Consider the following 72,089-nt stretch of genomic DNA (forward strand, 5'->3'; position numbering starts at 1 on the left):
GAAAAACATTCATGCTCATGCAATTTCTGGGAATTAGTTGGAATACCATGTCGGGATGCCATTTCAGCAGAAGGTTGACGACCCTGTCAGCTATGTGCATAGGTATTACCATAAAGATATATACTTATTAACGATGCTTTGAAGAAGGAATCACACCCATCAATGGGCAAAATAAATGGCCAAAGACTAATGATCCTGTGATTCTACCACCTGAGTATAAGCGTGGTCCTGGTAGGCCTAAAAAACTTCGAAGAAGGGAACAAAATGAGGCCAATCAACCAAGATGGAGAAGAACAAACACAACACATAGGTGCAAGAGGTGTTTACAGTATGGGCACAATGCTAGAACATGCAAACTTCCAGACCCAAAAAAAAAAACTTCAAATACAGAAGCAAATGTCAACACAAGTCTTGCTATTGTGCCGCTCAACGCATACAATGTTCAACTGCCAACACAATCTAGCCAAACTACTGCAACTAAAAAAGGGTAATAATCAAGGCTTATTGAATTTCTGTGCAAAATATGTGTATTATCTATGTGCAAAATTGTGAAAAAATGTGCAGATTTTGTTGATTATCTATGTGTAAAAATGCGAAGAATTTGTGTGTAAAACTATGCAGATTTATGTGTAAAACATGTGAAAAATTGTGTTACATTCTCTGATATAACTCATGTAAAATATTTCCTTATTCATTATTGTGTTCATATTATTTCAGGGGATGTAACACCCCGTTTTCCCAACATAAAAAAAATTATTTAAATAATCAGAGTAATCCACATAAACGGAAGGTCACACTTCTTTTCTTAAAATCATAAACGGAATAATTAATTAATTATCCTTCAAAATTCAATAACAAAATATTTAATATTTCGCAGCGGAATTTATTCAACATCTAAAATAGTCTTTGGCACTAAGACCTCATCTTAAACATCTCATAAAAGTCCAATTTAAAAACAAAGTCATAATCTTATAAAGTAATATGTAAGGAATAGAAAAGCAATAACAAAGTTTCCAATCCTGTTATGTATCAGAGCACCTAAAGACACACGTGAGAGATAGACCCTCACCACAACAACCTAACAACAACTTATTCTCTATCACCTGCAAGTTACCCATACGAAGGGCAACATTTCCAAGTAGAAGGGGCGAGATTTCACAAACAATAATATTAAGCATAGAATTCATCAAATGCATTTAACAACTTAAACTTCATCTATTAGTAATAATAATTCTTCATGTGATACTTCTTAATATCTCAACCAACTTCTAATCATCATTAAATTAATATTCATCATATTATATACATCATCATATAACACATAATAATCAAATCATAACCAACGTAGATCATCACATCATAAATATCATCTTTTAACACACAACATAATCATCATCTCATAATAACATAAACAACACAACATAATCAACATCATATAGCATCAAAACAACATCATAATTAATATCATAAATGGAACGCCCTAGTCGTTATTTTATTTATTTTGAATTATTTAGAGTCTTTTATATGATTTTAAATAATATTTGTTGATTATGTAGTGTGTATTATTTTATTATATAGTTTATTTTAGGTTAAATTACCGTTTTGGTCCCCTAACTATTTAATTGGTATCGGATTGATCCTCTAATTAAAAATTGATTTATTTCGGTCCTCTAAGTTTCTCACCGTTACTACATTTAGTCCTTTCTGATAGTTTTATTCAAATAAACGTTAGAGTTTGTGTTATGTGGGACCTCTAACTTTATTTATTAGTATCATTTTGGTAATATGTTTTGTTAAGGTATTATGATTAAACAGTGACTGATATTATTGGTAACTGTTATGGTTCATATGTATGTGTGAAACAGGAGGTCAGATACCCACATAACACAAACCCTAACGTTTATTTGAATAAAATTAACAGAAAAGACTAAATGTAGTAACAGTGAGAAACTTAGAGGACCGAAATATACCAATTTTTAGTTAGATGACCAATCCGATACCAATTAAATAGTTAGAGGATAAAAAAGGTAATTAAGCCGTTTATTTTAATAATAATTAGAAAAAGTGGGAATTAATATTATTTTGGAGGTTGGGGAGTTAATTAGGATTTAATAGAATTAAGGGGGAGTAAATGAAATAAGGGGAGTTATATTTTGAGGAGTTAGGAAAAGAAATAGTCAGAACTGCTTTTACGTGAAACCAAGCTTTGGGAGAGAAAACCAAGAACAAGGGAGAAGAGCCAAGAGAATCCAATTGATGTGCATTTTTCCTTCTGAATTAAGGTAAGCGTGAGGTTTGCTTCAATAGTGTGGTTAATGAATTCTAATTTTGGGTTTAACAAGTTTTGGTAGGAATTGGGGATTTAGGTTTATGATGAATTATTGGGTTTTGGGTGTAGAGATTGCTGTTCTGATGTTAGAATTAGGTTCTAGATGCATACAACACTTAGTTTTGCATCTGTAAACTAATTTGGGGAGTGAAATTGAGGAAAATGAGATTTTTGGGTAAAAACCTGCATTTTGGTCGTGCTGACATTCATCGCTCGCCTAGGCGAGTGGACTTTCCCGCCTCGCGAGTGAGCAATGTTCATAGCTCGCCCCGCGAGCAAGACAACTCGCTATGGCGAGTACCTGTGAGAAAATCATGATTTTTGAATTGTTGTTATAAGGTGTAAGATGGATAGTTTTGAGTGCTTAGATGATTTTAGAGAGGTCTGAGACAATTTTTAGATTAAAAAGATGAATATGGAAGTTAAAAATGAAGATTTAGTGAGAAAAATGTCAAAACTCCTGAGAGCACCATATTTTCATTCGCCTTGAGTTCGCCACGGCGAGCAACCCGTTTTCTTGTGCTCGCCATTGCGAGTAGATGTACTCGCGAGGCGAGTTGCCCAGTTCTGAAGCTGCTTGTTCTTTAATTGAATAATGTTGAATGAACTTGATGTATGAACATGATTATGATTATTTATGAATTTCTGGGATTGTTCGATTAATTATTCTGACTTGTTGAGGACTGTGATGTATGCTTTTATTTAATTAAATCATACATGTTGTTAAATTGTGGGTTGTGAGTCATATATACATATATGCATTTGTTGAAGTTGTATGTAGATATACACAAGTGGAGTCAGTTGCATAAACATATAAAGCGGGAGGGCTCTTGCCCCAAAACGCCTTGTCGTTCAAAGCGGGAGGACTCATATCCTGGAACACTTATTGTTCAAAGTGGTGAGGGCTACTGCCCTATAAATTGGTACCACATGCATGTGCATTGTCGAGGAGTCTTAAAGGAGTCGTCGAGTAGTTGCATGAGTCGATGTTGTTGGTTATAATTACCATTTATTGTTGATGTTGTTAATGATGATATATTTATATATTGATGAATCATTATTATGTTAGGGTGTTAGATTCAATTGATGAATTTTGCATCTATAATTATTGTTGTGATTCTCACCCCTTCTGCTTGAAAATGTTGTCTTTCCTATGGGTAACTTGCAGGTGATCCTGAGTATTAGGTGGTGACTCAAGTGTCTAGGGCTCTGATACATACGGGATGAGATTTATTTGCTTATTTTCATTCCTATGTATCAATTTTTGGAACATGTTGATGTAGCCCTTTATTTGGTTGTTGAATTTATTTTGATGAGGCTTTTATGCCAAGATTATTTTATGGAGAATTAAACAGTTGTTGTTGTTGCTTTTGATGCAAATATTCCGCTGCAAATTAATGATGTTTTTGAAGGATGTTTATTAAATAGTTTTATATTCTATTTAAGAAAATTTGAAAAGCAGTGTGACATGCCCGTTTGGTATTAGCCTCTGATGTATTATTTGTTATTTAATTGCTTTAGGGTAACGGGGTGTTACAATTGGTATCAAAGTAGGTTGGTTCGTCCGGCCAAGTAGTAGAGTCGTGTTGAGCCACATAGGATAGAGTGTCAACTCTAATGTTGCCTTTGTTTTTGTTCTGAATTGTTGTTTCTTATGTAGAACTTTGAGATTGTAACGCTCTAATCGTTATTTAATTATTTTTGATTATGTGGAGTCATTTATATGGTTTTTGGTGATTTATGTGGTGTATATATATATTTATTATATGATTTATTTTATTATTTATTTTATTAAATAATTAGAATAAGTGGAGAATATAATTAATTAGAGTTTTGGGGGTTATGTCATAAATAATATAGTTAGTGGGGAGTTAATTGCTAATTAAGGGAGTTACAATTTGGGAGTTAAGAAAGGAAAAACCAGAGAAACGTTTTTACGTGAAAACAGACAAGTTTTGGGAGAAAAGCCAAGAGCAAGGGAGAGGAGCTTAGGAACCAATTTCTGTTGCGTTATTTCTGCAATTCTAAGGTAAGGGTGAGGTTTACCGCAATCTTATAGGTTCTGAATTCTGATTTTGTTTTTAACAGGTTTATGTGGGAATTGGGAGAAGTTAGGTTTTGTTAATTAATGGGTTGTGAGTGTAGGAATCGTTGAATTGGAGTTAGAAATGGGTTCTGAGTGCATAAAACCTTTCATTGCATATATGTAAACTGATTTGGGGAGTGATTTGAAGGAAAATGGGATTTTTGGGAAAAACCTGCATTCTGCCCGTACAGAAGTTCATCGCTATCCTCGCGAGTAGCCTATGCTCGCCATAGCGAGTGAGCAACTTCGTGGCTCGCCTCGCGAGTGAGACAACTCGCCATGGCGAGTACCCTTGTGAAAATTTGGATTTTTAGAATGTTGTTATAAGTCGTAAGTTGGGTAGTATTATGTACCTTAATAATTTTAATGATGACTGGAGCAAGTTTTAGGTTAAAAAGATGATTAGGGAGCTTAGAATTGATGATTTAGTGAGAAAAATGTCATTTTTCCCGAGAGCACCAGATTTCTGTTCGCCTCGAGTTCGCCTCGAACTCGCCATGGCGAGTACCTTGTTCCCTGAGCTCGCCATAGCGAGCAGATGTGCTCGCGAGGCGAGATGCCCAGTTTTTGTTGGTTTGATTTGTGTTGTTGATGAATGTTTTATCTTTTTGATTAAGCATGGCTTGTATGTTGGTGTATTTCTCTGGATGTCTACTTTGGTTGTGATGAATGAATGCTGGCTGGATGTATATTTTTATTTAATTAAGTTTTATTTGAATGTTGTAAATTGGAGTGGTGAGTCATATATACGTATATGCTTAGGTTGGTTGGTATGTAGATATACTCAAGTGGGTAAGTTGCATAAGCATAACAGTGGGAGAGCTTCAGCTCTGGAACAACTTGTCGTTCAAAGTGGTGGAGCACTAGTTGCTCAAAGTGGTGTTAGTGGTGAGAACTTATGTCCTGATGAGAATGCTTTAACCATTCGACAGCGGTGTGGGTCACGGCCCTGATTTTGGTACCACATGCATGGGTGTTTACAGGAGTCTTAGTGGAGTGGTGATGGGTTGCATAAGTTGTTGAGTGGGTTACTAATTACCTTGTTGATTGATGAGTCATTTATATGTTATTTTAATATGCTTTTTAGTTTAGATTTTATATAATTTTATATTAGTATTATTTCCTTTTTAGGATAGTTTACTTTAAAATGCAATTTATTATATTTCAGGGAAGAATATTGGATGGAGAGAGTCTTGGAGCAAAAGAAAGGGATTTGGAGCAGATTGGACACAAAAACATGAAGATTGGGAAACAAAATATATCTCCCACAAGTCAGAAGCTTGGCACGGCCCGTGCTAGCCTTGGCACGGCCGTGCCACCCTCCAGATGCCTTTTGCTGCTTTTGCTTTGACTCCAAGCTATTCTATTTTGGCGCACAATCTACCGAGGAATATTCTAGGAATATACTTGCTTAGATTCTAAGTCAATTGTGTACTATAAATAGAGTAGCTAGCCATCACTAATATTCATCTTTACTAGGAATACAATAAGTGACATTTGCTTTTCTAAATAAAGTTCTTTTCCTTTATTTCATTGTCTTTTACTTTCATGCTTTCTCTCTTCTCCCCCATGTCTACGATGAACATGAGTGAGTAGAGTTCTTCTTGTCTTGGGATTGTTGGATAAGTCTAAATGACATAATCCTAATCAAACCAAGCCCTAAGCCTTAATCTTATGTAACCCTAATTTCTTATCTGAATTCACCGTCTTAACATGGATTAACCATTATCAAACTGTGGAAACGAAAGTGGAGGGTTTGATAATTGTTCGTCCATTATTCCAAATATCAATTCATAAAACGAAAGTGGAGCTTTGATATTCGAACAAGTGAATTCAGACAAGGATTGCAAAGTCAGCGAAATAGGCTTTGCAATCTTTGAGACATATAGTTTCGATCTTCAAGGGAACTAATAACAATCAAGTCAGCGAAATAGTCTTGGTTGTTAGAGGAACCAAAATCCAATAGTAATCAAGTTAGCGAAATAGGCTTGGTTGCTAGAGGAACTTAAGAGAAACTGTCTTGAGAAATTAGGTCTAACATAACATTATAAGCTTATGGTTTTGGTTTGGGAAGGACTTGTTATTTAGATGAAACCAACGATCCCAAGGCTCTTTTATTATATTGCTTTCAACCGTTTAAAAACCCCCAATCTACAATCTCTTCTCTCTTCTAATCATCTCTAAAGGTTAATTAAATTGAACTACTCCCTGTCGGAACGATACTCTTTATTACTACTTCGGTAAGACCGTGCACTTGCGGTTTTATCTCATCAAGTTTTTGGCGCCGCTGCCGGGGAGTAAACTAATTTAGTTAATTCTTTCTTTGTGATTAGAACTCTCTTCTCTCTTCTCTTCCTCTTCTCTTCTACTTTTCTTTCTTTTTACCACTAACTTCTTGGGTTCTCGGTTTCTTATGCGAAGAAGTAAAAGTCTCGGAGAATTTATTCCTGAGATCGAAAGGTTTTTGCATAAGAAAAAGAGAGAGAGGCACAAAATAATACCGCTATGGCTGAACGTACTCTCAAAGAGTATGCTACTCCTTCAACGGAAGAGCCACAAGCTATTATCGTGTACCCAACGGTTGCAGGTAATAACTTCGAAATCAAGCCTGCACTACTCAATTTAGTGCAGCAAAACCAGTTTTCTGGATCACCCACTGAGGATCCAAATCTCCATATTTCTTCCTTCCTTAGACTCAGTGGCACCATTAAAGAGAACCAAGAAGCCGTAAGACTTCATCTCTTTCCCTTTTCCTTAAGGGATAGAGCTAGCGCTTGGTTCCATTCCCTAGAAGTCGGTTCCATTACTTCATGGGACGATATGAGGCGAGCATTCCTCGCCCGATTCTTTCCCCCATCTAAAACAGCTAAGCTTAGAGACCAAATTACACGTTTCAATCAAAAAGATGGGGAGTCTCTCTATGAGGCGTGGGAGCGTTTCAAGGAAATGCTTAGACTTTGTCCCCACCATGGCCTAGAGAAGTGGCTTATAGTCCACATATTTTATAATGGCTTGACTTATACCACTAAAATGTCTGTTGATGCAGCTGCAGGTGGAGCACTAATGAACAAAAACTACACGGAGGCTTACGCTTTGATTGAGGACATGGCTCAAAATCACTATCAATGGCCCAACGAAAGAGCCGTCACCACTCCTACTCCCTCTAAGAAAGAGGCAGGTATATACGAAGTCTCTGAATATAACCACCTTGCTGCTAAGGTTGAGGCATTAACACAAAAAATTGAAAAACTTAATGTTAATGCTGCCCCACATTCTCCTGCATCCCCTACTTGTGAAGTCTGTGGTATAACTGGTCATACAGGTGTTGATTGTCAGTTAGGTAGTGCTGCCAATATTGAGCAACTAAATTACGCTCAATACAACCAAGGAATGAGGCCAAATCAAAATTGTTACAAAAATCCTCAAGGTTCCTATGGGCAAACAGCACCACCTGGCTATACAAACAACCAGAGAGTGGCTCAGAAATCTAGTTTGGAAATAATGTTAGAAAACTGCATGATGAATCAAAATAAACAACTTCAAGAGTTAAAAAACCAAACAGGATCTCTGAACGACTCTCTCTCCAAGCTCAATACCAAGGTTGATTCCATCGCCACACACACCAAAATACTTGAGACTCAAATCTCCCAAGTGGCCCAACAAGTGGCCACCTCTTCTCAAACACCGGGAGTCTTTCCCGGTCAACCTGAAACAAACCCCAAAGCCCATGTCAACGCTATTTTTCTAAGGGGTAGCAAGATAGAAGAGACTGTTACTAAGGCTAAAAATGTCAAGAGGGAGAGTGTCAGGTGTCTAGGTAAGAATGGTGTGATAAACCGTGAGAAACTGCTTGATAAGAACAAAGCCCTAACACCCTTAAGGCTTACTAAGCTCAACTTGGAGGCTCAATTCACCAAACTCTTTAACATAATTAGCAAGTTTTTAAAAGAAATTTTTGTCTCATATGCCTCTATACGCCAAGTTTTTAAAAGAAATTTTTTCAAAGAAAAAGGCTATAGATCATAATGACACAATAGCTTTGACAAAGGACAATAATGCAATCATCAAGAAGCCACCTACAAAGCTTAGAGATCCAGGAAGTTTTGCCATCCCTTGTATGATAGGGAATGAAACCTTAAACCATGCCTTATGTGACTTGGGAGCTAGTGTTAGTCTGTTGCCCTTACCCCTCTTTACAAGGCTGGGGTTGGGCAAGCTAAAGCCTACCGAAACAACATTGAAGTTAGCCGATCGTTCTGATATCCAACCTGTCGGATATGTCGAGGACATCCCCGTCAAAATAGAAGGGATAGAAATCCCAACTGATTTCATGGTACTTGACATAGATGAGGACAATGTGTGCCCTATAATCTTAGGACGACCCTTTCTCGCCACTGCGGGTGCTCTAGTAGATGTTCAAAATGGTAGGATTGTTTTTCAAGTGAGTGATGAGTTGATAGGATTTGAGTTGGAGAATTATATGAAAGGTCCCGCCCTCTATTCTTGTAATATGATTAAAGGTCATAAAGTGAAAGAACGCTTCTTAGCGCCATCTACACAACATGACCTCTTTGATCCATTCTAAGGACACTTTCCTAACGTCAAGCTAATGACAATAAACGAGCGCTTCGTGGGAGGCAACCCACGCATTTAACTGCTTTTGTTTTTGTTTTTAAGTTATTTTGTAGGTAATTGTCCGAAGGTGATTCAAGCAAAACGAGAAAAATTTTGAGGCCACTGTCCAGAACCTTGGCACGGCCCGTGCTCACACTGGCACGGCCGTGCCATATCACGCCTATCCAAAACCACCCAAAAATCCAGAAAGTTGGCACGGCCTGTGCTAAGGTTGGCACGGCCGTGGCCGACCACAGGTAAGGATAAACCCACCTTTTCATCTTCTTCTTCCCTCATTCTCCACCACAAACTCTCTCTCCATTTACACTACTCTCAAAAACCTCCATAACCATAGAATTTCAAAGCTTCCATATCTCCCCCAAAACCTCACCATTTCACATAATTTCTTCACCCAATCAATCACAAACCCATTCCAAACATAACCCATCAATCAAAAACAACTTTCCTCCACCCCTCCCGAATATCATCAAATTCGTAGCCCCCATTCACCTACCTAAAAACCCACAAATTCTTCATCAATTCACCCAATCCAACTCCTATCACTTACTCAAACCCCAACCCCATTACCCAACCAACCTTTTCTACTCAAAACAATTCCCAAAACCCCACCCCCACCCAAAACACAAACGGTCATCCAAGGTTTCGGATAAATGGCATCTAGGAAAGGTGGAGCAAGCTCTTCTGGATGACCACAACAAAAGAAGAAAACTCAAGCCAAGAATCATGGAATAATCTTCAAGGACACCAAGCAAAGGGACAGGTATAAAATTCTTCTCTCTAAACCTTTGCATCCTTGTCGATATCCAGATCCTTATACTTTGAGTGTGCTAGGACTAAGGGATAATGTGTTTAGCTTACTAGGAAATTTAGGATGGGTTGATATGCTTAGACCTATGAAGGGCTTCGAAAATTTCACTTATGAATTCTTAAGTTCTATTGAATTTACGAAGGATAAGGTGAACTTTGAAAACCCCGATCATAGAGTTTCCTTCCGACTTTTGAATATGGATTATGAGATGTCTCTTGAAAATTTCTGTTTAGAGATGGACTTTGCAAATGCGGGGTTCATCCATGACTCTTGGAATCCAAATTTAAAGTCGGAACACTATGACCCCGCTCTCTTTTGGAAACGCATTACCGGGTTAAGGCAATACAATCCTCGCAACAACAAGGCTAGTAACATTCACAACCCTGTGCTTAGATACCTCCAGAGAGTCATGGCTTGTACAATTTGGGGTAGAAAAGAAGTAGGAACAACTAGGACGGATGAACTTTTTATGCTTTGGGCAATGCTTAATAACAATCCCGTTAATACTTGTTTCTACCTACTTGACTACCTTTCCTCCATAGGAGCTAGACCTGACAATAGAGCTGAGATAGTAGTCGGTGGTATCATTACCTTCATCGCTAGAAAGTTTGGAGTAAGTGAAGAAGATGGGATAAATCCAATTGAGGGCAACAATAGACTTAACATTGAAACCCTTGTTGCTATGAACTTCATTAAGATTCACCCACCCATGACTTATGCACTTCAACTTCGTATACCACTTTTGTTTTTACTTCCTAACCCATCTCGGACTAACCCCGAGGTGGAGGAAAATTTGTAGTATGTTGGTGATGGATTACAGGTACATGAAGAGCATAATCAAGGTGACGAAGAGGGTGCCCACATGCACCATGAAGAAGAGCCCCATGACCATAACGACAACAATGAAAGGTGGGCATGGATGCAAACCGAGGTACAAAGGATAAGAACCGAGCAACAAAGGCAAGGTGTTGACTTATCTGGGCTAAGAAATGATGTCCTACGGGGCAACCGCATATCCGAAGAAAATAACCAAATGCTTCGGAACATGATGCAACATTTACACCTTCAGGGCTCTCCCTATGGACCTCAATAAAAATGTGAGCTTTCCTCTTCCTCTTTTTCACCTTATCTCTTTCATCTCTATCTCACTCTTCTACCTCTCCTTCTCTGTTACTTTTCTTTTATCTTGAATCATTGAGGACAATGCTTCTCCTAAGTGTGGGGGGAGCCTAATAAAGTGTCTTTAGTCGTAGTGTTTCCAAACGCCCTTGAACTTTATTCTTTTGTTCTGTTTTATTGTAAAAGGCATGGTTAAGTAGCTAATTTTTATTAAAAATATCATGACACAAAAATTTTCATTGTCTCCTCTTATTTTGTTGATTCTTGTACATGAAAGCAAACTCTTGTGTTTTAAGTCTTCTTGATATACCCACATCTTGTTTTAAAGTGAATAAAATTCTCCAATGAGAAAAACACAAAGTTGCTTCCCTTGAGTAAATGTATGAATAGGTATTTTAAGGAAACACATTTTAATCTTAGTGGTGCATTAACCTTTAAAGATTCTCAAAGCGCCAGTAGTATAAGTGAGTATAAGGGAGATCATAAAAAGCCAAAAAGCCAAATAATTCCAAGATCTCATCACTGAATCTAGATTGGGGAAGGAGGTAGGCCCTCCAACTTCCTACGTGAAGGTGATTGTTATCTTGAGAAAAACTTTAAAAAGCGTCGTTGAAACTAGATTGGGGAAGGAGGTAGGCCCTCCGACTTCCTACGTGAAGACGATGTTTTAAGGAATATCATTGAATCTAGATTGGGGAAGGGGGTAGGCCCTCCGACCTCCTACGTGAAAATGTTGTTCCTTAAATAAAGAACTTAAAATGTGCATATGGCAAAAGAACAAAGATTCTCAAAAACTCCCATCTCTCTTATATGAATTGTAGAAGGAATTTTTCTTGGTTAGTTTAGTGCTAGGATTAGACCATGTTTCCTCATTATACCTATCTTATACAGGAGCAAGAAAAGGGTTGGACTTGACACACACACTCACTTGAAACTTGATTGTTGGGTAGAATAAAGATTTCAAGAAATACTTGAGTTTGTGATTAGTGTACATTTTGGGATTTAAGCCCTTGAGGAGACATGTGCTTTAATTAATTGTCATTTGATTTAACTGTTGATGCTACTATGTTTATGCCTTTTGCTTGAGGACAAGCAAAGATTCAGGTATGGGGGAGTTTGATAAGTCATTTATATGTTATTTTAATATGCTTTTTAGTTTAGTTTTAATTAGATTTTATATAATTTTATATTAGTATTATTTCCTTTTTAGGATAGTTTACTTTAAAATGCAATTTATTATATTTCAGGGAAGAATATTGGATGGAGAGAGTCTTGGAGCAAAAGAAAGGGATTTGGAGCAGATTGGACACAAAAACATGAAGATTGGGAAACAAAATATATCTCCCACAAGTCAGAAGCCTGGCACGACCCGTGCTAGCCTTGGCACGGCCGTGCCACCCTCCAGATGCCTTTTGCTGCTTTTGCTTTGACTCCAAGCTATTCTATTTTGGCGCACAATCTACCGAGGAATATTCGAGGAATATACTTGCTTAGATTTTAAGTCAATTGTGTACTATAAATAGAGTAGCTAGCCATCACTAATATTCATCTTTACTTGGAATACAATAAGTGACATTTGCTTTTCTAAATAAAGTTCTTTTCCTTTATTTCATTGTCTTTTACTTTCATGCTTTCTCTCTTCTCCCCCATGTCTACGATGAACATGAGTGAGTAGACTTCTTCTTGTCTTGGGATTGTTGGATAAGTCTAAATGACATAATCCTAATCAAACCAAGCCCTAAGCCTTAATCTTATGTAACCCTAATTTCTTATCTGAATTCACCGTCTTAACATGGATTAACCATTATCAAACTGTGGAAACGAAAGTGGAGGGTTTGATAATTGTTCGTCCATTATTCCAAATATCAATTCATAAAACGAAAGTGGAGCTTTGATATTCGAACAAGTGAATTCAGACAAGGATTGCAAAGTCAGCGAAATAGGCTTTGCAATCTTTGAGACATATAGTTTCGATCTTCAAGGGAACTAATAACAATCAAGTCAGCGAAATAGGCTTGGTTGTTAGAGGAACCAAAATCCAATAGTAATCAAGTCAGCGAAATAGGCTTGGTTGCTAGAGGAACTTAAGAGAAACTGTCTTGAGAAATTAGGTCTAACATAACATTATAAGCTTATGGTTTTGGTTTGAGAAGGACTTGTTATTTAGATGAAACCAACGATCCCAAGGCTCTTTTATTATATTGCTTTTAACCGTTTAAAACCCCCAATTTACAACCTCTTCTCTCTTCTAATCATTTCTAAAGGTTAACTAAATTAAACTACTCCCTGTCGGAACGATACTCTCTTATACTACTTCGGTAAGACCGTGCACTTGCGGTTTTATCTCATCAAGTTTTTGGCGCCGCTGCCGGGGAGTAAACTAATTTAATTAACTCTTTCTTAGTGATTAGAACTCTCTTCTCTTTTCTCTTCCTCTTCTCTTCTATTTTTCTTTCTTTTTGTTTTTACCACTAACTTCTTGGGTTCTCGGTTTCTTATGCGAAGAAGTAAAAGTCTCGGAGAATTTATTCCTGAGATCGAAAGGTTTTTGCATAAGAAAAAGAGAGAGGCACAAAATAATACCGCTATGGCTGAACGTACTCTCAAAGAGTATGCTACTCCTTCAACGGAAGAGCCACAAGCTATTATCGTGTACCCAACGGTTGCGGGTAATAACTTCGAAATCAAGCCTGCACTACTCAATTTAGTGCAGCAAAACCAGTTTTCTGGATCACCCACTGAGGATCTAAATCTCCATATTTCTTCCTTCCTTAGACTCAGTGGCACCATTAAAGAGAACCAAGAAGCCGTAAGACTTCATCTCTTTCCCTTTTCCTTAAGGGATAGAGCTAGCGCTTGGTTCCATTCCCTAGAAGTCGGTTCCATTACTTCATGGGACGATATGAGGCGAGCATTCCTCGCCCGATTCTTTCCCCCATCTAAAACAGCTAAGCTTAGAGACCAAATTACACGTTTCAATCAAAAAGATGGGGAGTCTCTCTATGAGGCGTGGGAGCGTTTCAAGGAAATGCTTAGACTTTGTCCCCACCATGGCCTAGAGAAGTGGCTTATAGTCCACACATTTTATAATGGCTTGACTTATACCACTAAAATGTCTGTTGATGCAGCTGCAGGTGGAGCTCTAATGAACAAAAACTACACGGAGGCTTACGCTTTGATTGAGGACATGACTCAAAATCACTATCAATGGACCAACGAAAGAGCCGTCACCACTCCTACTCCCTCTAAGAAAGAGGCAGGTATATACGAAGTCTCTGAATATAACCACCTTGCTGCTAAGGTTGAGGCATTAACACAAAAAATTGAAAAACTTAATGTTAATGCTGCCCCACCTTCTCCTGCATCCCCTACTTGTGAAGTCTGTGGTATAACTGGTCATACTGGTGTTGATTGTCAGTTAGGTAGTGCTGCCAATATTGAGCAACTAAATTACGCTCAATACAACCAAGGAATGAGGCCAAATCAAAATTGTTACAAAAATCCTCAAGGTTCCTATGGGCAAACAGCACCGCCTGGCTATACAAACAACCAGAGAGTGGCTCAGAAATCTAGTTTGGAAATAATGTTAGAAAACTGCATGATGAATCAAAATAAACAACTTCAAGAGTTAAAAAACCAAACAGGATCTCTGAACGACTCTCTCTCCAAGCTCAATACCAAGGTTGATTCCATCGCCACACACACCAAAATACTTGAGACTCAAATCTCCCAAGTGGCCCAACAAGTGGCCACCTCTTCTCAAACACCGGGAGTCTTTCCCGGTCAACCTGAAACAAACCCCAAAGCCCATGTCAACGCTATTTTTCTAAGGGGTAGCAAGATAGAAGAGACTCTTACTAAGGCTAAAAATGTCAAGAGGGAGAGTGTTAGGTGTCTAGGTAAGAATGGTGTGATAAACCGTGAGAAACCACTTGATAAGAACAAAGCCCTAACACCCTTAAGGCTTACTAAGCTCAACTTAGAGGCTCAATTCACTAAACTCTTTAACATAATTAGCAAAATTTGCATTAAAATCCCCTATGCTGAAGCTTTGTCTCATATGCCTCTATACGCCAAGTTTTTAAAAGAAATTTTTTCAAAGAAAAAGGCTATAGATCATAATGACACAATAGCTTTGACAAAGGACAATAATGCAATCATCAAGAAGCCACCTACAAAGCTTAGAGATCCAGGAAGTTTTACCATCCCTTGTATGATAGGGAATGAAACCTTAAACCATGCCTTATGTGACTTGGGAGCTAGTGTTAGTCTGTTGCCCTTACCCCTCTTTACAAGGCTGGGGTTGGGCAAGCTAAAGCCTACCGAAACAACATTGAAGTTAGCCGATCGTTCTGATATCCAACCTGTCGGATATGTCGAGGACATCCCCGTCAAAATAGAAGGGATAGAAATCCCAACTGATTTCATGGTACTTGACATAGATGAGGACAATGCGTGCCCTATAATCTTAGGACGACCCTTTCTCGCCACTGCGGGTGCTCTAGTAGATGTTCAAAATGGTAGGATTGTTTTTCAAGTGAGTGATGAGTTGATAGGATTTGAGTTGGAGAATTATATGAAAGGTCCCGCCCTCTATTCTTGTAATATGATTAAAGGTCATAAAGTGAAAGAACGCTTCTTAGCGCCATCTACACAACATGACCTCTTTGATCCATTCTAAGGACACTTTCCTAACGTCAAGCTAATGACAATAAACGAGCGCTTCGTGGGAGGCAACCCACGCATTTAACTGCTTTTGATTTTGTTTTTAAGTTATTTTGTAGGTAATTGTCCGAAGGTGATTCAAGCAAAACGAGAAAAATTTTGAGGCCACTGTCCAGAACCTTGGCACGGCCCGTGCTCACACTGGCACGGCCGAATATCAATCACAAACCCATTCCAAACATAACCCATCAATCAAAAACAACTTTCCTCCACCCCTCCCGAATATCATCAAATTCGTAGCCCCCATTCACCTACCTAAAAACCCACAAATTCTTCATCAATTCACCCAATCCAACTCCTATCACTTACTCAAACCCCAACCCCATTACCCAACCAACCTTTTCTACTCAAAACAATTCCCAAAACCCCACCCCCACCCAAAACACAAACGGTCATCCAAGGTTTCGGATAAATGGCATCTAGGAAAGGTGGAGCAAGCTCTTCTGGATGACCACAACAAAAGAAGAAAACTCAAGCCAAGAATCATGGAATAATCTTCAAGGACACCAAGCAAAGGGACAGGTATAAAATTCTTCTCTCTAAACCTTTGCATCCTTGTCGATATCCAGATCCTTATACTTTGAGTGTGCTAGGACTAAGGGATAATGTGTTTAGCTTACTAGGAAATTTAGGATGGGTTGATATGCTTAGACCTATGAAGGGCTTCGAAAATTTCACTTATGAATTCTTAAGTTCTATTGAATTTACGAAGGATAAGGTGAACTTTGAAAACCCCGATCATAGAGTTTCCTTCCGACTTTTGAATATGGATTATGAGATGTCTCTTGAAAATTTCTGTTTAGAGATGGACTTTGCAAATGCGGGGTTCATCCATGACTCTTGGAATCCAAATTTAAAGTCGGAACACTATGACCCCGCTCTCTTTTGGAAACGCATTACCGGGTTAAGGCAATACAATCCTCGCAACAACAAGGCTAGTAACATTCACAACCCTGTGCTTAGATACCTCCAGAGAGTCATGGCTTGTACAATTTGGGGTAGAAAAGAAGTAGGAACAACTAGGACGGATGAACTTTTTATGCTTTGGGCAATGCTTAATAACAATCCCGTTAATACTTGTTTCTACCTACTTGACTACCTTTCCTCCATAGGAGCTAGACCTGACAATAGAGCTGAGATAGTAGTCGGTGGTATCATTACCTTCATCGCTAGAAAGTTTGGAGTAAGTGAAGAAGATGGGATAAATCCAATTGAGGGCAACAATAGACTTAACATTGAAACCCTTGTTGCTATGAACTTCATTAAGATTCACCCACCCATGACTTATGCACTTCAACTTCGTATACCACTTTTGTTTTTACTTCCTAACCCATCTCGGACTAACCCCGAGGTGGAGGAAAATTTGTAGTATGTTGGTGATGGATTACAGGTACATGAAGAGCATAATCAAGGTGACGAAGAGGGTGCCCACATGCACCATGAAGAAGAGCCCCATGACCATAACGACAACAATGAAAGATGGGCATGGATGCAAACCGAGGTACAAAGGATAAGAACCGAGCAACAAAGGCAAGGTGTTGACTTATCTGGGCTAAGAAATGATGTCCTACGGGGCAACCGCATATCCGAAGAAAATAACCAAATGCTTCGGAACATGATGCAACATTTACACCTTCAGGGCCCTCCCTATGGACCTCAATAAAAATGTGAGCTTTCCTCTTCCTCTTTTTCACCTTATCTCTTTCATCTCTATCTCACTCTTCTACCTCTCCTTCTCTGTTACTTTTCTTTTATCTTGAATCATTGAGGACAATGCTTCTCCTAAGTGTGGGGGGAGCCTAATAAAGTGTCTTTAGTCGTAGTGTTTCTAAACGCCCTTGAACTTTATTCTTTTGTTCTGTTTTATTGTAAAAGGCATGGTTAAGTAGCTAATTTTTATTAAAAATATCATGACACAAAATTTTTCATTGTCTCCTCTTATTTTGTTGATTCTTGTACATGAAAGCAAACTCTTGTGTTTTAAGTCTTCTTGATATACCCACATCTTGTTTTAAAGTGAATAAAATTCTCCAATGAGAAAAACACAAAGTTGCTTCCCTTGAGTAAATGTATGAATAGGTATTTTAAGGAAACACGTTTTAATCTTAGTGGTGCATTAACCTTTAAAGATTCTCAAAGCGCCAGTAGTATAAGTGAGTATAAGGGAGATCATAAAAAGCCAAAAAGCCAAATAATTCCAAGATCTCATCACTGAATCTAGATTGGGGAAGGAGGTAGGCCCTCCAACTTCCTACGTGAAGGTGATTGTTATCTTGAGAAAAACTTTAAAAAGCGTCGTTGAAACTAGATTGGGGAAGGAGGTAGGCCCTCCGACTTCCTACGTGAAGACGATGTTTTAAGGAATATCATTGAATCTAGATTGGGGAAGGGGGTAGGCCCTCCGACCTCCTACGTGAAAATGTTGTTCCTTAAATAAAGAACTTAAAATGTGCATATGGCAAAAGAACAAAGATTCTCAAAAACTCCCATCTCTCTTATATGAATTGTAGAAGGAATTTTTCTTGGTTAGTTTAGTGCTAGGATTAGACCATGTTTCCTCATTATACCTATCTTATACAGGAGCAAGAAAAGGGTTGGACTTCACACACACACTCACTTGAAACTTGATTGTTGGGTAGAATAAAGATTTCAAGAAATACTTGAGTTTGTGATTAGTGTACATTTTGGGATTTAAGCCCTTGAGGAGACATGTGCTTTAATTAATTGTCATTTGATTTAACTGTTGATGCTACTATGTTTATGCCTTTTGCTTGAGGACAAGCAAAGATTCAAGTATGGGGGAGTTTGATGAGTCATTTATATGTTATTTTAATATGCTTTTTAGTTTAGTTTTAATTAGATTTTATATAATTTTATATTAGTATTATTTCCTTTTTAGGATAGTTTACTTTAAAATGCAATTTATTATATTTCAGGGAAGAATATTGGATGGAGAGAGTCTTGGAGCAAAAGAAAGGGATTTGGAGCAGATTGGACACAAAAACATGAAGATTGGGAAACAAAATATATCTCCCACAAGTCAGAAGCCTGGCACGACCCGTGCTAGCCTTGGCACGGCCGTGCCACCCTCCAGATGCCTTTTGCTGCTTTTGCTTTGACTCCAAGCTATTCAATTTTGGCGCACAATCTACCGAGGAATATTCGAGGAATATACTTGCTTAGATTTTAAGTCAATTGTGTACTATAAATAGAGTAGCTAGCCATCACTAATATTCATCTTTACTTGGAATACAATAAGTGACATTTGCTTTTCTGAATAAAGTTCTTTTCCTTTATTTCATTGTCTTTTACTTTCATGCTTTCTCTCTTCTCTCCCATGTCTACGATGAACATGAGTGAGTAGACTTCTTCTTGTCTTGGGATTGTTGGATAAGTCTAAATGACATAATCCTAATCAAACCAAGCCCTAAGCCTTAATCTTATGAAACCCTAATTTCTTATCTGAATTCACCGTCTTAACATGGATTAACCATTATCAAACTGTGGAAACGAAAGTGGAGGGTTTGATAATTGTTCGTCCATTATTCCAAATATCAATTCATAAAACGAAAGTGGAGCTTTGATATTCGAACAAGTGAATTCAGACAAGGATTGCAAAGTCAGCGAAATAGGCTTTGCAATCTTTGAGACATATAGTTTCGATCTTCAAGGGAACTAATAACAATCAAGTCAGCGAAATAGGCTTGGTTATTAGAGGAACCAAAATCCAATAGTAATCAAGTCAGCGAAATAGGCTTGGGTGCTAAAGGAACTTAAGAGAAACTGTCTTGAGAAATTAGGTCTAACATAACATTATAAGCTTATGGTTTTGGTTTGAGAAGGACTTGTTATTTAGATGAAACCAACGATCCCAAGGCTCTTTTATTATATTGCTTTTAACCGTTTAAAACCCCCAATTTACAACCTCTTCTCTCTTCTAATCATTTCTAAAGGTTAACTAAATTAAACTACTCCCTGTCGGAACGATACTCTCTTATACTACTTCGGTAAGACCGTGCACTTGCGGTTTTATCTCATCAACCATGATGAGGCATACCATGACCATAATGAAGATGAAACAAATGAGGATGCAAGATGGGCATGGATGACTACCGAGGTTGAAAGAATAAACACCGAGCAACAAAGGCAAGGTGTTGAACTCATGAGCATAAGGCATGATGTCCAAAGGAGCAACCGCATATCCGAAGAAAATAACCAAATGCTTCGGAACATGATGCACCACTTTCACCTCCAAGGTCCTCCATATGGACCTCAATGATAAAGATGTGAGCTTTCCTCTTCCACTCTTCCCTTCTTATCTTTCTCCTTCTTCTTCTGCTTCTTCTTCTTCTACCTCTCCTTCTCTGTTATTTTTCTTTTATCTTGAATCATTGAGGACAATGCTTCTCCTAAGTGTGGGGGGAGCCTAATAAAGTGTCTTTAGTCGTAGTGTTTCCAAACTCCCTTGAACTTTATTCTTTTGTTCTGTTTTATTGGAAAAGGCATGGTGAAGTAGCTAAGTTTTATTGAAAAAAAATCATGACACAAAAATTTTCATTGTCTCCTCTTATTTTGTTGATTCTTGTACATGAAAGCAAATTCTTGTGTTTTAAGTCTTCGTGATATAACCACATCTTGTTTCAAAGTGAATAAAATTCTCCAAATGAGAAAAACACAAAGTTGCTTCCCTTGAGTAAATGTATGAATAGGTATTTTAAGGAAACACATTCTAATCTTAGTGGTACATTAACCTTTAAAAATTCTCAAAGCGCTAGTAGTATAAGTGAGTATAAGGGAGATCATAAAAAGCCAAAAAGCCAAATAATTCCAAGGTCTCATCACTGAATCTAGATTGGGGAAGGAGGTAGGCCCTCCGACTTCCTACATGAAGGTGATTGTTATCTTGAGAAAAACTTTAAAAAGCATTGTTGAAACTAGATTGGGGAAGGAGGTAGGCCCTCCGACTTCCTACGTGAAGACGATGTTTTAAGGAATATCATTGAATCTAGATTGGGGAAGGGGGTAGGCCCTCCGACCTCCTACGTAAAAATGTTGTTCCTTAAATAAAGAACTTAAAATGTGCATATGGCAAAAGAACAAAGATTCTCAAAAACTCCCATCTCTCTTATATGAATTGTAGAAGGAATTTTTCTTGGTTAATTTAGTGCTAGGATTAGACCATGTTTCCTCATTTTACCTATCTTATACAAGAGCAAGAAAAGGGTTGGACTTCACACACACACTCACTTGAAACTTGATTGTTGGGTAGAATAAAGATTTCAAGAAATACTTGAGTTTGTGATTAGTGTACATTTTGGGATTAAAGCCCTTGAGGAGACATGTGCTTTAATTAACTGTCATTTGATTTAACTATTGATGCTACTATGTTTATGCCTTTTGCTTGAGGACAAGCAAAGATTCAAGTATGGGGGAGTTTGATGAGTCATTTATATGTTATTTTAATATGCTTTTTAGTTTATATTTTATATAATTTTATATTAGTATTATTTCCTTTTTAGGATAGTTTACTTTAAAATGCAATTTATTATATTTCAGGGAAGAATATTGGATGGAGAGAGTCTTGGAGCAAAAGAAAGGGATTTGGAGCAGATTGGACACAAAAACATGAAGATTGGGAAACAAAATATATCTCCCACAAGTCAGAAGCTTGGCACGGCCCGTGCTAGCCTTGGCACGGCCGTGCCACCCTCCAGATGCCTTTTGCTGCTTTTGCTTTGACTCTAAGCTATTCTATTTTGGCGCACAATCTACCGAGGAATATTCTAGGAATATACTTGCTTAGATTCTAAGTCAATTGTGTACTATAAATAGAGTAGCTAGCCATCACTAATATTCATCTTTACTGGGAATACAATAAGTGACATTTGCTTTTCTAAATAAAGTTCTTTTCCTTTATTTCATTGTCTTTTACTTTCATGCTTTCTCTCTTCTCCCCCATGTCTACGATGAACATGAGTGAGTAGACTTCTTCTTGTCTTGGGATTGTTGGATAAGTCTAAATGACATAATCCTAATCAAACCAAGCCCTAAGCCTTAATCTTATGTAACCCTAATTTCTTATCTGAATTCACCGTCTTAACATGGATTAACCATTATCAAACTGTGGAAACGAAAGTGGAGGGTTTGATAATTGTTCGTCCATTATTCCAAATATCAATTCATAAAACGAAATTGGAGCTTTGATATTCGAACAAGTGAATTCAGACAAGGATTGCAAAGTCAGCGAAATAGGCTTTGCAATCTTTGAGACATATAGTTTCGATCTTCAAGGGAACTAATAACAATCAAGTCAGCGAAATAGGCTTGGTTGTTAGAGGAACCAACATCCAATAGTAATCAAGTCAGCAAAATAGGCTTGGTTGCTAGAGGAACTTAAGAGAAACTGTCTTGAGAAATTAGGTCTAACATAACATTATAAGCTTATGGTTTTGGTTTGGGAAGGACTTGTTATTTAGATGAAACCAACGATCCCAAGGCTCTTTTATTATATTGCTTTCAACCGTTAAAAAACCCCCAATCTACAATCTCTTCTCTCTTCTAATCATCTCTAAAGGTTAATTAAATTGAACTACTCCCTGTCGGAACGATACTCTTTATTACTACTTCGGTAAGACCGTGCACTTGCGGTTTTATCTCATCATTGATGATATGTGAAAATGATGATATATATATATATATATATATATATATATATATTATTGATGAATTATATGATAGGGTGTTAGATTCAAATGATGCATTCTTTATCTATATTTTTGTTGTGAATCTCACCCCTTCTGCTTGAAAATGTTGCCCTTCCTATGGGTAACTTGCAGGTGATCCTGAGTAGTTGGTGGTGGCTCAAAGTGTCTAGGGCTCTGATACGTGCGATGGGACTTATAGTTTAATTTCTTCCTATGTATCAATTTTTGGAACAAGCTGATGTAACCTTTGTTAATTGTTGAATTATTATGTTGAGGCCTTGTGCCAAGATTTATTGTTGGATGATGGTGTTTAATGTTGAGAATTTTCCGCTGCAAATTAATGAAGTTTTATGAAGAATGTTTATCAAATAGTTATATTCTATTTAAGAAATTTTGAATAGTAGTGTGACATGCCGTTTTGGTGATAAACTCTGATTTTATAATTATTATTAAATGATTTTTGGGAAACTGATGAGTCATTTATATGTTATTTTAATATGCTTTCTAGTTTAGATTTTATATAATTTTATGTTAGTATTATTTCCTTTTTAGGATAGTTTACTTTAAAATGCAATTTATTATATTTCAGGAAAGAATATTTGATGGAGAGAGTCTTGGAGCAAAAGAAAGGGATTTGGAGCAGATTGGACACAAAAACATGAAGATTGGGAAGCAAAATATATCTCCCACAAGTCAGAAGCTTGGCACGGCCCGTGCTAGCCTTGGCACGGCCGTGCCACCCTCCAGATGCCTTTTGCTGCTTTTGCTTTGACTCCAAGCTATTCTATTTTGGCGCACAATCTACCGAGGAATATTCTAGGAATATACTTGCTTAGATTTTAAGTCAATTGTGTACTATAAATAGAGTAGCTAGCCATCACTAATATTCATCTTTTCTTGGAATGCAATATGTGACAATTGTCTTTCTAATAAAAGTTCATTTTACTTTATTGTTATTTACTTTTATGCTTTCTCTCTTCTTCCCCTTGTCTACGATGAACGTCAGTGAGTAGACTTCTCTCGTCTTGGGATTGTTGGATAAGTCTAATGACATAATCCTAATCAAACCAAGCTTTAAACCTTAATCTTATGTAACCCTAATTCCTTATCTAAATTCACCGCTTTAACATGGATCAACCATTATCAAACTGTGGAAACGAAAGTGGAGGGTTTGATAATTGTTTATCCATCATCTCAAATATCAATTCATAAAACGAAAGTGGAGCTTTGATATTCGAACAAGTGAATTTAGACAAGGATTGCAAAGTCAGCGAAATAGGCTTTGCAATCTTTGAGACATATAGTTTCGATCTTCAAGGGAACTAATAACAATCAAGTCAGCGAAATAGGCTTGGTTGCTAGAGGAACAAAAGAGAAACTGTCTTGAGAAATTAGGTCTAACATAAAGTTATAAGTTTAATAGTTTGGTTTGTGAAGGACTTGTCATTAGGATGAACCAATGATTCCAAGGCTTTTATCTTTTATTATTATTTCCTTTTAAATATATAAAAATACAACTTTCTACCTTCTATACTTTAATTTTAATCATTGTTAAAAGATAATTGAATTCATAACTCCCTATCGGAACGATACTCTTATTTTACTACTTCGGTAAGACCGTGCACTTGCGGTTTTATCCCATCAAGTTTTTGGCGCCGCTGCCGGGGAGTTATTGTAATTTGATTAACTTTTTAATAGTGGTTAGTCTAAAAAAAAATTATATAAAAAAAAATAGTATATATATATATATATTTATAAAATATTTTATTTCCTTTTTTCTTACCTTTTTATTTTTTATATTTTTTATATATTTATAATATATTTTATTTCCTTCTCTTATTTTATTTTATTTTATATATATATATATATATATATATATATATATATATATATCTCCCTCTCTATAAAAAATAAAAAAATAAAAAATAAAAAATAAAAATATATATATATTTATATATAAAATCTCTCTCCCTCTATTTCTCCTTATTTTTTTAATTTTATTTTTATTTATTTTTTTTATTTTATTTTATTTTATTTTTATTATTTTTTATTTTCTATCCTTAACCGCTTTGATTTCAGGGATGGCTCAAAGAAACACACAGTAATAACGATATGGCTGAGAAACATGCTCTCAAAGAGTATGGAATCACATCTTCAGATGAGCCGTACGATGCTATTGTGTACCCAACGGTTGAGGATATTAAATTTGAAATAAAGTCTGCACTTGTTTACCTGGTGCAGCAAAATCAATTTTTCGGATCACCCACTGAGGATCCGAATTTTCATGTTTCAATTTTTTTAAGACTCAGTGGAACTTTGAAGGCAAACCAAGAGGCCGTAAGGCTGCACCTCTTTCCTTTCTCTTTGAGGGATAGAGCTAGTGCTTGGTTTCATTCATTGCAAATTGGTTCTATCACTTTATGGAACCAAATGAGGAAGGCATTTCTTTCCCAATTCTTTCCCCATAGTAAAACTTCTCAATTGAGGAGTCAAATCACACAATTCACTCAAAAAGATGGTGAATCTCTTTACAATGCGTGGGAGCGTTTCAAAGAAATGCTTAGGCTTTGCCCCCATCATGGTTTTGAGAATTGGCTTCTTATCCACACTTTTTATAATGGTCTTTTGTTTTCCACAAAAATGAATGTTGATGCAGCTGCAGGTGGAGCTTTGATGAATAAAACTTACACAGGAGCCTATGATTTGATCGAGAATATAGCATACAACCACTATCAGTGGACAAGTGAGAGAGTTATCACTGAAAGTACTCCTCCACCCTCTAAAAAAGAGGAAGGTATGTGCCAGGTTTCTACCCTTGATCATCTATCTGCTAAGGTGGACACACTTCTTCAAAAATTTGATAAATTAACTGTAAGTGTCGTCACACCTGCTCTTGTCTCACCACCTTGTGAATTTTGTGGAATATTTGACCATACTGATGTTGAATGCCAACTAGGTAGTGTTGCTAAAAGTCCCGAGCAAAACTTTTATTCCTTTGGACAACAAACAACACCACCCATTTGTGCAAACAACGAAAGAGTCTCTCAGAAATCCAGTTTGGAAATTTTACTAGAAAAACATGCTATGGAGCAATCCAAGCAATTTCAAGAACTTAAAAATCAAACTGGATCTTTGAATGACTCTTTTGTTAAGCTTACATCTAAAGTGGACTCCATTGCTACTCACATTAGAATGCTAGAAACTCAAATCTCTCAAGTAGCCCATAAAGTAGCTACTTCCTCTCAAACCCCCGATGTCTTTCAAAGTCAAACTGAAGCCAACCCCAAAGACCTTATAAATGCTATTCAACTTAGGGACGGTAAGCAGTTAGAGGACCCCATTATGAAAACTAAGACAATTGAGGGTGAGATAGAGAGTGAAAAGCAACAAGGTGAGGAAGTCATAGGAGAGAGTGATAAGCCAATCGTTTCACCACCTTATAAACTCAAAATCCATGTCCCACAAAGGCTTGTTAAGCCTAACCTCATAGTGATTGAGAGTTTTTCCACCCCTTGTGTGATTGTTGAGAGTGAAACCATTGAAAAAGCTATGTGTAATTTGGGAGAGAATCTTAGGTTGATGCCACTATCCCTTTGGGAAAGATTGGGTATTGGGTAGAGAAACCTTCTAATCGTCAAGCTAATGACTCTAAAAGAGCGCTTCGTGGGAGGCAACCCACGGGTTTAATTGCTTTTATTTTGTTTGTTTTTTTTGTTGTTTTAATTTATTTTGTAGGTATTTGTCCAAATATGATGCGAAAAATGAAGAAAATTGAGCCTTGCATGTCCAGAAGCTTGGCACGGCCAGTGCCAGTGATGGCACGGCCGTGCCTGTAACCTAGCCATACTTCACCAACTTCCAGAGAGTTGGCACGGCCCGTGCCTGTACTGGCACGGCCGTGCCATGGTCCCAGACCCTCTTTTACCATTTTTTTTCACTTTTCTTCTTCTTCCTTCATTCTCAAACACAAACTACCCTCATCCTTCAACTTCCCTCTCTAAACCTCCATAACATCAACATTTAAACCTCCATATCTATCTCCATTCATCATTCCAAACATTTACCACCAATCAAAACCAACAATCATCCATTCAAACACCAAATTCTACACTATTTAACCCTAACCCAAAAACCAAAAAAAATTCTTCACCAATCTCCATCATTAAACTCATCAACCTCACTTAAACCCCAACCCATCACTAAATCAACCTTTCCAAACCAAAACCTTACTAAACCATAACCTTCCCTAAAACCCAAACCAAGTTAACTAGGTCAATGGCATAAAAAAGGCAAGGAGATTGAAAGCTCTAGAAGTGGTGCAAAGAAAGAGAAAGCAACATCCAAGAACCATGGCATCCATTTTAAAGATGACAAACAAAGGAGTAGGTCTAAAGCTCTTATCTCTCAATCTATTTATGCTTGTCGATACACTGATAATAATGCTATGGATAGACTAGGAAAGAGGTAGGGACTGATGAGGAATGATGAGCTATTTATGAGAAATGCTTTATAACCACCATGTTAACATTTGCTATTACTTGCTTGATTATCTTGTTTCAATTGATAAAAAGAAAACCGGATGATAAGGGTAATATAATGGTAGATGGAATCATCACTTTTATTGCTAAGAAGTTTGGGGTGAGTATGAATCAAGGGATCAAGAGGATAGATGAGAACTATTATCTAAACTTTTATACTACTTTGTCATTCCTTAAAAACCATGACTCTACTCACAATTACCAACATGCATGGAGAATCATTAGAGCTAATTGTTTGATTATTCTACCTAATTCGGACATTACTAATCCGGAGGTGGTGGAAAATTTGCTTTATGTTGGTACTAACCCACAGGTACAAAATGATGGTGATGATGGTGGTGATGAAGAGGAGGTAGGTGCAAACTTGCACCATTAACAAGAAGCCGGTGGAAACTATAATGATGAATGGTGGGCATTGATGCAAACCGAAGTTCAAAGAACATGCACCGAGCAACAAAGACAAGGTGTTGAAATGATCGGGCTAAGAAACGATGTCCTAAGGGGCAATCAAATAAATGAATAAAACAATCAAATGTTCCGATACATGATGCAACATCTTCACCTCCAAGGTCCACCTTAAGGACTTCAATAAAATTGTGAGCTCTCCTCTTCCTTTACTCTTCTCTACTTCTCTTCTTTCTTCATCCTCTTCTTCTTTTTCTTCTTTTTCTTCTTCTTCTTTTAAATCATTGAGGACAATGCTTCTCCTAAGTGTGGGGGGAGCCTAATAAAGTGTCAATAGTCGTAGTGTTTCCAAACTCCCTTGAACTTTATTCTTTTGTTCTGTTTTTATTGTAAAAGGCATAGTTAAGTAGCTAAGTTTTATTGGAAAAAATCATGACACAAAAATTTTCATTGTCTCCTCTTATTTTGTTGATTCTTGTACATGAAAGCAAATTCTTGTGTTTTAAGTCTTCTTGATATAACCACATCTTGTTTTAAAGTGAATAAAATTCTCCAATGAGAAAAACACAAAGTTGCTTCCCTTGAGTAAATGTATGAATAGGTATTTTAAGGAAACATATTTTAATCTTAGTGGTGCATTAACCTTTAAAAATTCTCAAAGCGCCAGTAGTATAAGTGAGTATAAGGGAGATCATAAAAAGCCAAAAAGCCAAATAATTCCAAGGTCTCATCACTGAATCTAGATTGGGGAAGGAGGTAGGCCCTCCGACTTCCTACGTGAAGGTGATTGTTATCTTGAGAAAAACTTTAAAAAGCATTGTTGAAACTAGATTGGGGAAGGAGGTAAGCCCTCCGACTTCCTACGTGAAGACGATGTCTTAAGGAATATCATTGAATCTAGATTGGGGAAGGGGGTAGGCCCTCCGACCTCCTACGTGAAAATGTTGTTCCTTAAATAAAGAACTTAAAATGTGCATATGGCAAAAGAACAAAGATTCTAAAAAAAAACTCCCATCTCTCTTATATGAATTGTAGAAGGAATTTTTCTTGGTTAGTTTAGTGCTAGGATTAGACCATGTTTCCTCATTATATCTATCTTATACAGGAGCAAGAAAAGGGTTGGACTCCACACACACACTCACTTGAAACTTGATTGTTGGGTAGAATAAAGATTTCAAGAAATACTTGAGTTTGTGATTAGTGTACATTTTGGGATTTAAGCCCTTGAGGAGACATGTGCTTTAATTAATTGTCATTTGATTTAAACTATTGATGCTACTATGTTTATGCCTTTTGCTTGAGGACAAGCAAAGATTCAAGTATGGGGGAGTTTGATGAGTCATTTATATGTTATTTTAATATGCTTTCTAGTTTAGATTTTATATAATTTTATGTTAGTATTATTTCCTTTTTAGGATAGTTTACTTTAAAATGCAATTTATTATATTTCAGGAAAGAATATTTGATGGAGAGAGTCTTGGAGCAAAAGAAAGGGATTTGGAGCAGATTGGACACAAAAACATGAAGATTGGGAAGCAAAATATATCTCCCACAAGTCAGAAGCTTGGCACGGCCCGTGCTAGCCTTGGCACAGCCGTGCCACCCTCCAGATGCCTTTTGCTGCTTTTGCTTTGACTCCAAGCTATTCTATTTTGGCGCACAATCTACCGAGGAATATTCTAGGAATATACTTGCTTAGATTTTAAGTCAATTGTGTACTATAAATAGAGTAGCTAGCCATCACTAATATTCATCTTTTCTTGGAATGCAATATGTGACAATTGTCTTTCTAATAAAAGTTCATTTTACTTTATTGTTATTTACTTTTATGCTTTCTCTCTTCTTCCCCTTGTCTACGATGAACGTCAGTGAGTAGACTTCTCTCGTCTTGGGATTGTTGGATAAGTCTAATGACATAATCCTAATCAAACCAAGCTTTAAACCTTAATCTTATGTAACCCTAATTCCTTATCTAAATTCACCGCTTTAACATGGATCAACCATTATCAAACTGTGGAAACGAAAGTGGAGGGTTTGATAATTGTTTATCCATCATCTCAAATATCAATTCATAAAACGAAAGTGGAGCTTTGATATTCGAACAAGTGAATTTAGACAAGGATTGCAAAGTCAGCGAAATAGGCTTTGCAATCTTTGAGACATATAGTTTCGATCTTCAAGGGAACTAATAACAATCAAGTCAGCGAAATAGGCTTGGTTGCTAGAGGAACAAAAGAGAAACTGTCTTGAGAAATTAGGTCTAACATAAAGTTATAAGTTTAATAGTTTGGTTTGTGAAGGACTTGTCATTAGGATGAACCAATGATTCCAAGGCTTTTATCTTTTATTATTATTTCCTTTTAAATATATAAAAATACAACTTTCTACCTTCTATACTTTAATTTTAATCATTGTTAAAAGATAATTGAATTCATAACTCCCTGTCGGAACGATACTCTTATTTTACTACTTCGGTAAGACCGTGCACTTGCGGTTTTATCCCATCAGAAACGGGGTGTTACAATTGGTATGAGTGCAGGTTGGTCCGTCCGGCCAAGTAGTAGAGTCGTGTTGAGCCACCTAGGATAGAGTGTCAACTCTAATGTTGTTGTTGTTGTTGTTGTTGTTCTGAATTGTTGTTCATTATGTAGAATCTTAAGATGGCTGGTAGGAACGATGCTGCTATTGTTGCTGCACTTGAGGCCGTTGCTCAAGCTGTTCAACAGCAACCGCAAGCTGGTAATGGGGAAGTGAGGATGCTGGAGACCTTCTTGAGGAATCATCCCCCAACATTCCAGGGTAGGTATGATCCAGATGGCGCCCAGTCGTGGTTGAAGGAAGTGGAGAGGATTTTCAGGGTCATGCAGTGCTCTGAAGTGCAAAAGGTGCGGTTCGGGACGCACATGTTGGCTGAGGAGGCAGATGACTGGTGGGTAAGTTTGCTACCGGTGTTGGAACAGAATGGAGCTGTAGTGACCTGGGCGGTGTTCAGGAGGGAATTTCTGAACAGGTACTTTCCGGAAGATGTCCGAGGTAGGAAGGAGATCGAATTTCTGGAGCTGAAGCAGGGTGATATGTCTGTTGTTGAGTATGCTGCAAAATTTGTGGAGCTTGCAAAGTTCTACCCCGATTATGAAGGTGAGAAAAACACAAGAAGGGGGGGGGGGGGGGGGGTTGAATTGTGTTTTCTTTTTCTCTCTAAAAATTCTTCTTCTGATAAACCTTCAGAAGCAGTTTGTGTGTGCTTCTGATGAAATGATCAGAATCAGATATGCAGCGGAAAAGATTTCACTATAATCACAAAGATTACAAATGCTCAATACTCTCTAAGTATGAGACTTCACAAAAATGCTCAAGCACACACGCAAGAGTCTTCCAATGCTCAAGCACTAAGCAAGAGACTTCTAATGCTCAAGCACGCAGGCAAGAGGCTTCTGATCAAACAAAAATACAAAGAATTAAGTTCGATTTGAACACTTGATATACAATCAGTGGTGTTCTCAATACAATACAATAAAGACTCTAGACTTTGAATTTCTAAGATGTATCAAATCAGTGCAGAAATTCAGTGTGCTTTGTAGAATCAAATTGACAGAGTTTTGGCGCTTTTGAACTTATGTATCTCTATCTACAATCTTCAAGTCTTCACTCCTTTATATAGAGGCGTAAAAGAGACGTTGAGATAATTTGCACGTCTGAAGAGTCATTTGAAATCCTTTGATCATCCACCAGTAATCCTTTGCCTGATTTGGGTGTAGTCCTTTGAAGAATTAGCTTCAAATTCATTCCCATCTTGAAGGCACAAATTCTGCAGGCATAGCTGTTGTCTTGTCTTGTAGCGTGGACAAAAACAGAGTAGTGGAGGTAGTGGTTGTACACTTGTACTTTGTCAACTCTGTTAACGAAGGACAAATGCTCAGTGCTATCCAAATGACCGTTGATACCTCCCTTTCAATTCTTCGTTCTTCTTAGATAAGATTGAAATGAGAAACAACTACTTTGGATCTTCAGTTTGGATTTACGGATTAAATGAAGCTTCTGATGAAAACCTTGCTTCTGATGAGCTTCTGCTTCTGAGGACGTCATCACTTCAGGAGCACTTCAGCTTCAGAACTACTTTAAGCTTCAGACGCAGTTTTCTTCAGATGCTTAGAATTTCTTTTTCTTTCCATTGTTCTTCCCAGACCTATTGAAATTACTTGACTAGCCTTTGGTCCTGTATACTTGAACAATTATTAGTAATAACCAATTGACAATTTTTAATACCTTGTTATCATCAAAACTTATTAAGGTTCATTGTGAAACACATTTTGTTCCAAGACATTATACTCCGGAGACAGCTTAATTCTCCAAATGTATAAAGTTTGAAAATGGCTTGAGAGCTGACATCAAGAGGGCCATAGGATACCAACATATTAGAATTTTCTCTGATTTGGTGAGTCGCTGTAGGATCTACGAGGAGGACACCAAAGCTCATTATAAGGTGATGAGTGAGCGAAGAGGTAAGGGACATCAGAGTCGTCCTAAGCCGTACAGTGCCCCTGCTGACAAGGGTAAGCAGAGACTTAATGATGAGAGGAGGCCGATTAAGAGAGATGCTCCTGTTGAGATAGTGTGTTTTAAGTGTGGCGAGAAAGGCCATAATAGTAACGTTTGTACCAAGGATGAGAAGAAGTGCTTCAGGTGTGGACAGAAGGGTCACATGTTAGCTGATTGCAAGCGTGGTGATGTTGTATGCTATAATTGTAATGAAGAGGGCCACATCAGTACTTAGTGCACACAGCCGAAGAAGGTTAGAATTGGTGGAAAGGTTTTTGCTTTGACTGGTACACAGACTGCTAATGAGGACCGTCCTATCAGAGGTACTTGTTTCTTTAATAGTACTCCTTTATTTGCTATTATAGACACTGGTGCTACTCATTGTTTGATTGCTTTAGAAAGTGCATATAAGTTGGGTTTGATTGTATCTGACATGAAAGGAGAATTGGTTGTTGAAACTCCAGCTAAGGGTTCAGTAACTACTTCTCTTGTTTGCTTGAGGTGTACAATATCTATGTTTGGTAGAGATTTTGAGGTAGACTTAGTTTGTTTGTCGTTGACGGGAATGGATGTTATTTTTGGGATGAATTGGTTAGAGTATAACCAAGTTCATATCAACTGTTTTAGTAAGACGGTACATTTTTCTTCTGCTGAAGAATAGGGTGAAGTTGAGTTCTTGAATACAAAGCAGATGAAGCAGTTAGAACGTGATCGAATTTTGATGTATTCTCTAATGGCATATTTGTCGTTAGAAAACCAAGCTGTGATTGACAAGCTACCGGTGGTGAATGAGTTTCCGGAGGTGTTTCCTGATGAGATTCCTGATGTGCCACCAGAGAGGGAGACGGAGTTTTCGATTGACCTTGTTCCAGGAACAAAGCCGGTGTCGACGGCACGGTACCGTATGTCAGCTTCTGAGTTAGCTGAATTGAAGAAACAGTTGGAAGACTTGCTTGATAAGAAGTTTGTTAGACCCAGTGTTTCACCGTGGGGAGCACCTGTGTTGTTGGTGTAGAAAAAGGACGGTAGCATGAGGTTGTGCATTGACTATCGTCAATTGAACAAAGTTACAATTAAGAATAGATATCCGCTTCCGAGGATTGATGACTTGATGAACCAGCTCGTGGGTGCAAAGGTTTTTAGTAAGATTGACTTGAGGTCAGGTTACCATCAAATTAAGGTGAAAGATGAAGATATGCAGAAGACGGCCTTTAGGACACGATACGGTCATTACGAATACAAAGTGATGCCTTTCGGTGTTACTAACACGCCCGGTGTGTTCATGGAGTATATGAATCGAATTTTTCATGCCTTTCTGGATAAATTCGTGGTGGTATTTATTGATGATATTCTAATTTATTCTAAGACTGAAGAAGAGTATGCAGAACACCTGAGAATTGTGTTGCAAGTATTGAAAGAAAAGAAGTTGTATGCCAAATTGTCAAAATGTGAGTTTTGGCTAAGTGACGTAAGTTTCCTTGGTCATATTATTTCTGGTGATGGTATAGCAGTTGATCCATCAAAAGTTGATGCAGTATCGCAATGGGAGACTCCGAAGTCGGTGACTGAAATCAGAAGCTTCTTAGGTTTGGCTGGTTATTACCGCAGATTTATAGAGGGATTTTCAAAGTTAGCATTGTCGTTGACTCAGTTAACCTGTAAGGGTAAGTCCTTTGTGTGGGATGCTCAGTGTGAGAGTAGTTTCATTGAATTAAAGAGAAGATTGACAGCTGCTCTTATTTTGATCTTGCCTAAGCCGGAAGAGCCATTCGTTGTTTACTGTGATGCGTCTAAGCTGGGTTTAGGAGGTGTTTTGATGCAAGATGGTAAGGTGGTAGCGTATGCTTCCAGGCAGCTGAGAGTACATGAAAAGAATTATCCCACTCACGATTTGGAGTTAGCTGCGGTGGTTTTTGTTTTGAAAATTTGGAGGCACTACTTGTATGGTTCCAGATTTGAAGTGTTCAGTGATCACAAGAGCTTGAAATATTTGTTTGATTAGAAGGAATTGAATATGAGGCAGAGGAGATGGCTTGAATTGTTAAAAGATTATGATTTTGGGTTGAATTACCATCCGGGCAAAGCTAACGTAGTCGCTGATGCATTGAGCAGGAAGACATTGCATATGTCTGCTATGATGATAAAAGAATTTGATTTGCTGGAACAGTTTAGAGACATGAGTTTGGTATGTGAGTTGTCGCCTCAAAGCATACAGTTGGGCATGCTAAAGATTAACAGTGATTTTCTGAGTAGTGTTTGAGAAGCATAGCAGATGGATGTCAAGTTGGTTGATCTGATGGTTGCTGGTAATGGCACTGAAGATAGTGACTTCATGGTAGATGGTCAGGGTGTGTTGAGATTCAGAGGTAGAATTTGTATTCCTGACAATGAAGAATTGAAAAAGTTAATTTTAGAGGAGAGTCACAAGAGTAGCTTGAGTATTCATCCGGGAGCTACGAAGATGTACCACGATTTCAAAAAGCTGTTTTGGTGGTCCGGGTTGAAGCGAGATGTCGCTCATTTTGTGTATGCATGTTTGACTTGCCAGAAGTCTAAGGTTGAGCATCAGAAGCCTACAGGATTGTTGACGCCGTTGGATGTACCAGAATGGAAATGGGATAGCATTTCTATGGATTTTGTGACAAGTTTACCGAACACTCCGAGGGGACATGATTCTATTTGGGTTGTGGTTGATAGGTTGATGAAGTCGGCACATTTTATTCCTATCAACATCAGTTATCCAGTAGCCCAGTTGGCTGAGATTTATATTCATAGTTTTGTGAAGCTACATGAAGTTCCTTCGAGTATTGTGTCGGATAGGGATCTGAGGTTCACCTCTAGGTTCTGGAAGAGTTTGCAGGACGCTTTGGGTTCGAAGTTGAGATTGAGTTCGGCTTATCATCCTTAGACAGATGGTCAGTCGGAAAGGACGAGCCAATCATTGGAAGATCTGTTGAGAGTGTGTGTGCTTGAACAAGGTGGAGCTTGGGATAGTCACCTACCATTGATAGAGGTCACCTATAACAACAGTTACCATTCGAGTATAGGTATGGCACCGTTCGAAGCTTTGTATGGTAGAAGGTGCAGGACTCCGTTGTGCTGGTTTGAGTCAGGAGAAAGTGTTGTGTTGGGACCGGATTTGGTTCAGGAGACTACAGAAAAAGTCAAGATGATCAGAGAGAAGATGAAAGCGTCGCAGAGTCGACAGAAGAGTTACCATGACAAGCGGAGGAAGGCCCTTGAGTTTCAGGAGGGTGATCACGTATTTCTTAGAGTTACTCCGATGACGGGTGTAGGACGTGCTTTGAAATCGAGGAAGTTGACTCCGAAGTTCATTGGTCCGTATCAGATTTCAGAGAGGATTGGGTCGGTGGCATATAGAGTTGGCTTGCCACCGCATCTATCGAATTTGCATGATGTGTTTCACGTGTCGCAGCTTCGGAAGTATGTAGCGGATCCTTCGCATGTTATTCCGAGAGATGATGTGCAGGTTAGGGACAATCTCACTGTTGAAACCTTACCGGTGAGGATTGATGATCGGAAAGTGAAGGCTTTGAGGGGCAAGGAAATACCCCTTGTGAGAGTCGTTTGGGGCGGAGCGACTGGTAAAAGCTTGACTTGGGAGCTAGAAAGTAAGATGCGGGATTCATATCCTGAGTTGTTTGTTTGAGGTAGGATTTCGAGGACGAAATTCTGTAATTTGGGGAGAGTTGTAACGCTCTAATCGTTATTTAATTATTTTTTATTATGTGGAGTCATTTATATGGTTTTTGGTGATTTATGTGGTGTATCTATATATTTATTATATGATTTATTTTATTATTTATTTTATTAAATAATTAGAATAAGTGGAGAATATAATTAATTAGAGTTTTGGGGGTTATGTCATAAATAATATAGTTAGTGGGGAGTTAATTGCTAATTAAGGGAGTTACAATTTGGGAGTTAAGAAAGGAAAAACCAGAGAAACGTTTTTACGTGAAAACAGACAAGTTTTGGGAGAAAAGCCAAGAGCAAGGGAGAGGAGCTTAGGAACCAATTTCTGTTACGTTATTTCTGCAATTCTAAGGTAAGGGTGAGGTTTACTGCAATCTTATAGGTTCTGAATTCTGATTTTATTTTTAACAGGTTTATGTGGGAATTGGGAGAAGTTAGGTTTTGTTAATTAATGGGTTGTGAGTGTAGGAATCGTTGAATATCTGTAAACTGATTTGGGGAGTGATTTGAAGGAAAATGGGATTTTTGGGAAAAACCTGCATTCTGCCCGTACAGAAGTTCATCGCTCGCCTCGCGAGTAGCCTATGCTCACCATAGCGAGTGAGCAACTTCATGGCTCGCCTCGCGAGCGAGACAACTCGCCATGGCGAGTACCCTTGTGAAAAATGTCATTTTTCCCGAGAGCACCGGATTTCTGTTCGCCTCGAGTTCGCCTCGAACTCGCCATGGCGAGAACCTTGTTCCCTGAGCTCGCCATAGCGAGCAGATGTGCTCGCGAGGCGAGCTGCCCAGTTTTTGTTGGTTTGATTTCTATTGTTGATGAATGGTTTATCTTGTTGATTAAGCATGGCTAGTATGTTGGTGTATTTCTCTAGATGTCCTACTTTGGTTGTGATGAATGAATGCTGGCTGGATATATATTTTTATTTAATTAAGTTTTATTTGAATGTTGTAAATTGGAGTGGTGAGTCATATATACGTATATGCTTAGGTTGGTTGGTATGTAGATATACTCAAGTGGGTTAGTTGCATAAGCATAACAGTGGGAGAGCTTCGGCTCTGGAACGCCTTGTCGTTCAAAGTGGTGGAGCACTAGTTGCTCAAAGTGGTGTTAGTGGTGAGGACTTATGTCCTGATGAGAATGCTTTAACCATTCGACAGTGGTGTGGGTCACGGCCCTGATTTTGGTACCACATGCATGGGTGTTTAAAGGAGTCTTAGTGGAGTGGTGATGGGTTGCATAAGTTGTTGAGTGGGTTACTAATTACCTTGTTGATGATATGTGAAAATGATGATATATATATATATATATATATATATATATATATTATTGATGAATTATATGATAGGGTGTTAGATTCAAATGATGCATTCTTTATCTATATTTTTGTTGTGAATCTCACCCCTTCTGCTTGAAAATGTTGCTCTTCCTATGGGTAACTTGCAGGTGATCCTGAGTAGTTGGTGGTGGCTCAAAGTGTCTAGGGCTCTGATACGTGGGATGGGACTTATAGTTTAATTTCTTCCTATGTATCATTTTTTGGAACAAGCTGATGTAGCCTTTGTTAATTGTTGAATTATTATGTTGAGGCCTTGTGCCAAGATTTATTGTTGGATGATGGTGTTTAATGTTGAGAATTTTCCGCTGCAAATTAATGAAGTTTTATGAAGGATGTTTATCAAATAGTTATATTCTATTTAAGAAATTTTGAATAGTAGTGTGACATGCCGTTTTGGTGATAAACTCTTGATTTTATAATTATTATTAAATTATTTTTGGGAAACGGGGTGTTACAGAGATGGCTGGTCGTAATGATGCTGCTATTGCTGCTGCACTTGAAGCTGTTGCTCAAGCTATAGGACAGCAACCGAATGCTGGTGCTGGTAACGATGGTGTTAGGATGTTGGAGACTTTCCTGAGAAATCATCCACCAACTTTCAAAGGAAGGTATGATCTTGATGGCACCCAGAAGTGGCTTAAGGAAGTTGAAAGGATCTTCATAGTCATGCAGTGTTCAGAGGTGCAAAAAGTGCGGTTTGGGACACACATGTTTGTTGGAACAAAATATGTTTCACAATGAACCTTATTGAGTTTTGATGATAACAAGGTATTAAAAATTGTCAATTGGTTATTACTAATTATTGTTCAAGTGTACAGGACCAAAGGCTAGTCAAGTAATTTCAACAGGTTTTGGAAGAACAATGAAAAGCAAAAAGAATTCCAAGCATCTGAAGAAAACCACTCCTGAAGTTCAAAGTGCTTCTGAAGTGATGACGTCATCAGAAGCAGAAGCTCATCAGAAGCAAAGTTTTTCATCAGAAGCTATATCATCACTAGAAGCTACATTTAATCCATATATTCAAACTGAAGATCCAAAGTAGCTGTTTCTCATTTCAACCTTATCTAAGAAGAACGAAGAATTGAAAGGGAGGTATCAACGGTCATTTGGATAGCTCTGAGCATTTGTCCTTCGTTAACAGAGTTGACAAAGTACAAGTGTACAACCACTACCTCCACTACTCTGTTTTGTCCACGCTACAAGACAAGACAACAGCTATGCCTGCAGAATTTGTGCCTTCAAGATGGGAATGAATTTGAAGCTAATTCTTCAAAGGACTACATCCAAATCAGGCAAAGGATCACTGGTGAATGATCAAAGGATTTCAAACGACTCTTTAGACGTGCTGATTATCTCAACCTCTCTTTCACACCTCTATATAAAGGAGTGAAGACTTGAAGATAAAATATAGAGATATACAAGTTCAAAAGCGCCAAAACTCTGTCAAATTGATTCTACAAAGCACACTGAATTTCTGCACTGATTTGATACATCTTAGAAATTCAAAGTCTAGAGTCTTTATTGTATTGTATTAAGAACACCACTGATTGTATATCAAGTGTTCAAGTCAAACTCAATTCTCTGTATTTTTGTTTGATTAGAAGTCTCTTGCCTGCGTGCTTGAGCATTAGAAGTCTCTTGCTTAGTGCTTGAGCATTGGAAGACTCTTGCGTGTGTGCTTGAGCATTTTTTGTGAAGTCTCATACTTTGATAGTATTGAGCATTTGTAATCTTTGTGATTATAGTGAAATCTCCTTGGAAGTGCAAGGGGGACTGGACTACTTCCGTGTTAAGGAAGGAACCAGGATAACTGCTTGTGTCTTTGTTTTTCTTTTCTCTGCTCTGTTCTTTCTGCTGCATATCTGATTCTGATCATTTCATCAGAAGCACTCACAGTCTGCTTCTGAAGGTTTATCAGAAGAAGATTTTTTAGAGAGAAAAAGAAAACACAATTCAACCCCCCCCTTCTTGTGTTTTTCTCACCTTCAATTGGTATCAGAGCTTGCTCTGTTATCACAGCACTTAACCGTGTTACAGTTCAAGATCTTTAGGAAAACATGTCTGGAGGAGAGGAATCAACTACATCCATAAAATACACAAGTGTCAAACATGACTATGATACGGCTGACAAGAAAACAGACTCTGGTAAAGCTCCAAAGTTTAATGGAGACCCAGAAGAGTTTTCATGGTGGAAAACAAATATGTATAGCTTTATCATGGGATTGGATGAAGAACTATGGGATATATTGGAAGATGGAGTTGATGACCTGGATTTAGATGAAGAAGGAGCTGCTATAGACAGAAAAATACATACTCCTGCTCAGAAGAAGCTTTACAAGAAGCATCACAAAATCAGAGGGATTATTGTGGCTTCTATACCTCGCACTGAATACATGAAGATGAGTGACAAATCTACTACGAAGGCTATGTTTGCGTCACTATGTGCCAACTTTGAAAAGAACTAAAAGGGTTTAATCTCATATCAACAACATATGAAGATAGACTCAAAATTCTTTGTCAGAAGCTACAAGAAAAATGTGATAAAGGTTCAGGCAATAAACATGAGATTGCCTTGGATGATTTTATTATGGCTGGAATAGACAGAAGCAAAGTTGCTTCTATGATCTACAGCACATACAAGAACAATGGCAAAGGGATTGGCTATTCTGAGGAGAAATCCAAAGAATACAGTCTCAAGAGCTACTGTGATTGTATCAAGGATGGATTGAAATCCACCTTTGTGCCTGAAGGTACAAATGTTGTAACTGCTGTTCAGTCAGAACCTGAAGCTTCTGGTTCACAGGCTAAGATCACATCAAAGCCAGAAAACCTCAAGTCCAAGGTTATGACAAAATCTGATCCTAAAAGTCAAAGGATTAAAATTCTGAAAAGATCAGAACCTGTTCCTCAGAGTCTGATTAAGCCAGAATCTAAAATCCCAAAGCAAAAGGATCAAAAGAATAAAGCAGTTACTGCTTCTGAGAAAACAATACGAAAAGGTGTAAAACCTAAAGTATTGAATGATCAGAAGCCTCTCAGCATTCACCCTAAGGTACAAGGGAGGAAAAGTAAAGCCTCCAGAACTAACCCAAAAGGACCCATGAAGATATGGGTACCTAAATCTGAATTGGTTAAAAATGCAGGTGTGCCTAAGGGCAAGAGAGAAACAAAGGTCATGGTACCTAGACAGCGGATGTTCAAGGCACATGACTGGAGAGAAAGCTTTGTTCCTTACCCTTACAATGAAAGATGGAGGAGAAGTGAAGTTTGGTGGCAACCAAACTGGAAAGATCATTGGTACAGGTACTATTGGTAATTCCTCCATCTCAATTAATAATGTGTGGCTAGTAGATGGTCTGAAGCATAACCTATTGAGCATTAGTCAATTTTGTGACAATGGGTATGATGTAATGTTCAGTAAGACCAACTGCACACTAGTCAACAAGGATGACAAATCCATTACATTCAAGGGAAAGAGAGTTGAGAATGTCTATAAAATAAATTTCTCTGATCTGGCTGATCAGAAGGTAGTTTGCCTTCTGTCAATGAATGATAAAAAATGGGTATGGCATAAAAGGTTGGGACATGCTAATTGGAGATTAATTTCTAAAATTAGCAAGTTACAACTGGTCAAAGGATTGCCTAACATTGATTATCATTCAGATGCACTTTGTGGTGCATGTCAGAAAGGGAAAATTGTGAAAAGTTCTTTCAAATCTAAAGACATTGTATCAACCTCCAGACCCTTAGAATTACTCCATATTGATCTTTTTGGTCCAGTTAACACTGCATCTTTATATGGAAGTAAATATGGATTAGTCATTGTTGATGACTACAGCAGATGGACTTGGGTAAAATTCATTAAAAGTAAAGATTATGCTTGTGAAGTGTTTAGCAGCTTCTGCACTCAAATACAATCTGAAAAAGAATTGAAAGTTTTGAAAGTCAGAAGTGATCATGGTGGAGAATTTGAAAATGAGCCATTTGAACTTTTTTGTGAAAAACATGGGATTCTCCATGAATTTTCTTCTCCTAGAACTCCACAACAAAATGGGGTTGTAGAGAGAAAGAACAGAACCTTACAAGAAATGGCCAGAACCATGATCCATGAAAACAATCTAGCTAAACATTTTTGGGCAGAAGCAGTTAATACTTCATGTTACATTCAAAATAGGATCTATATCAGACCTATGTTGGAGAAAACTGCATATGAACTCTTTAAAGGAAGAAGACCCAATATCTCTTACTTTCATCAGTTTGGATGTACTTGTTACATCTTGAACACTAAAGACTATCTGAAGAAATTTGATGCCAAGGCTCAAAGAGGAATCTTTTTAGGTTACTCTGAAAGGTCAAAGGCATACAGAGTGTATAATTCAGAAACACATTGTGTTGAAGAATCTATGCATGTAAAATTTGATGATAGAGAGCCTGGAAGTAAAACTCCAGAGCAAAGTGAAAGTAATGCAGGTACAACTGATTCTGAAGATGCATCAGAATCTGATCAACCTTCTGATTCTGAAAAGCATTCAGAAGTTGAATCTCGTCCAGAAGCTGAAATCACTCCAGAAGCTGAGTCTAATTCAGAAGCAGAAACTAGTCCAGTAGAATAGAATGAAAATGCTTCTGAGGATGATCAAGATAACACTCAGCAGGTTATTCAACCTAAATTCAAACACAAATCTTCACATCCTAAGGAGCTAATCATTGGAAGCAAAGATAGTCCTAGAAGAACAAGATCACATTTCAGACAAGAAGAGTCTTTAATAGGATTGCTTTCAATAATTGAGCCTAAAACTGTCGAAGAAGCTCTCTCAGATGATGGTTGGATATTAGCTATGCAAGAAGAGCTAAATCAGTTTCAAAGGAATGATGTGTGGGATCTGGTACCCAAACCTTGTCAGAAGAACATTATTGGAACAAAATGGGTATTCAGAAACAAGCTGAATGAAAAAGGAGAAGTAACCAGAAACAAAGCCAGACTTGTTGCTCAAGGCTACAGTCAACAAGAAGACATTGATTATACTGAAACATTTGCTCCAGTTGCAAGATTGGAAGCAATCAGGTTACTTCTATCCTATGCAATTAATCATGGCATAATATTGTATCAAATGGATGTCAAAAGTTCTTTTCTTAATGGTGTCATTGAAGAAGAAGTATATGTCAAACAACCTCCTGGGTTTGAGGATCTTAAGCATCCTGACCATGTTTATAAACTTAAGAAATCACTATATGGCTTGAAACAAGCTCCCAAAGCTTGGTATGATAGACTAAGTAATTTCTTAATTAAAAATGATTTTGAAAGAGGACAAGTTGACACAACACTCTTCAGAAGGACTCTTAAGAAAGACATTTTGATTGTGCAAATATATGTTGATGATATAATATTTGGTTCTACTAATGCATCTCTTTGCAAAGAATTTTCTAAGTTAATGCAGGATGAATTTGAAATGAGTATGATGGGAGAATTGAAGTTCTTTCTTGGAATTCAAATCAACCAAAGTAAAGAAGGAGTATATGTTCATCAAACAAAATATACAAAGGAGCTTCTGAAGAAGTTCAAGCTAGAAGATTGTAAAGTGATGAACACTCCAATGCATCCAACCTGCACCTTAAGCAAAGAAGATACTGGAACAGTAGTAGACCAGAAGCTATACAGAGGTATGATTGGTTCTCTGTTATACCTTACTGCATCTAGACCTGATATTTTATTCAGCGTATGCTTGTGTGCAAGATTTCAATCAGATCCTAGAGAATCTCATTTAACTGCAATTAAGAGAATCTTCAGGTATCTGAAAGGAACAACTAATCTTGGACTCCTGTATAGGAAATCTCTAGATTATAAGTTGATTGGATTCTGTGATGCTGATTATGCTGGTGACAGGATTGAAAGAAAATCAACCAGTGGAAATTGTCAATTCCTGGGAGAGAATCTGAATCAGCTGCAAGTTGTTGCACACAACTACTTTGGATGAAGCATCAGTTGGAAGACTATCAGATTAATGCTAACAGTATTCCCATTTTTTGTGATAATACTGCTGCTATTTGTTTGTCAAAGAATCCAATTCTACATTCAAGAGCCAAGCATATTGAGATCAAACACCATTTTATTAGATACTATGTTCAAAAAGGGATTTTAGATATACAATTCATTGATACTGAACATCAATGGGCTGATATATTTACAAAACCCTTATCTGTTGAAAGATTTGATTTTATTAAGAAAAATTTGAACATGCACTTTGTGTCTGATTGAAAAACTGCTGGCCTTTGAATAAGAAGTTTTTGGTTCTGAAGTTTATTCAGAAGCAGCTGATCCATCAGAAGCTCTTAACTGAGGTTCTGAGGAAAATTTGCTTCTGAAGATGACGTCAGCACTAAGACTTCAGAAACGGTTTTATTTGCTTATGAATAGCAAGGTTAGTGGGAACGTTGGCAGTTACTTTGTGTAACAGCTGTCCCATTACCCAAAGGTTAGTTTTCTGAAAAGTCTCTGACGTGGTCTATTTGTATTGGAGTATAACAAAAAGGGCAATGATGTTTTATCTGCACTTAAACATACTAACACGCGCCCCCAATTTGTCATTAATGCTATGTTTGTTTGTATCTTTTGAATTGCAAACGGTTTTATAAAAACACTAAGTCAATTCACACACTACTCACTTCACAACAAACACTTTCTATTTTCTTCTAAAACCTCTGCGAAAGTAAACACAGTCTCTCATCCTCTCAAAACACCTTAGAACCCTAAAACTACTTCAAATCAATGGCATCTTCAAGTTCTGCATCTGGTTCATCATCAAACGAACAACAAGGAGAAGCTCCTGCCTATGAGTTAAAGGGAAGAACCATGTCCTTGGAGGAATGGGAATTAAACATTCAATCAGAAAGTCCGGTGGATTTTGATTCTCTGGCCGCTCACAACTGTGATGTTGGCAAGTTCTACGAGAAACAAGGTTTGGGAAGGTACTTCAACCTTCTGAATGGACCAACTTATCAAACACTGGTTCAACATTTCTGGGTAAGAGCCAGCATCTACGACAGGAAAGCTGCCAAGATTGAAGAAGATGAAAAAGTTCTTCTCAATCCTGAACTCAAAGGGAAGTCTAGAGCGGAAATGGGCTTGGAAACTTTCTCCAAAACCCAGATAAGATCAAGCATCATGGGAATCCCTGTTTGGATCACTGAGGACACTATTGCCTTTGTCATCAGAAGACCAACAGAAGGAGAACATGAGGCTGGGATTTCAAAGCCAAAGGACAGCCCCTGGAACGATATTGTTAACAGAACTCTCTACAACAAGGTAAAGGACTTTGCCTATTCTGATATGAATGCCAAGACAAAGGTTATGTTGAAGATTCAGAACGAAAACCTACTACCAAAAGGTGGTGGTAGTGATCAGCCCTCTCTGGAACATAAAATCCTCTTAGACTCTGTCATAAAGGGTGTAGAGGCAAATATTCCCAGATACATTTTCAGACATATGGTTCATCAACTCAGAGAGAGCCAACAAAATAATAGGTTTTGGGTACCCTATGGGAGGCTACTCTCTGAGATTTTCCATCAGGGAGGAATAATTGAATTGTTGAAGGAAGCTCAGATCTTCACAGATGAACAGTTGGGAACTGTTAAAGGGAAGATTATCAATGGTGAGACTCTAAGGTCTATGCGTCTGATTGAAGCAAAAGATGTTAAGAAGAGACCTACTGATTTGAAGCCATCAGATGCCAAATCAGATCTTATCCCAAACTTTCCTCCCATCTGCAAACAAGATCCCTTGGATGTTCAAAGGGCATACATCATGGACTTCTACAAAACCTACAATGAGAAAATCAGCTTGAAGGATGTTCTTGACCAGATGTATGGTGGTGCTTTGCCTGTGGTCAAAGGCAGGAAATCCAAGAAAAAGCCAATCACCAAGGAGGAGTATCTTGCTGGTGATGATTCTGAGAAGGGTGTTCAGAAGCACCAGAAGGCTAAAAATGACAAACCTGCAATGTCCACCATTCAGGAAGAGGAGGAAGACTCAGATGATGTCCCTCTTTTCAGGAAGAGAACAAGGAGTGCTCAAGAAACAGCAGAACAGCCTGGTTCTGAACAAGCTGCTTCTGAAAAGCCTCCAAGTCCCAAAAAGAAAAGAGAAGCTGCTCTTCAGACCATCAAAAGGAAAAGGTCTAAAATAACCAGAAATTTGAAGACAGGAGAAGGACGCAGTGAGCAGATGCTGGAAGAACTAGAAGAGAATTGAGATAAGGACTCAAGTCCTAAGAAAATAAAGAGGACTATCAGCACTGAGCCTGTAGTCATGCCCAGTTTTGAAGCATCTGAGACTCAACTCAAAGAAGCTGATAAGTACGCCAGAACCAGAATCTTAGAGAAGAAGAGGTTGAAGGAAGTCGTGGAAAAAGAAAGGGAAGATCAGCTCAAGGCTGCAGGGTATGAACCAGATCCTACTCTTGCTGCTATGGCTTCTGGTGTGGAATCCATTAAGCTTGGAGCATCCCTGCTGACTCAAGCCTTGAAGAATAAGCAAGCTGCAGGAGCATCATCATCAGATCCTTCTACAGAAGCTTCTTCTAAAGCTATTTCTTCAGGTAATACATCTCATGTTCCCTCATGTACTCAGATTCCTACCTTTCCTACTCTACCCTCTTCACCCTCATCAGATTCATCAACAGAATCTGATGAACCTAACCTGAACAAAAACATAGATAACCTACTCAACACCAAACCCACAAAACTAACAAACTCTGGAACTTTTGATTTTGAGCAGACCCAAATTGAATTTTCTAAAAACAGGATTAAAATCTGTGAAACATTCAATTTTCCTGCTGATCATCCACTTTATCCAGAAATACCAGAAGCAGTTAGTATTCTTCACCCTGAAACCAACCCTGAAACCAACCCTCAACCTAACCAAGAACCTACCCAAATCAACTCACCAAATAACCCAACTCCACAAAAAGCCTCTGAAGCAGTTTCAGAAGCAACTACTTCAGAAACCCCCCAACACCAAGAATCCTCAACCCTTCACAACTTAGAAAAACATCTAGGTGGTGAAATGCAACCAACACCCACAAAGGCCTCTAAGACAGTCCCTGAAAAGACTGCCTTGGAAACTCAAACGGAAACCCAAACCATCCCTGAGCAAACTGTTCAGGAACAATTTGCTTCTGAACAAGTTGCTCCTGACCAACAAACAACTCCTGACCAAGAGCTTGGTGCTTCTGAACAGTCTGTTCATGAACATCATGACTCTGACCAGCAACAACAATTACCTTCTGACCAAACAACAGAACAACAACAACAACCAGATTCACCTACTATAATAGACTTAACTTCTGACCAACCTTCCACATCAAATGCAACTCAAACTGAACCCTCATCCATCCCTGACCATATCCTAGAGTCTGAGTATATAGAGGAACAGCTGATCAGACTTAGTGATGAGATTCAGGCACTGATTCTTCGCAGAACAGTTTCTGTACCTCCTATTCACTATTATGATCAGTGGATGGATCTACAGAAGAGCTTTGATGAGCTGCTGGATCAGCTCAGAACTAAATGTGTGTCATCTCACTCTGCTATGCTGAAGAAGCTTTTGGATGATATGCATGAAGCAGCTAAGGAGAAAGAGCTGAATTTTGTGCCTCTGCTGGACATCACTCCTTACTATCCAGAAGAAGAATACATCACAAGGGCTGCAAGAATTCGTGCTGGGCATATAAGAAGAATGAGGGAAAAGGATGAGCTACTTCAGAAGAAAGATGAACAGATCAAGTATCTCTTAGAACAGTTGTATAAGCTAGCCCAACCTTAGTTGCACACCCAACTCTAGCTTGTTTTTCATTTTTTTTTTTACTTTTGTTCTGTGTAGTTTTATCTTTGTATTTTAACCTTCCTTTATAAATATTATCATTGTTTTAAATCATATGTTCTATTCTTTTAACTCTGATGATATTTATTGTTTCTAATGTCCTATGCTCTGATACTTCTTGCTCTGATACTTCTTATGTTTTTATATGGTTATATGCTCTGCTACTCTTTCTTTTGTTTTTATTCTTTTTGTTGATGACAAAAGGGGGAGTAAATGTATAGTATTTATAAGGCACTGAGCCCCTCTATAACCACTTTAAATTTTTTTTAATACTTCTGATGTTATTTATTTTTTTTATGAATATTTTATTGAAATTTAATTAATAAGAATAGAACTCAGGGGGAGCTTACAAACCTCACCTTAAAGATCTATTAGACTCAGGGGGAGCTTACAAACCACTATCCCAGTAGTCAACTTATTAATTAGATCAACAACAATTGAACATTTTAAATACTAATGTTTGTCATCATCAAAAAGGGGGAGATTGTTGGAACAAAATATGTTTCACAATGAACCTTATTGAGTTTTGATGATAACAAGGTATTAAAAATTTTCAATTGGTTATTACTAATTATTGTTCAAGTGTACAAGACCAAAGGCTAGTCAAGTAATTTCAACAGGTTCTGGAAGAACAATGAAAAGCAAAAAGAATTCCAAGCATCTGAAGAAAACCGCTCCTGAAGTTCAAAGTGCTTCTGAAGTGATGACGTCATCAGAAGCAGAAGCTCATCAGAAGCAAAGTTTTTCATCAGAAGCTATATCATCACCAAAAGCTACATTTAATCCATATATTCAAACTGAAGATCCAAAGTAGCTGTTTCTCATTTCAACCTTATCTAAGAAGAACGAAGAATTGAAAGGGAGGTATCAACGGTCATTTGGATAGCTCTGAGCATTTGTCCTTCGTTAACAGAGTTGACAAAGTACAAGTGTACAACCACTACCTCCACTACTCTGTTTTGTCCACGCTACAAGACAAGACAACAGCTATGCCTGCAGAATTTGTGCCTTCAAGATGGGAATGAATTTGAAGCTAATTCTTCAAAGGACTACATCCAAATCAGGCAAAGGATCACTGGTGAATGATCAAAGGATTTCAAACGACTCTTTAGACGTGCTGATTATCTCAACGTCTCTTTCACACCTCTATATAAAGGAGTGAAGACTTGAAGATAAAATATAGAGATATACAAGTTCAAAAGCGCCAAAACTCTGTCAAATTGATTCTACAAAGCACACTGAATTTCTGCACTGATTTGATACATCTTAGAAATTCAAAGTCTAGAGTCTTTATTGTATTGTATTAAGAACACCACTGATTGTATATCAAGTGTTCAAGTCAAACTCAATTCTCTGTATTTTTGTTTGATTAGAAGTCTCTTGCCTGCGTGCTTGAGCATTAGAAGTCTCTTGCTTAGTGCTTGAGCATTGGAAGACTCTTGCGTGTGTGCTTGAGCATTTTTTGTGAAGTCTCATACTTTGATAGTATTGAGCCTTTGTAATCTTTGTGATTATAGTGAAATCTCCTTGGAAGTGCAAGGGGGACTGGACTACTTCCGTGCTGTGGAAGGAACCAGGATAACTGCTTGTGTCTTTGTTTTTCTTTTCTCTGCTCTGTTCTTTCCGCTGCATATCTGATTCTGATCATTTCATCAGAAGCACTCACAGTCTGCTTCTGAAGGTTTATCAGAAGAAGATTTTTTAGAGAGAAAAAGAAAACACAATTCAACCCCCCCCCCCCCCCCTTCTTGTGTTTTTCTCACCTTCAATGTTAGCTGAGGAAGCTGATGACTGGTGGGTAAGTGTGTTACCTGTGCTGGAACAGGATGGAGCTGTGGTGACTTGGGCTGTGTTCAGGAGAGAATTCCTGAATAGGTACTTTCCGGAGGATGTTTGAGGAAAGAAAGAGATTGAATTTCTGTAGTTGAAGTGGGGGGATATGTCTGTTACAGAGTATGCTGCAAAGTTTGTGGAACTTGCTAAGTTCTACCCTCACTATACTGCGGAGACAGCTGAGTTCTCCAAATGTATCAAGTTTGAGAATGGTTTGAAAGTTGACATCAAGAGAACCATTGGCTATCAGAAAATAAGGAACTTCTCTGAATTGGTAAGCGGCTGTAGGATTTATGAGGAGGACACGAAAGCTCATTACAAGGTGATGAGTGAACGAAGAGGCAAGGGACAACAGAGTCGTCTGAAGCCGTATAGTGCTCCTGCTGACAAGGGTAAGTAGAGGTTAAATGATGAGAGGAGGACCAAGAGGAGAGATGCTCCTACTGACATTTTTTGCTTCAAGTGTGGTGAAAAAGGCCACAAGAGTAAAGTCTGTGATAGAGATGAGAAGAAGTGCTTCAGTTGTGGTCGGAAAGGACACACACTAGCTGATTGTAAGCTTGGGGACATTGTTTGTTATAATTGCAACAAGGAAGGTCATATCAGTTCGTAGTGTACGCAACCGAAGAAGGTTAGGACCGGTGGTAAAGTGTTTGCTTTGACTGGTACGTAAACCACTAGTGAGGACCGACTTATCAGAGGTACTTGTTTCTTTAATAGTACTCCTTTAGTTGCTATTATAGACACTGGTGCTACTCATTGTTTCATTGCTATTGAATGTGCTTATAAGTTGGGTCTGTTTGTATCTAATATGAAAGGAGAAATGGTTGTTGACACTCCAGCTAAGGGTTCAGTAACTACTTCTCTTGTTTGTCCAAGATGTCCGTTGTCTATGTTTGGTAGAGACTTTGAAGTCGACTTAGTTTCTTTACCGTTGACGGGTATGGTTGTTATCTTTGGGATGAACTGGTTAGAGTATAACCGAGTTCATATCAATTGCTTTAGCAGAACGGTGCTTTTTTCTTCTGCTGAAGATGAGAGTGGAGCAGAGTTCCTATCTACTAAAGAGTTGAAGCAGTTGGAGCGTGATGGAATTCTTATGTTTTCTTTGATGGCATACTTGTCATTGGAAAATCAAGCTGTGATTGACAGGTTGCCAGTTGTGAATGAATTTCCGGAAGTTTTTCCTGATGAGATTCTAGATGTGCCACCAGAGAGGGAGGTTGAATTTTCAATTGACCTTGTTCCAGGAACGAAGCCGGTGTCGATAGCACTTTATCGTATGTCGACGTCCGAGTTGGCTGAGTTGAAGAAATAGTTGGAGGACTTACTTGATAAGAAATTTGTAAGACCGAGTGTTTCACCGTGGGGAGCGCCAGTATTGTTGGTTAAGAAGAATGATGGTACCATGAGGTTATTCATTGATTATCGTCAGTTGAACAAAGTTACGATAAAGAACAGGTATCCACTTCCGAGGATTGATGACTTAATGGATCAGTTAGTGGGTGCACGTGTATTTAGTAAGATTGACTTGAGGTCAGGTTACCATCAAATTAAGGTGAAGGATGAGGATATGCAGAAGACGGCCTTTAGGACACGTTATGGTCACTATATATATGAATATAAGGTGATGTCTTTCGGTGTTACTAATGCACCTGGTGTGTTCATGGAGTATATGAACCGAATTTTCCATGCCTACCTGAATAAATTCGTGGTTGTGTCTATTGATGACATTCTAATTTATTATAAGACTGAAGAAGAGCATGCAGAGCATCTGAAGATTGTGTTGCAAATATTGAAAGAAAAGAAGTTGTATGCTAAGTTGTCGAAGTGTGAGTTCTGGTTAATTGAAGTGAGTTTTCTTGGCCACATTATTTCTGGTAGTGGTATTGCAGTTGACCCATCGATAGTTGATGCAGTATCACAATGGGAGACTCCGAAGTCAGTGACTGAAATAAGAAGTTTCTTGGGTTTGGCTGGTTATTACCACAGGTTCATTGAGGGATTTTCAAAGTTACCACTTCCGTTGACTCAGTTGACCTCTAAAGGTAAGTCTTTTGTGTGGGATGCTCAGTGTGAGAGTAGTTTCAATGAGTTGAAGCAAAGGTTGACAACTGCTCCTATTTTGATTTTACCAAAGCCGGAAAAACCTTTTGTTGTTTATTCTGATGCGTCTAAGTTGGGCTTAGGTGGTGTTTTGATGCAAGATGGTAAGGTGGTAGCTTATGCTTCTAAGTAGTTGAGGATTCATGAAAAGAATTATCCTACACATGATTTGTAGTTGGCTGCGGTGGTTTTTATTTTGAAAATTTGGAGGCATTATTTGTACGGATCCAGATTTGAAGTATTTAGTGATCACAAAAGTCTGAAATATTTATTTGATCAGAAAGAATTGAACATGAGGCAGAGAAGATGGTTAGAGCTGTTGAAGGATTATGATTTTGGTTTGAATTACCAGCCGGGCAAAGCCAATGTGGTTGCAGATGCGTTGAGCAGGAAAACGTTGCATATGTCTGCTATGATGGTGAAAGAATTCGATTAATAGTGACTTTCTTGAAAAGAGAGAGGTGAGATACGTTTTACAGCATGTACATGGTATAATAGTGTACAGTTGAGAATGATCTGCATATAAGTCACACGAGAGCATACTCTGAGGTGTCAACCATACTCTGCTCGGAGGTGTATGAGGAGTAATGTCACACGATCCTTTTATGAATTTTTCACAAAAGTTATGGACCTTTGATATGCATTGGTACCAATTCTAAATCTAGCTAGTAGACTAGGAGTACATGTTCAGCGTCTCTATTGAAGCAACACCTCACTGGTTAACTTCGATGCTTTACACTCTCACTAGTAAAATATTGTCAGGTGACTAGTCAGGGCTGTCCAGTTTGATAAGTTCGTCCCAACATCATGGGATCAGCATGAGTCACATAGGAGTTCCACCTTGGACATATGGATTCGTAAATCACCCTCAAGGCCTCGGTATTTAGCCTCCACCTTCCCAATTCATATATACTATCCACCCGCCTAATCACTGTCTATAATATGATGCATGTCCACGCAAACAAATGTAAGTGATTATCCACCTTTCCTCCTCAAAATAATATCCATTCTAAAATTATATATAAGACATACATTCTGAACTATTACCTTAATTAATCTAAATTTAAAGGTTTTATCCCCATTACTAATAACTAATATTTTAATTCTAATAAAATATCCGCTTCCTGTTCAGTTTTTTTGGGCTTCTCCATCCAAACAATCCTTCTATAATTCCTTTTTCTATTCTACTGAAACGATGGCTTATGATTGGCTCAATAATTACTATAAATCTAATATAATCAAACACCTACTCCAACAAATTTCTCTCTTTTTGGGTCATAATTCCAAATGACTACGTCCTAAACATAAACTAAATTTGGCAGTGTCACTATATCCTAAACATCAGAGTTTGCATGAGAAGAAACCTCATTCCATAAATCCACAACTATACTTAATTCACTTGACACCAATAATTCAGTGTATTATTCATAAACATACAACCCCATTCTCCTTTCTACCATTTAAAAATTAACTTATCTTATTATATGTTCATAAAGTGTGTACCTTAGCAACATATCATCTAGTATGATCATCATTCCTATGACAGTCATCAACACTTTTACTTAATTCTTATAAGGTTAACATAGAGACATGGATAAAAAGGTTAACTAGGCTAGAGGGAATATATTCATCCTTACTACAATTTATGTCGGCTGTACACACTGAAGGGAAACATAATTTAGCTCACTTTATTCTACTTAAATTCTGCATTATTCATTAAGATACCCTTTTAGTGACAGCCACATTAACCTTTCTATTCCTAATTTGTAAACCAGAACTTTAGGTTACAAGATGGTTTCATCAAACAATCAAATTTGAAGCATCACAAAATATCCCCAAACATCACTACCTGGTTTTTGCTCTTTAAATCTACACTAACTAATCCAACCTATATGATACTAACAGATCCAATAACTTAATATAATATTTCCTACATTGGGTTGCACAGCTCGGCACTTTCAATTAAAAACAAACACATAAATAAATTATCAAAATTATTGAAAGCACAAACAAAAACAAACAAGGCCGAAGCCGGGGTCAAGGCCAACCCCTCTACCCATTTATGCTAAAATACCCATGAGTAAAATAATCTCCCACCCTTGCCTCAGAAGAAAATCTAGAATCCAATAGGGCAAGAAAACTCGAAACCAGACTCACGGAAATGACAAAGAAGCTGTAAAATTACGGCGAGCACATAGTGTCTAATTTAAATAAAATAACAATTTTAAATCTAAAGGGAACCGAATAAGGGTTTTGATGAAAACTCTCACCGCTGAAGCGAAATTGGACTGATGTGAATATCTATTTGCTGCTACTTGAATTTTCGGTATCAAAGATGACAGGTAGAAAATCAATTGGAATTTTGGGGAAAATAAGGAGTTGGAGATTGCACTAGAATTACCTCAGTTCTGCAGCGCTTCAGAATAAAAGAACCAGGTTTCCTACTAAACCTACTAAGGCTCCTATATATATATATATATATATATATATATATATATAGTGTGTGAAGGTGTGGTGGTGTAAATAATGAGCCACTCTTTCAGTTACTTCCGTGAATGAAGGTGTAGTGGTGAGAGTAGTGGGCTACATAAGTTACTTCCGTGAATTGATGTCATATGAATTTCCAATTTTGCTCCTAGGAGGGGCAATTTGGTAATTCTAAAATTCCTTATCCTTGGAGAGTGTCAACTCATCCAAACTTTATATTTTATTTTATATTTTATATTTATTTTATAAGATTAAAAATAATCATAAATTCAGTTGCTTCTACATTGCCGTTGTTGGAGATTAATGTATCGTTTGACCCGGATTTTTTTCAACTTCTCTATATTTTTTAGGAGAAGTTAGGTCTATGAAGCCCGGATACCCCAAAATGGAGACGTACCCATACTGGATACGTATCAGATTCTGATACTCCGCGGATACTCTCGGATACGTACCCACGGAGTATCGGAATTAATTATTTTAATTTAAAATATATATTTTATCGGATACTTATAAGATAATCGACAGATACACACGGATACTTATACATTTTTTATTTTGATCACATGTATTATTTTTTTATAAATTGCGACTTTTATGATTATACAGTATTGAAAAGTAATCAATGTTTTTCTAAGTATTTTACATGCATATAAATTTTAGTACAAATAATTTGTTAACGTATCTTAACCGTATCGTATCCTAATTTTAAAAATTTCGCGTATTCGCATACCCGGATCTGTACTACGTATATGTGCTTCATAGTGTCAAACACAATATGAATTAAGTACTTACTAAAAAAAATGCTTTTTTTGAATGCTAAAATTCAATTGAATGATCTTTGGCCAAAAGTTGTTGAATGTTACTTTATAAAACCACTTCTTGACAATTTATTTCACAAACACATCTTTTTAACTCACGTTGGGAACCTTTTCTTTTATTTTTAATATTATATTTCAATATGTTTTTTCTTCCATTTAACTTAATTTTATTTAATTTTTTGAACCAATCCATCTAATTTTTTAAGGAGGTTCCATTTAATTTTATTATCTTTTTTTCAAAGGAATTTTGTTATCTTTTTATCACTTATATATTTAATTTCAATATCGTTTAATCATCACAACCTCACAAATATTTTTATTCACACTGTCATTTAATGATACCAAATATTTTTATTTTCTTCCATTGGTCTGTTTTTTTGTTACGCTAATGCATATAATTTTATTTTAGTGTTGCTTGGTTGAGTGCTACCTCACCGATTTTTTTTAACTATTTTCCAATTTTTATATTTTTAAATATTTTTAACTATTTTCCAATTTTTTTTTTATTTTTAACTATTTTCCAATTTTTTCTCCCAATTTCAGTTGCTTCTACACTGCTGTTATGGGATTAAAATATCGATTGACCCGGGTTTTTTTTTCCAACTTCTCTACATTTTTAAGGAGAAGTTAAGCCAAATACAATATCAATTAAGTAGTTACTAAAAAAGACACTTTTTTTTTTAATGCATAAAATTGAATGGAATGAGCTTTGGCCAAAAGTTGCTGAATGTTATTTCAAAAAACTACTTCTCGACAATTTATTTCACAAGCATCTCTCTTCAATTCACGCTGGGAACCTTTTCTTTTATTTTTTAATATTATATTTCAATATGTTTTTTTCTTCCATTTAATTTTTGTTGAATTGTTCCATTTAATTTTTTTAAGGAGGTTCCACTTAATTTTATTACCTTTTTTCCAAAGGAATTTTATTATCTTTTTAACATTTATATATTTAATTTCAATATTGTTTAATCATCACAACCTCACAAATATTTTTATTCACGCTATCATTTAATGATACCAAATATTTTTATTTTCTTTCTTCAACCTCGCTAATATATAGACACATACATTAGCGTTGAGAGTAATGTTTTATGTGTATATGTTTTTTTGTAACGCTAATGCGTATAATTTTTTTAGCGTTGCATAATGCGTACTGTAACACCCTGTTTTCCAACTTAAAAATTTCAAACATATAATCAGAGTATTCATCATATAAACAGAATGCTAGACTTCAAAAATCATAAATAAGATAATTAACTAATAATTATCCTTCAACATAAATCAAATTCCAAAACATTGTAGCGGATAAGTTCATCATCATAAATAAAGTCTTTGCACGCAGGCCTCATCAAAATATCCCATAAATTCATTCAAGCAACTTAATCATAAATCAAATACTTAAAGGAACAAGAAATAGCCACAAAAGATCTCATCCCGTTACGTATCAGAGCACCTAAAAACCCACAGTGAGGGATAACCACTCACGACAGCAACTCAAGCTACTTAAACTTGATCAGCTGCAAGTTACTCATACGAAGAGCAACATTTCCAAGAAGAAGGGGTGAGATTTCACAAAACAATAGTATTAAGCATATAATTCAACAATTATATTTAACAACATGAAAACATCATAATATTCATCATAGATACTAATGTATCATTTATCACTTCATTCATAGTTCATATAAACAATCACAACTTCACAACTTATCATCTTTGACTCGACAAATGCGACTGTGCATCTTATACCTCTTATATGCATGTGGTACCAATCCAGGGCATCAAGCCCTCAACGTAATAAGTATTAATATACTTCCAGGGCATCAAGACCCTAACATAATTGAGCTAAAGCTCCAGGGCATCAAGCCCCCAACGTGGTGAGCAAAGGCTCCAGGGCATCAAGCCCCCAACAATGAATGTTAATGCATGGACACAACATCTTAGAACAACAACCTCTTATAAGTCCAATAATTTGGAACATCATCATCATCAACTTAGACCGACTCATGCAGCTTAGTTAAATAACAAACAGCAACATAGGCAGTATGCAAATCATCATGATATAACAATATCGAATGCAAAACAACAACTCAAATATCAAACATAAGTCATGTAATGTATATACAATTATATAACATTATAAACAACATTGATTCATATGCATCAGTCTTACTGGAACAACAACAGCAAGCTAAACAACTTATTAGTTTCTAATGTAACGCCCACTTTTATTTAATTAATTATTTAATTGAGTCTAGACGAGTTATATTATATTTATATAATATATGTGTGATTTATGATGATTTATGACGATTTTAGATGAGTTATGTGATGTGATGATTTTTATGAGGTTATGAGACTTATTTTGTTGTTTAATAAAATAAGATTTGAAAATAAAATAAAATATTTAGTTAGGGGCTGTTTTGAGATTTTAGAGAGTTTTGGGGGAGAAAGTGAGATAAGATAAGATATTAGGAAGAGATATAAAAAGAGAAAACCTAGTTTTAGAAAAAGTTAGTACGTACGACTGTTTTTGGAGAAAAGGGAGAAAAAGCCATAGAAGGGAGAAGACAAGGGAGAGAGCTACGATTTCTTCAAACTAAGGTAAGGGTGAGACTAATGAATGATTCAATAGTGTTAATTTATGTAATTCTGATGATTAAATTAACAAGTTAGGATTAAATTAAAAAGTTTATGAAATTAGGGTTAATAGGTGATTTTGATGATCCAATGATGTTAGGTTGTTAGATTGATGCTTAAAACTTCCTTTGACCTTAGATTACGAATAAGATGAATTCTGGAATTGAAATTAGGCTTTAAACCATGTGAGTTGTTGAATTTTCGTGAAAAACTGCATTCTGCCCGAGCCTATATTCATCGCTCGCCCTCGCGAACGATGATCCTCGCCTCGCGAGTGATGAAGTTCATCGCTCGCCACGCGAGCCTTTTCCCTTCGCCTCGCGAGTTGCAATTCACAGCTCGCCACAGCGAACAACCTTACTCGCCATAGCGAGCATGACCAGAGAGCATGTCGAATTCTGTATTTTTGACTTTTGAGTTGAACCTTAGATGTTTTTGAGTGCCTAAAGATGTTTATTAAAGATTAGATGATGACTTAGAATGAGATTGAACCTGGTTTAGCTTAGAACAACTTTAGTTGGAATTCTGGCTTGTACTCGCCATGGCGAGCAGATGCTCTCGCCTCGCGAGCACTTCCAGAACTGAATGCAAGTTAGGATGTTGCTATCTGTGTCGCATAAATTGATTAAGGATGGACTCTTAATTGCATTAAAATTGTAATCTGTGAAGCTGTTATGAAATGTTAAGCTGATTATAATGTGATTTAATGATTAATTGCATTACTTGAAATGTTAATGAATGAATGATTGAGTTGGTACTTGCTTTTATTTGATATCTTTACATGATGTCATGATGTTGTTGTGATCTGATTATGCTGCTATTGTTATTTAACTAAGTTGCATGAGTCTATATAAGATGATTATGATGATGTTGAACCTCCAAATTATTGGATATATATGAGATGATGATTAAGATGTTTTAAGAGATTGAGTCCATGCATTAGCATACATTTGTTGGGGGCTCATGCCCTGGAGCTTTGTACTCACCACGATGGAGCATTAGCTCAAAATAATGTTGGGGGCTTATGCCCTGAAAGTATATTAATACTAAAATGTTGGGGGCTCATGCCCTGAATTGGTACCACATGCATATAAGAGGTCTAAGTTGCATTCTCGCATTGTCGAGTCAAATAATGAAAGATGTTATTTATGATGATTGAATGGAGTGATTACTTAATATTTTATTATCAATGATGCTATGATATTTAAGATGCTTATGTTGAAGATGTTTATGTTGTTAATTACGATCGTTGAATTATATTAATTAATATTATTGTTTTGTGAAATCTCACCCCCTTCTGCTTGGAAATGTTGCTCTTCGTATGAGTAACCTGCAGGTGATCGAGCTTAGAGTGCCGTGTTGCTGTCGTGAGTGACGTGTTCCTCACTGAGTCGTCTAGGTTGCTCTGATACGTAACGGGATGGGGTTTTTGATTTCTTGCTTCCTTCCTTTACGTATTTGACTATGATTTTAAGATGTTTAACTGAGATATTATGATGAGGCCTGCGTGCCAAACTTGTTTACGATTTGATGACATATTCTCGCTGCTATTTTGTTGAAAGTTAAATTGTTATTTGACTATTTACAATTATGTTTAAATGTGATATCCCGTTTATGATGTTTACTCTAATAATTGTTAAGAAATTTTTATGTTGGGAAAACGGGGTGTTAAATCTAACCTCTAAGATCAACTCACATCAACTTGTGCGACAAGAATCGCATTTAACCTAAACAAGGCATTCTGTAACTAGTTAGATCGCGAGGCGAGAGCCTCTACTCGCCATGGCCAGTTCAGGTTCAGTTCACAAAAATTCATTCTAAAGTCTCTCCAGGTTCAATCTTTCCTAATCATTATTAGACATGTTCAGGCACTCAAAAACATCTAAGGATCAACTAAAAAGTCAAAATTACGAAATTTGGATAGCTCTCTGGTCATGCTCACTATGGCGAGTTCAACTGTTCGCAATGGCGAGCTGCGAGGTGCAACTCGCGAGGCGAGGGAAAATTTCTCGCGAGGCGAGGATCATCGTTCGCGAGGGCGAGCGATGAATGTTGGCTCGGGCAAAAGTGCAGTTTTCATTAAAATTCACTATTTCTCATGGTTTTAAGCCTACCATTGATTATAGAATTCATCCTACACATTATCTAAGGTCTAGGAACAGTTTCTACATCAATCTAACAAGTTTCCACCGTTTAATCAATAATTCTACAATTTTGACCTAGTTTTCAAATCCTCTAAAACTCATCATACATCATGTTAAACCTAACCATTGAATAACAGACTTAATAGAATTGCAAAGTTAGTCTCACCCTTACCTTAACAATGAAAATCGCAGCACTCTAGGTCTTTCTCCCTTCTCTTGGTTTTTTCTCCCTTTTCTCCGAAAACTGATTGTACGTTATGTTTTTCTAAGTAGGTTTATCCTATTTATATCTCCTCCATCTATAAATATAATATAAACCATGAGAAATAATTAAATAAACATATTTAAATAATTAATTAATATAAATAATTCAAAGAGGGCGTTACACGTATGTTTATTTTTATAAAAATTTAATTTTAATTAAAAGTAAAATTGTAGATGTCTTTTCTTCAAAAAAGGTATAGGTACCTAAAAAACTATGCTTAATTTTTTTCTTATTCATAAAAACTAAACATATTTGTTTCCATGACACCAACAATGTAACAAATATAATATAAATTCTTATATTTTTGAAAGAGACCAAGAATATCGTATTCTTATAACGAAATTCGTTATAGAGTATAATTGAAATAAAAAAACCAACTATTTTGATATTATTTGTTATTATTTCACTCCTTAAATTGTTTCTCCTATTCAAATATTTAACAAGTCATTTATATGATGATACAAATTTGTCTTCATGTTACACAAAATAAATGTTATTGAGTAAATATAGTACTTGTAAATAAAATATCTTCTTTTTTTAACATTTTTGGCCTTCATAAAATATTTTAAGCATTTTTATTTATTTATTATGTGAATTCATAATAAATTTAAAGTTTTGTCCTCGTGAGCTTTTGATAGGAACAATGCATAAATAAATCTTACTTTGTTATGTGGAGTATAGTAGAGGTCATGATGATTGAATTTTAGCTCGTGGTAAGGTTTTGACACAATTGTTATTTTAGCTTCTGGTACTGTAATTGAAAAAAATTGATGCATGTGGGTTATTTTAATTTTTGTGAGTAATGCTAAAGCTGTAACAGTTTTCATATTTGGTTTATTCTTTCCTATATCATTGAGCCGTACGAAAGTTGATTGGTGTAAATTTGTTTTGGTCATATCATTGAGGTCCAGAAATTTGACTATAAAGAAATTTGTGCATTTAAGATCAGGTTGAATTGATGATACAAAAATTGATCACATTGAAATATGTTAACTTCTTTCAATATCAGAATGAACAAAGGGAATAAAATTAAATGATGTATTATTGTATTTCTATATAGGACTTTCAATGTCAAGGGATTATGACTACATTAATGATCTCAAAAATGATTTGAACATTTGGAAAATATGATTTGGAGTGCTGGATTCTTGGATTGTGACTGGTAGTAATGAAAATCAACATATGAAGCTCATTATTTGGGATGCAAAGGTTAGATGAGTTGGTTAAGATTTGTTGTAATTTCCTTTATGATTTATCAATGTTACTTATTAGTGTACATTTTGATTTATTTATATTTTTTTGGTTCCTTTATGAGATTTAGAGTGATCGAGTTCATGTAATAACTCGATATAGAATAGGAGCATTGGAAGGCTTTGATCAAGGAAAACAAGACTTATACTTTGTATAATTGTCATGCGTTAGATAATGACATTGCATTTAATCCCTTTAAGGTTGTTTTTAGTTTTGGTACAAAGATGCAGAAGTATGACAAGTTAACTAATGTTCTTACTCATGAATTTCGCTTTAAGTCATTTAAGAAAATTCAAGATGGAAAATTTAAAACTGACTTTTTATATGGTATAATTATGTGCTTTAATTTATTTATGTGTTTTCTCCGATTATATTGTTCTCATAGATGTAATTTTGTTTTTTAAGAAATCATCGGGCTTCTTCATGAGATTGTCAAGACACCGCCAATTGGGACTAGAAAGAAACCGTGTACGAACATTGTTTTGAAAGATAAAAGGTATTATTTTCTAATTTTTCAGGATCAGATGATATAATTTTATATAAGTTTGATAATGACATGAAAGAAGTATTTACTTATACAGTGGGCATATGGTTGATGTAACACTATAGAAAAAAATACTTCGTAGCTTTATCATTTACCATCTATATACATTGAGTTCTTTGCTTCTATTTTGTAATCAATGACAACCCAAATATATGTAACAATTGGTCAGGTTCGAGGATGCTCATCAACCTACATCATCTGGTTGTTGAGAAGTTTAATACTTAGTAATTTTGCATTATGATTTCAAAATACAGTGTTAGAGTAACTTATTATTTCACAATCTGATTTAATTGTTGTTTGACCATCTTTCTTGAATTGTTTTTGTGACCTTAACACTTCTCAAGCTCAGAGTCAAAGCTTCAGTCAGAACTTAAGTCAGAGTTCGGCTTCTTCTCAACGTACTTCGTACAATGATTTTTCCAATCTGTCTCAAGTTAGGCCAATTACTGAATTTACAAACTTAGTCAAGGTTTGCTTTTTTTATGCACAAACATGCTTTGAATTTTTTTACGCACAAAATAAGAATACATATTGCATTATTCTTTAATTCATGTGCATAATTTGTGTTAGGAAACATACTGCATCACTATTTGGAAAACAACTAAATTCAATCATAACCAGTTTGGATGGTATTATGAGAGTTGCATCAAATGTTCGAAGACATCAATGTCAAATGACGCTAGCTATAGATGCACATGCGGGAGCGATGCTTAATTTCCGTTTGTTTCAACGGGGTACATATAATCCACATGCATGCATTTATCTAGACTTTATAGGAAGTTAATAGGAAGATAAATTAGAAGTCATGATACATTTTCTTTAGCTTATACTACCTGAATTTTATAAATTATATGTAACTATATTCACATACATCTTATCCATGTTAATATGCATTAGACTAATATTGCAGTTATTTCTCTGTTTAGCATTTCCAAAACGAGGTGTCAAGAACAATTCTGAAAGAAAAGCGCAAAACAATCACTCTCATTGATGATCAGACACAGAGAAAGTATAAGTGTCGCCTAATTACCACCGAAAGAGCAAGCTATGAAAAATACTTGGGTGGGCAGTGGTACAATTTCGACAGAGAACATGTGATGGAAGAAGGTGGTAAGCTCATCTTTGATCTCGAAAAGTCATCGAAGAACTTGCACGTTCGAGTTGTTCAAAAGTAGATCTTTTCTGCAGAACTATTTGAACTTCTACTATTTTGGCGTATCGCTTTGGACTGTAATCGTAAACTATCTCGACTTTGAGATGTCATTTGTTCTTTTCATTTTGTCTGATGGAAATATTGGAAAAAATTCCTTTTTGATTAGTCTATGACACTTGCAGTCTCTTTTATAAATCTAACTACTATGTGATGAGTCATTTATTACCGATTTTTATATGCTATTTAGTTTAGTTTTAATTAGATTTTATTTTATTTTATATTAGTATTATTTCCTTTTTAAGATAGTTTACTACAAATTGCATTTTATTTTATTTCACGAATGAATATTGGATGGATTGATTCTTGGAGCAAAAGAAAGTGACTTGGAGCTGATTTAGTGCGAAAATACGAAGATTCGGAGACAAAAATATGTCTCCCCCAAAGTCAGAACCTTGGCACGGCCCGTGCTAGCATTGGCACGGCCCGTGCTAGCATTGGCACGGTCGTGCCATCCTCTAGAGTCACTTTTGCTGCTTTTGCTTAGATTTTAATCTACTCTATTTTAGCCCGTAGTTTCTTGTGGAACATTCCAGTAATGTAATTGCTTTTCTAATAAAAGTTCTTTTCTTTTCTTTTAATTTCTTGTCATTTACTTTTATGCTTTGTCTCTTCTTCCCCATGTCTACGATGAACATGAGTGAGTAAACTTATCTTTGTCTTGGGATTGTTGGATAAGTCTAAATGACATAATCCTAATCAAGCCAAGCACTAAGCCTTAATCTTATGTAACCCTAATTCCTTATCTAAATTCACCGCTTTAACATGGATCAACCATTATCAAACTGTGGAAACGAAAGTGGAGGGTTTGATAATTGTTTATCCATTATCTCAAATATCAATTCATAAAACCAAAGTGGAGCTTTGATATTCGAACAAGTGAATTTAGACAAGGATTGCAAAGGCAGCAAAATAGTCTTTGCAATCTTTGAGACATATAGTTTCGATCTTCAAGGGAACTAATAATGTTAAGTCAGCGAAATAGGCTTAGTTGTTAGAGGAACCAAAATCTAATAGTAATCAAGTCAGCGAAATAGGTTTGGTTGCTAGAGGAACATAAGAGAAACTATCTTGAGAAATTAGGTCTATCATAAATTTATAAGCTTATAGTTTGGTTTGTGAAGGACTTGTTATTTAGATGAACCAATGATCCCAAGGCTCTTTTTATTATTATTATCTTTCAATCGTTTGAAAACCCTAACTTACAACTCTTTTCTCCTCTAATCATTATCAAAGGTTAATTGAATTAAACTACTCCCTGTCGGAACGATACTCTTTTCATACTAGTTTTGTAAGACCGTACACTTGCGGTTTTATCTCATCAAGTTTTTGGCGCCGCTGCCGAGGAGTAAACTAATTTAATTAACTCTTTCTTTGTGATTAGAACTCCTTCTTCTCCCTCTTTTCTTCTACTTCTTTCTTTCTTTGTGTTACCATTAACTTCTTGGGTTCTCGATTTCTTATGCGAAGAAGTAAAAGTCTCGGAGAATTTATTCCTGAGATTGAAAGATATTTGCATAAGAAAAAGAGAGAGGCACAAAATAATATTGCTATGGCTAAACGCACTCTCAAAGAGTATGCTACTCCTTCAACGGAAGAGCCACAAGCTATTATCGTGTACCTGAGGGTTGAGGGTAACAATTTCGAGATCAAGCCTGCACTACTCAAATTCGGTGCAGCAAAATCAGTTTTCTGGATCACCCACTGAGGATCCAAATCTCCATATTTCTTCCTTCCTTAGACTCAGTGGCACTATAAAAGAGAACCAAGAAGCCGTAAGACTTCATCTCTTTCCCTTTTCCTTAAGGGATAGAGCTAGCGCTTGGTTCCATTCCCTAGAAGTCGGTTCCATCACTTCATGGGATCAAATGAGGCGAGCGTTCCTTTCCCGATTCTTTCCCCCCTCTAAAACCGCCAAACTAAGAGACCAAATCACACGATTTAACCAAAAAGATGAGGAGTCTCTCTATGATGCGTGGGAGCGTTTCAAGGAAATGCTTAGACTTTCTCCCCACCATGGTTTAGAAAAGTGGCTCATAGTCCACACTTTTTATAATGGGCTAACATATACCACTAAGATGTCTGTTGATGCAGCTGCAGGTGGAGCACTAATGAACAAGAACTATACGGAGGCTTAGCTGTGACTTCGAAAATTCGAGGTAAGGGGGAGATTCCTACCACTTTAGGGTGTTTAATCTATGATGGGGTAACTTTATTTAGTATGATGTGTTTCTTTTGATATGATTTATGATGGAATTATTGGTGATGAATAAAGGCAATGATGTTGTTGAACGAATGAGATTTATGAGATTAAGTTAGGGTTAGAATGTAGAATTAAATTGTGGAAAGAAGTAGATTATCTGATGGATTAGGGTGATAAAGGATATTTAGATTGTAGAATAATCACAGACTAGGTTTCCAATCAGTATTGGGGTTTGAGCCGATGGAAATTGGGATTTTCGTTTGAAAAGTCGGTGTCTAAACGTTTTGCAAATAAGAGATTATCTGAGGTTTGGGAAATCGATTTTTTTTTTGGGTGGTTGAAACTTGAATTTTTCTGTAAATTATGATAGAGTTAAGTGTCAGAGCGTGTAGGCGAAAATGGCATCGAAAACGGGTTAACGGTTTGATTTTTATGCGCGAAAACGTGAAGGTTGAAAATCAGAAGTCGTCTGTCAAATCTGGAAAAATCGTGCCACGATGGGAGATCAGCGTGCCATGATGATGTCATACCAGAAACCTTAAAAATGCAATTTTCTTCACTCCAAATGCTTCCAAACTTCTTCCTAAGTGTAGGGACTTTATTCTAACCATCTAGAGATGTTTTTAGGAAGGAAATAAGCTTGTATAAATGGTCTAATGAGTTCATGAGTTGGTCCTTGGGGTAGGAATGGAAGTTGTTAATGATTATAATGAGGTTGAGAGAGTATGCTTAAGTGTCATTAGGATTTGATTATCTCAAAAATCAAAAGAGATTAGGTAGTGAAACGATGAAAGACTTAGAAGCGAAGTAGAGAGAGTTGTGAGAGGGTAATTCAAGAACTAATGAGGATCAAAATAGTAGTAAATTAGAGTAAATGATAGATGCAACGATGAGACTACATGAAGAGCAAGAACTAGGGTAAATTAAAGAGACACAATGTTAAATGAATAAGGTAATAAATGACGTTAATGACGTGGCAAAGTATGAAGTAAGGTACAAGATATGAATGAGTTAATGAAATGAAAATACGATGATAAGAGGGAATAATAGAGTAGATGGTTATGGGTAATTGATGAGGTTAAACATAATATCCTTAAATAGTAATGAGCTTAGGAAGGTTGTTAGGTTGTAGGGAATAAGAGTTAATATAAGCGGTAATGTTAAAGAGTTGATGAGGTGCATATAAACGAGGAGAAGGATAGGTGGGTTAAATGGACGGATAAGATGAAGGATGAAGTATGTCACTAGGAGTAAAATATGCAAAGAATGAAAATTAAACTAATGGTGGGTGTAAGATTTAGATATGACCTGAATATGACAAAATTATGAGTTAGACATAAGTGGACAAATATATGGTGTAAAAATAATGATGAGTTGCTAATGACGTAAGATGATGATGTAAAATGATGTTATGATTATTAAAGACGAATGATGTAAAATGATGTATGACGAATGGCGTACTTGTTTTCTAATAACAAGCAATATGACGAGTAACTATGACGTAAAGATAATGTGTTGTTTATGTGTCTTCTAAATGATGTTTTGGTGGGTCCACATGCATCATATCATACTGCATAGTGACGAATGACGAATGACGGATGTAAGTTCAGTAACACACCTCTCACTTACATTATTATAACGATAGGATCCGGTACCGGCATGCATGTAGGTCTAGGGATGAAGTATGTCGCATATAGGTCATGTTAGGTGAACTGTGAAATGTGCTAATAATGTGAATATGATATATGTGTTAAAGGTGTGCATAAGATGTATGTGTTAATTATGTTTATGAAATGAATTGTGTGAATATTATGATGAATGATTGAGGATGGAATGATGAATGATTGATGATGATGAGATGAAGGACCGATGAAGATATGATTATCTACTTTATTATTCATGTATCCCAATATTTGTTATGATGTGAATTCTCACCCCTTGGTGTTGTTTGTGTGTTTGGTGTCTGTACTCCTGGGGTACAAATACACAGGAAGAGGAGATTTAGGCTTGTGGGACGCTTAGAAGGTGGCAACGGAAATATACCTCCGTATCTATTTATCTTTATCATTGAGTAGTCGAATATATGCATGCTCTGATCTGTAACACTTGGGTTGGGGTTAAACGTTGAATGTCTTTACTTTATGACGTTAAAGAACCATGACTTTTTATGTTATTTATCAACATATGTTGATGAACAATTTGATGTCTTTGAATTATGAAGTTTTATTTAAAGCATTTTCTATTGTTAAGTACGATGCACCATTTATTTATTTATTGTATGACAGAATAATGAAGAAATGTAACATCCTTTTTATCTTATTGTATACTTATTATTAAATAAAAACAACGTCGGATTTAGGGTGTTACACTATCCTTCTTTAAAAATATGGGAATAGGAGAGTTGAAACCTACCGAGATGACATTGAAGTTAGCCGATCGTTCCGTTATCCCCATAGTTGGATATGTTGAGGACATCCCCGTTAAGATAGAAGGGATATACATCCCGACTGACTTTGTGGTTGTTGACATCGAGGAAGACCATGATTGCCCTATGATTCTAGGAAGACACTTCCTCGCCACTGCGGGTGCTATAGTTGATGTACAGAATGGTAGGATAGTTTTTCAAGTGAGTGATGATATGGTAGGATTTGAGTTCGAGAATGTTATGAAAGGTCCCGCCCTTTATTATTGCAATATGATTAAAGAACATGATGTGAAAGAACGCTTTTTAGCGTCATCTACACAATACGATCTCTTTGATCCTTTCTAATGGACACTTTCTAACGTCAAGCTAATGACTATAAAGAAGTGCTTCGTGGGAGGCAACCCACGCATTTAACCACTTTTATTTGTTTCTTTTTTGTTATTTTAAGTTGTTTTGTAGGTAATTGTCCGAGTATGATTCAAGAAAACGAAAAATTTTAAAGCCCCGTCATCCAGAACCTTGGCACGGCCGTGCCAGATCTTGCCAAGTCAAAACCATGCCGCATTCCAGGAAGTTGGCATGACCCGTGCTAAGGTTGGCACGGCCGTGCCCGACCATCAGGTAAGAGTAACCACATCTTTTGGCCTTCTTCTTCCTTCACTCTCAACCACAAACATCTCTCCACCTTCAAACTTCTCTCTAAAACCTCCATAACCACAAACCCTCATACCTCCATATCTACCTCAAAACCTCACCAATTCACACAATTTCTCCACCCAATCAATCACAAACACCATTCCATTCATAACCCCCCATTTAGAAACAACTTTCATCCATCCAAACCAACATCACCCAAATTCATAACCCCCATTAACCTAACCCAAAAACCAGAAATTCTTCACCAACCTCCACAACCCAACTCCTAAAACTCACTTCAACCTTCACCACATGACTAAACCAACTTTTTCCACCAAAACAACCCCAAAACCAAACCATCACCACACCAAATCAAAAGCAAGGTCAAGGCAATGGCTTCAAAGAGAAGTGGAAAAGAAGTTGCAAGCTCATCAGGGGGCCCTGCTCCAAAGAAGAAAACACAAGTCAAGAATCATGGCATAATCTTCAGGGACAATAAGCAAAGAGATAGGTACAAAATTCTAATATCTAAACCTTTACCTCCTTGCAGGTACCCTGATAATTATGACTTGAATAAGCTAGGCCTTAAAGACAATGTGTTTAATCTGCTAGGAAGGTTAGGATGAGTTGATATGTTGAGACCTATGAGAGGGTATGAGAATTTCACCTATGAATTTTTAAGTTCTATTGTTTTTACGAAAGATAAGTTGAATTTTGATAACCCTAACCATAGAGTTTCTTTCCGTCTTATGAATATTGATTATGAGATGTCTCTTCAACACTTATGTGATGAAATGGGCTTCGCAAATGCGGGGTTCATCCACGACTCTTGGAATCAAAATCTAAAGCCGGTTGACTATCAACCCGCCGCCTTTTGGGAACGAATTATCGGTCTTGCCCAGTTTAACACACGTGCCAACAAAGCTAGCAACATTCACAATCCTGTAATTAGGTACCTTCAAAGGGTTATGGCTTGCACTATTTAGGGAAGGAGTGAATTAGGGAACACTAGGAGCGATGAACTCTTCATGTTATGGGCTATGCTGCACAACCACCCCGTTAACACTTGCTTTTACTTGCTTGACTACCTTTCCCATATAGGAAATAGGTCCGATGGTAAGGGAGAAATAGTAGTTGGTGGTATCATCACATACATAGCTGGGCTACTAGGAGTGAGTGAGGACCAAGGGATAAACAAGATTGAGGGAAACAATAGGTTAAACATAGAGACCCTTATCTCTATGAATTTCATAAAACCTCGACTCCCCTTTGTTTATACACTCAAACTCAACGTGCCCATTTTGATCTTACTGCCTTACCCATCTCGGACTAACACCGAGGTGGAAAAAAATTTGTTGTATGTTAATGATGACCCACAGATGCATGTAGAACATAATAATGAAGACGAGGAAGGTGCACACTTGCACCAAGAAGAGGAAGGTGCACAATTGCATCATGATGAGGAGCACCATGACAATGATGACGGAGAAACAAATGAAAATGCAAGATGGGCATGGATGCATACCGAGGTCGAGAGGATAAACACCGAGCAACAAATTCAAGGTGTTGAATTGACGGGACTAAGGAATGATGTCCTAAGTGGCAACCGCATATCCGAAGAAAATAACCAAATGCTTCGGAACATGATGCACCACTTTCACCTCCAAGGTCCTCCCTATGGACCTCAATGTGGGGGGAGCCTAATAAAGGGTCTTTAGTCGTAGTGTTTCCAAACTTCCTTGAACTTTATTCTTTTTGTTTTGTTTTATTGTGAAAGGCATGACTAAGTAGCTTGTTTTTATTGAAAAATCATGACATAAATTTTTTATTGTCTCCTCTTATTGGTCGTTTCTTGTACATGAAAGTAAACTCTTGTGTTTTAAGTTCTCCTGATATACCCACTTCTTGTTTTAAAGTGAATAAAAAAATTCACAAGTTGCTTCCCTTGAGTAAATGTATGAATAGGTATTTTAAGGAAATGCGTTCTAATTTTAGTGGTACGTTAACCTTCAAAAATTCTCAAAGTAAAAATAGTATAAGTTAGTATAAAGGAGTTTATAAAAAGCCAAGCTAAAAATTTATTTCAAGGTTGCATTATTGAATCTAGATTGGGGAAGGAGGTAGGCCCTCCGGCTTCCTACGTGAAGGTAATGTTATCTTGAAAAAGAAACTTTAAAAGGCATCATTGAATCTAGATTGGGGAAGAGGGTAGGCCCTCCGACTTCCTACGCGAAGATGATGTTTTAAGGGGCACCATTTGAATCTAGATTGGGGAAGGGGGTAGGCCCTCCAACCTCCTACGTGAAGATGTTGTTCCTTAAATAAAGTATCCAAAATGTAATTGGTAAAAGATCGAAAGGTCACAAAAACTCCCATCTCTCTTATATGAAATGAAGGAAGAGTTTTTCTTGGTTGATTTAGTACTAGGATTAGAACACGTTCCTCATTATATCTATCTTATACAGGAGTAAGAAAAGGGTTGGACTGCACACACACACTCACTTAAGACTTGATTGTTGGGTTGAAAAGAATTACAAGAAATGCTTGAGTTTTTTATTAGTGTACTCTTTGAAATAAAAACATTTGAGGAGACATGTTCTTTAATTTAATTGTCATATGATAATGTTATTTTATGCCACCATGTTTATGCATTTTGCTTGAGGACAAGCAAAGATTCAAGTGTGGGGGAGTTTGATGAGTCATTTATTACCTATTTTTATATGCTATTTAATTTAGTTTTAATTAGATTTTATTTTATTTTATATTAGTATTTTTTCCTTTTTAAGATAGTTTACTACAAATTGCATTTTATTTTATTTCAGGAATGAATATTTGATGGATTGAGTCTTGGAGCAAAAGAAAGGGACTTGGAGCTGATTTAGTGCGAAAATACGAAGATTCGGAGACAAAAATACGTCTCCCCCAAAGTCAGAAGCTTGGCACGGCCCGTGCTAGTATTGGCACGGCCGTGTCACCCTCTATAGTCACTTTTGCTGCTTTTGCTTAGATTTTAAGCTACTCTATTTTAGGCCGCAGTTTCTTGTGGAACATTCCAGTAATGTAATTCCTTAGATTTTAAGTCGAATGTATGCTATAAATAGAGTAGCTATCCATCACAAATATTCATCTTTTCTTGGAATTCAAGAAGTGACAATTGCTTTTCTAATAAAAGTTCTTTTCTTTTCTTTTACTTTCTTGTCATTTACTTTTATGCTTTCTCTCTTCGTCCCCATATCTACGATGAACATGAGTGAGTAGACTTCTCTTTGTCTTGGGATTGTTGGATAAGTCTAAATGACATAATCCTAATCAAGCCAACCTTTAAGCCTTAATCTTATGTAAACCTAATTCCTTATCTAAATTCACCGCTTTAACATGGATCAACCATTATCAAACTGTGGAAACGAAAGTGGAGGGTTTGATAATTGTTTATCCATTATCTCAAATATCAATTCATAAAACGAAAGTAGAGCTTTGATATTCGAACAAGTGAATTTAGACAAGGATTGCAAAGGCAGCGAAATAGTCTTTGCAATCTTTGAGACATATAGTTTCGATTTTCAAGGGAACTAATAATGATCAAGTCAACAAAATAGGCTTGGTTGTTAGAGGAACCAAAATCTAATAGTAATCAAGTCAGCGAAATAGGCTTGGTTGCTAAAGGAACACAAGAGAAACTGTCTTGAGAAATTAGGTCTAACATAAAGTTATAAGCTTATAGTTTGGTTTGTGAAGGACTTGTTATTTAGATGAACCAATGATCCCAAGGCTCCTTTATTAATTATCTTTCAATCGCTTGAAAACCCCAACTTACAACTCTTTTCTCCTCTAATCATTATCAAAGGTTAATTGAATTAAACTACTCCCTTCATTGGTTCTAATTAGTATCATGCTAATTATAATGTTGTTTTCCTAATCTGTTGAACAAAAGAGATTTGTGCAATATGTTTGCTTGATTTTCACATTTAGGAACGACAACAATTTCTTAGAAAGATGCAGTTATTTCCTTTAATTTGCTCATTTCTCCTTTATAACAAATTTTTTAAAAATATAGTAAAAGTGATTTATTTAGAATATCATAGTTTGAGCAATATTCATTAATTTGCTCATTTTTCCTTTGGAACAATTTTTTTACAGGATACGAAATTCAACCCGTGCGAAGTACGGATTTGTAACTAGTTTTTCCATTAAAAAAACTTAAATAGGTAAATTATCAAATAATTCCCAATCTTCTATTATATATTTTTGCATTTATTTCAACATAGATGACAACAAAGTTGGTTATACACACAAACAACTTCTGGTTCGTGTAAGATTATAGAAAATATTAATTTAATTGTAATACAGATGAGTGCTGGTCAAAGCTATATTCTTATTGATTAAGCCTGACGAATTTCAATGTGATGGCAATAGAATAAATAAGATCATTGAATAAAACAATCAATGTAAAATTATATAATAACAATTTTTCTATGCAAACATGGCCGGCATACACCACCAAATTGATGATTAAACTAATGATGCTTCGTTACAAATCATAGGCTGATTAACAAAAAATAATGGCAGGTATCCTGCCACCTGACTGCAGTTCCAACGTGCAACATTGTTGAGCTCCTTATACAAGTGAGCTAGTGCTGCAACTCCCCATTAATAACTAGAAACAAGATCAAAGTCTCTGAAGAACTTCAGGTAAACAACATCA

At 36.8% G+C, this 72,089-nt stretch overlaps 4 non-coding genes across 4 annotated transcripts; all 4 read right to left on the reverse strand.

The window, feature by feature from the left end:
- Positions 1 to 7,283: 7,283 nt before the first annotated feature.
- Positions 7,284 to 7,390, reverse strand: LOC112420612 (small nucleolar RNA R71). Its single transcript, XR_003010785.1, has one exon. It is a non-coding gene; the product is annotated as a small nucleolar RNA R71 (small nucleolar RNA).
- A 6,537-nt stretch (positions 7,391 to 13,927) lies between these two features.
- LOC120579831 (small nucleolar RNA R71) lies at positions 13,928 to 14,034 on the reverse strand. The gene has a single exon (XR_005645574.1). It is a non-coding gene; the product is annotated as a small nucleolar RNA R71 (small nucleolar RNA).
- Positions 14,035 to 24,884: 10,850 nt separating this feature from the next.
- LOC120579798 (small nucleolar RNA R71) lies at positions 24,885 to 24,991 on the reverse strand. Its single transcript, XR_005645543.1, has one exon. It is a non-coding gene; the product is annotated as a small nucleolar RNA R71 (small nucleolar RNA).
- Positions 24,992 to 64,039: 39,048 nt separating this feature from the next.
- LOC112420622 (small nucleolar RNA R71) lies at positions 64,040 to 64,146 on the reverse strand. Its single transcript, XR_003010795.1, has one exon. It is a non-coding gene; the product is annotated as a small nucleolar RNA R71 (small nucleolar RNA).
- Between the last annotated feature and the right edge of the window lie 7,943 nt (positions 64,147 to 72,089).

This window comes from Medicago truncatula, chromosome 3, assembly GCF_003473485.1.
Source record: "Medicago truncatula cultivar Jemalong A17 chromosome 3, MtrunA17r5.0-ANR, whole genome shotgun sequence".
In the NCBI taxonomy this organism is placed as follows: Eukaryota; Viridiplantae; Streptophyta; class Magnoliopsida; order Fabales; family Fabaceae; genus Medicago; species Medicago truncatula.